The sequence below is a fragment of the Archocentrus centrarchus genome, chromosome 13 (assembly GCF_007364275.1).
Source record: "Archocentrus centrarchus isolate MPI-CPG fArcCen1 chromosome 13, fArcCen1, whole genome shotgun sequence".
Lineage (NCBI taxonomy): Eukaryota > Metazoa > Chordata > Actinopteri > Cichliformes > Cichlidae > Archocentrus > Archocentrus centrarchus.
In genome coordinates, this window is record NC_044358.1 from 10,049,542 (window position 1) to 10,115,130 (window position 65,589).

Here is a 65,589-nt window from a genome sequence, read left to right on the forward strand (position 1 = left end):
CAGGTTTGCTGTTGTTTATTGGTTTAGTTGAGAACTTCTTCTGTCACATGGTAACTCTAAAGTTTCATCGCTTCTTGTCTGGACTCAAGGTCCCAGAGGAAAAAGCAGAAGTCTGGTGTTAGAATGATGAATTAAAGGGGACTCTGAGGTCATCAGCGGTTCTTTGTCCACCTGAGCAGTCAGAGCTGACTGGCACCACACCCCACCTTTACCTGCTTCCTGCTGTTTAAAGTTTGCTGTCGAGCTCTTCATCCTCTTTTGAGCAGGAGAGTCGCTGTGACCGGTGTGTGCTGGTGGATTCAGGTACAGTGATGTTAGTAGCTCAGCTGAGGAAGTTCAGGATGTGGAAGCTTCAACAACTGATTTTGGCTTTGATCTTGCAAATTAAAACTACTTGAAGTTTTGTGAACAATAAAATGAACATATTGAAAGGAAAGCTTGTCACAGACCAAGAGTCTTGCTCCAGGACTAAGTGATGAACACTTTAGACCACTGCTCCTCAGGAACAGGCAACCTTCCTTCTCATGGGATTTCTTCTGGATTCAGACCAGCTCGTCAGCGTCTCAGTGTGAGCACGGTGAGTATGAATCTGCTCAGACTGAAGCTGAGAAACCTTCGTGTGAGTTTGTTTTCAGATTCAGTCTCATCTGAAAGACGAGACGGACACCGACTTTCACCATGGAGCAGCTGGATCGACTCTGTTAGACAAACAGAGGTCAGAGTGTGTGTGAAGAATGAATGTGTGTGGCCAAAAAATGACCTTCAAGGAACCACACACACAGCAAGCTAAGGTGCCAGTTTACCTGGCCCAGGTAAACAGCAGTAATATTAACTTATATCTAACTCAACATTTTGAGTCACTTTTAATATCCACATTTAAAGGAGCACCTCTGAAATTTTCAACACAGCAGATGGAGGACAACACATTTATACCAGAGGCCGTCTTTAAAAGAGAAACAAATCCCATCAACACAACAACCTTTGAATATCTGCACGACGCCAACTTCAGTTTTGAGTTTCATCAACCTCTTTCTTTCATCATCTTCTTGTCTCTGTTCTTTATTCTTCATCACTCCTTTCCTTCAATCCTGCCCTCTCTCATCAATCTTCCTTTTTTCCAAACTTTTTTAGGATCGTCTTCCTTCTTTTCATCGCGAGATCTAAAAATAGCCACAGAGCTGGAAGTTGTCCAAAGGTTCACTTGGAGATGACCGGGAAGGGGAGCTCGTCCCCGTTTAAATCCAGTATTGGTTTTTATGGGTGGAGTTCCAGTGTGGGACATTTGTGTGTGTTTCTACAGCACAGTCTGTGAGGAGTTCATTCAAATCTGACTCTCACTAAACCTTCACACAAAGTAAAATGTGTGTTTTTTTTAGATTGCTGACTTTCAGCTGCAACTCTGTTTTATTAAAACTGAAAGAAGAAGAAGTACAAACACTGAGTGTTGAAGAGCAGCCGTGTCGTGTAAAGTGAAGCACACAAACAGGTGAGGATGAGTCAGCTTCCTGTCGTCTCTCCGCTCCTCGTCGCCTTCGTCTCTCCGAGAACAAAAACTTGCCTGACAGCGAGAACTGACGGTTTTCATCGGCGCTTGTTTTCGTCTCTTTGACGGTCGCAGCTGCTGCTTTTCTTCTGCTCAATGACAAGGTGACGCTGAACAGCTCCTCTTTCACTTCACCTCCTCCTTCACCGCCTCTTCTCCTCTTCCTCTGCTCTCTTCTTTCTCACATGGAAAAGAGAGGAAAGAAGAGGAATAACGAAATAACTGAAGAAAGAAGAGAAAAACAAGATGTGAGGATTGGGAAGGAAGGAAGGAAGTTGAAAAGTCAAATAAAAGCAAGAGGGCAGAATGGGAAAAACTGACTAGAAATAAAACAACAGAAAATTGAAAATGGGTGGAAAGAAGGAAGACAAGAAAATGGTAAAGGGTGAACGTGAAAGAAAGAAAGAAAGAAAGAAAGAAAGAAAGAAAGAAAGAAAGAAAGAAAGAAAGAAAGAAAGTCTGACATCATTAGTCATTTCCGAGTCCAAACATTCCTCCGGTTCCCTCAGGTCAAATGCAGAGAAAGGATCTCACATATATAGTGTTGAAGGCATAATGCACCCATACTAGATAATCTGCTGATATCAATGCATTGTGTATAACGTCACTATGATCATACGGCAACCATGTTGCTTATATTTGAGCAATATTGCTGAGCAGTAGGTATGGCTTTAATGCTCAATGATGAGTCATAGCCTGTACTATTTATGGCCATGAGTCATCCCTGATCACTATGATAGACAATGTCCAGCCAATCAGAAGTTGGCATCACAGACTAATCAAAGAACACATATGCCAGATTTCATGGCTCAGCTCCCTCCATCGCTCTGTCCCACTCTTTCTTTATATTGCAGCCATTCTTAGGTTTTATCTTTCCTCAGGAAAATAATGATAAAATAGAAACAAGAGTTATTTGTATGTGGGGAAAATGAAGTGTATTCTTATGCATAAAAATGACTGACATCCACTTTTGTCACTACCAAAACAATCTGATCACAGCCATAACTTTGCCATATATTATGGTAGTGACAGTTTTAGATCATTCTTATTATAGCTCAGCAATGCTAGGCTAAAAAATAACTCCCGATCACAGATCTGAAAAGATGTTCATGAGTGAAATGGTAACTATATCACTATCACTCCCCCTATGGACCATAACTCTTCTTGCTTCTTGTTTCACTTTAAAATATATCAAAAAGATACCTAAAATAAAATCAAGTTTAAAAAGGTTTACAATCAAATTTTCATTCATTGAAATTTAGACGTCAGAGTTTGGGACAGCTGCCTTCCAATGGAAAGTCACATAAAAAGGAGGATATTATATATATTTTATATTGCACTATCTGAAATAATCTTTGGGATTAAACAGATCACAAAACAAATTAATAAACATCAAGGGTCCAAATATTTACTTGTTTTTTAAATGTGTTTTTAAGTGTGGGACTACAAATTGAACCAATTTGATAGAATGGCACACAATAAAGTTCAAGTTTCCAATCTCATTGTACATTCTGTAAAATGACAAATAAAGGCATTCTATTCTATTCTGTTCTATTATTTATGAGGTCTAGTGGAGCTGAATTTAGCAGGAAGTTAGCTAACTAGTTTCAATCTAAAAATGATATGTCATGTTCTCACTGAAGGATTTCAGTGATGATGGGTGGTCTGACAGATGAGGTGAAGCAGGAGTCTTTGTGGGCTGATTACACTGTGATCTGTAGTGAGAGTGGGGAGCAGGTGGAAGAGAGCCCGGAGAGGTGGAGCTATGAAAGTCAATAGAATCAAGTCAGAATACATGTGTGTGTGAGTGGTGAAGGAATACAGGTAGGGAAGGTGGATGAGTTTAAATACCTGGGGTCAATCATCTAAAGCAGGAGTGTCAAACTAAGTCACAGAACGGGCCAAAACTGAAAACACAGTCTAAGTCGCGGGCCAGCCAGGATTAACCTTTATTGAACATCTAAAACTGAAAATATTTTAATAAGCAATATGAATTTGAATGGCCAAAATACAGCAACTTTTTCCTTAACACATTCAATAAAATATCATATTTTTCTTCAAAGATAACATCAGAGAAAATGAGAACATTTCAAGCTGATAAAAATTTGCAAATATCTTTTTTGATGTGATATCAGGAAAAGTTCAGAAACAAGAAACAACAAGTTATTTAGTTTCTCTCTTATTCCACTTTTTCCTTACTTTCTATGAGCTGACAGATTTCCTCAGCAGCTCATCTCACCTGTGTGATCAGTCACCAAATTCAGAAGCTGTTTCCTCCAGAAAAGACTGAAACTGCAGTGATTTAAACCTTTGCCTCTTATAAAGTTCACTGTCTGTGTTACGGTGCTTATGACCCGTTCTGTCTTCAGGACTTTGCTGCGTTTCCTGGTGTGTGATGCAGTGATGCACTCTCAGCTCACCTGTTCAGGTCTCCCTCTGCATCCGTCCCACAATTTCACTCTGTCTGCACACCGCAGGCAGGGAAAAGAGACGCACGGGTTTGCCTCTGATGTCAGCAAACACGCCCTCGGCCTTCCACCTGTTTTCAAAGTCCACTTTTCGTTTGGCTGTTTTTGGGGGTCAGGTTAGCTTAAAGGTTACTGTAAAAAGTGCTGACCGATGTTTTTATCAGCTGACCACTGATCAATGGCCATTAAGCATAGCCATAGGAAATTATCTTGCAGGCCGAATATAATTGTCTCGCGAGCCAGATCTGGCCTGCTGGCCTTGAGTTTGACACACGTGAAAGCAACAGACATGAAAGAGGTGAAGGAAAGACTGCAGGCAGGGTGGAGTGGGTGGAGATGAGTGTCAGGGGTGATTTGTAACACAAGGATAGCAGCAAGAGTGAAAGGGAAGGTTTTACAAGATGGTAGTGAGACCTGGTATGATGGATGGTTTGGAGATGGTGGTACTGACTTAAAGACAGGAGGCAGAGCTGGAGGGAGCAGCGCTGAAGATGCTCATATTATCATTGGGAGGGACCAGGATGGACAGGACTAGAAATTAGTCCATCAGAGGGACAGCTCAGGTCTAGCAGTTTAGGGACAAAGTTAGAGAGGCAAGGCTGAGATGTTTTGGACATGTGCAGAGGAGGGATAGTGGATATATTGGACAAAGGATGTTGAAGATGAGCCTGCCAGGCAGCAGGAAGAGAGGAAGACCTCAGAGAAGATTGATGGATGCAGTGAAGAAGGACATGCAAGAGAGTTGGTGTGACAGAGGAGAATGCTCTGGGTGATATGGAGGCAGATGTGACCCCTAAAGGGAGCAGCCATAAGAAGGAGTTCTCACTGAAGGATTTCTAAAAAGCTAGCAAGGCAGTGCTTCTCTAGTGAAATCTAAAAAGAGACATCTATTAAAATGTGTCAAAGTAAAGTCATGTCTCTCCTTTCATCTCAGCAGCATTTTGTCATAAAGCTTCTCTCACGCCTGTTTACATCCATCCTTTACATTACTGCCATCTTGTGGCCACAGTGGGCTATTGTCTCTGGAAGCAGAATTAATTCTGCTTGATTACAGAGCCACTGAAATCTGTATGGAGTAGGCATTCTCATGGGCATGTCTGTGTCCAGCTAACAATGGCATCAGCTTGTCGACCTGAAAAGCCAGCAGCTTTTTTCTAGTTGTTTGTGCATTGCAAATAAACCTTCAGTCTTTGAAGGAAGACTGATGATGTTCTAGAAAAGCTGCCGCCAGCTCTGCCTTCCCTCTGAGATCAGTTAGATCTCCATGTTTGTGGAAACAAGTTTTCTCTTAGTAACCACCTCGGCCAAAATGTAACTCGTTTAGCACTTTAATTAACACCTTAATGATGGAGCGGTTCGCAGCCGAGTGTGAAGCGGCTGGCATGAGAATCAGCACCTCTAAGTCTGAGGCCATGGTCCTCAGCCGGAAAAGGGTGGAGTGCCATCTCCGGCTCAGGAACGAGTTCTTGCCTCAAGTGGAGGAGTTTAAGTATCTCGGGGTCTTGTTCACGAGTGATGGGAGAAGGGAACGGGAGATCGACAGGCGGATCGGGGCTGCTTCTGCAGTGATGCGGACGCTGCACCGGTCCGTCGTGGTGAAGAGGGAGCTTAGCGTAAAAGCGACGCTCTCGATTTACCGGTCGATCTACGTTCCTACCCTCACCTATGGTCACGAGCTTTGGGTAGTGACCGAAAGAATAAGATCGCGAATACAAGCGGCAGAAATGAGTTTCCTTCGAAGGGTGGCTGGCCTCTCCCTTAGAGATAAGGTGAGGAGTGCGGCCATCCGGGAGGGGCTCAGAGTAGAGCCGCTGCTCCTCCACATCGAAAGGAGCCAGTTGAGGTGGCTCGGGCATCTGATTAGGATGCCTCCTGGGCGCCTCCTGGGTGAGGTGTTCCGGGCATGTCCCACCAGGAAGAGGCCCCGTGGTAGACCCAGGACACGCTGGAGAGATTATGTATCTCGGCTGGCCTGGGAACGCCTTGGGGTCTCTCCGGATGAGCTGGAGGAGGTGGCTGGGGAGAGGGAAGCCTGGGCTTCTCTGCTTAGGCTTCTGCCCCCGCGACCCGGCCCCGGATAAGCGGAAGAAAATGGATGGATGGATGGTGGAGAGGGGAACTCCTGCCGTGCCTGCTTTGGTAAAACAGACAAGTTGAGCAGATGCAGACTCCACCAACACTTTCAGATGAACGTCTCTGATGAATCACTCGGTTGAATGAATGTACAAAGTTTAATCAGCTGTTTTGCGAATCTCGAGATGATCCATCCATGGCACGAGGTCAGCCAATAATACGTTGCTGCAGGATTTGGATTACTCACTATGGAAAAGTCCTGATCCTGAGTTTAATGTCCACACTGAGGACTGAGTCGGCCCGAGAGTGATTCTTTTCTGAAGCTTTCAAATACCTGGTAATGAGCACCATGAGTCTGTGGGCTGTAGTTACACTATTAGATACTTGTTAGCATTAAATAAAACAACAAGACAGAAAGTACATGTTACATGTTAAAAAGAAGACAGCCTCAATCAACACCATAAACCCAGAAACAGGGCTGAGGGTTGTACGTTTGACATATAATGACAATAAATTCTTCTGATTCTGATCCAAAGAGGAAAAGAAGGGAGGAAATGGAAAAGATTGTAAAAAGATTAAGATGGGAAAGGAGGGAAAGAAGGGAAAAGGCAGAGTGAGGAAAAAGAGGGTTTGGCTTCATCTCTTCTTTTATGGACTGTGTGATGTTTTCGAGGTTCCCATTGAGCCGTTTCCGGGCTGAAGAGCTCCAGTTTTCCTGCGTTTCTGGTTCCTGGTCTGTTTGTGCACCTGTACCGTGTATTTGTGGCCAGCAGGGGGCGCTGTTGGCCAACGTTTCGCTCAGACTCAGAGGCCCGCGCTGAGGTTATTTTTCTGTCTGCTGCGTTTGTCTCATCATTGTTCTATTAAGGAAGAATTTACGTTTTTTTTTTTCAGTTTTTTAATTTTGATTTAAATTTGTAATTAAAGCTTCACAGAAGTAGAACAGAGCACTTTATTTATGTTAAAGAGTAAACACTGCAGTTTCAAAGAGTATTTTAAAGCATTTAGACTGTGTTTCAATGGCCAACATGTCCTCAGACTTTTACTGACGTCTCCAACAAACACATTTTTGTTCCTGCAGTTTGTCCGTCTGTTGTTGGATCAATGAATATATCAGCTGTTTGTCACAGAATCAGTAACCGTGCTAGTAATCAATCACTGATCGTAAAGAACAGGAAAAGTTAATCATTTACTGACCGAAGCTTCTCTGATGTGACAGTTTTCATTTTTCTGGTCTGGTCATTTTTATATTATTTTTTTTAAAAAACATCTGTGATAGTAACAATGACGTCTAATAATATTTATATTTAGACATCGATGAATTCATTATGATTGTTTTTGCAACAGTCTGAAAAAAATGAAGAAGAAGCCTGAAAAAAACAATGAATGAAATAATCCTTTTAACACCTTTTAATGTGCTGCAGAGCACACTATGCAGTTGCTGCAGTGTACCTGCAGGGGGCAGAACCGCCTCTCTGGTCACACCCGCACAGAGAGCAGGTGTGACACAAAGTCAGGAAAATTGAAAGTTGATGACAGGCTGAGTCAAAGCTGAAGGGAGAACTGCTGTCTGAGCTGCTGTTTACAGGTGTACCTATTAATGTGGCCCTCAGGTTCGTGCATCACTCTGCTGTCAAGTGGAATCAGGACTTTTATTTTGATTGCTGTCAGCGCTCTGAATACTTCCTGCACCCGCTGATTCCAGTCCAGCCAGTTCCTTGTTTGTGTTTCCTGCCGAACCGGTCTGAACCCGTTTACCTGCTCCAGGTGAGAAGCAGCTGGACACAACCTGAGCTCACAGAACAGTGTGAGGACAGTCAGCAACATGGAGGGCGAAACACTTTTTAAATGCTTTGGTTTTTCTGTCTTGTCATTTTAGTCCCTGAGCCAACATTTTGATTGGATAATGTTAAAGTGGATCCGTTCTGCTTAGTTTTTATCCTTGGACTCTTCTAGAGCAGCTTTGAAGGATTCACAGTTTAAAATAATCCCTCTCTATCTTCTGGGCCTCAGTGCAGCCCCTCAGTTCAACCTCTGTCTGAAACAAGCTGTTTTAGCTCCTTCCCCCTTAAACCCCTTCCTTCCTACAAGGCCACTTTCTTCTGAGTGGCCAACTCCTGGAAGCCTGCAGAGGGGCAGCACTCAGTGCTTGTGAGCTGTACTGTCTGTATGTTGTGGGTCTGGAGCCTGAACTTTTGAGATTTCCCGTTTCCCATATGAAACTCTGGAAATTCTGAATCCTCCTTCATGAAATCTTTGTGAAAAGTTTAATCTGCTGACTTGTTTCACTGTAAACAAGTTTTACCTGTTTTTCATTTTCATTTGGGAACAGAAAAATGTTGGACTCACTGAAGAAGTTTTGGGTGTCCTTACCTTGCCCCTGGAGGGGAACAGGATATTGTTTTTGGTATCTTTGTATGTTCGTTAACAATATTACAGCAAAGCTACCGAGCTGCTTCATGCTCGTAGATCACCTGATACATCTTTGCCATGATTGGGTCAAGGCAAATAAAATTCCAGAAAAACTGGGGGGGAAAAAAATCTCCCATCTTTGACCCTCTGAAGTTGACGGACCTGCCGGCGTGTGAGTGAGTGTGAACTTTATATTGTGTACCAGTTTTTAAATTGTCCCGATAGACCACATAAAACCAGAGTTATGATCAATAATTGAGGCCATGCTTTTTCCTGTATGTTGTCCTCATGGAAGAAATGGTAAAAATGGGATATTCACTAGCAGGAAGTGTTTGCAGACAAAAAAAAAAAAGACATCCCCTTTCCTACTGGTGGAAAAATGCACATCAACATCACATCAACCAATCAAAAAAATGATATGGCAACATGTTGCTGAGGAACAGGTGAAAGCTGTGACAGTGATGGCGATACTGAGAGCGAGTTCTGAAATTTGACCAGTTTGAGAGATTTTAGCATGTTTGGAGTGTGTAGATCAATTTTATTTATAAAGCGCCAAATCACAACAAACAGTCGCCTCAAGGCACTTTATACTGTACGATAAAGACCCTACAATAATACAGAGAAACCACAACAGTCAGAACGACCCTCTGTGAGCAAACACTGGAAAAACTGTCTGCAGGGACGGCAACTGGCATCTTATTATAATAATAGTATAATAATACTATAATAATAACAGTTGTACAGAAACACCTGAGACATCACCTGCATTTGATGTAAATAGTTGTATATAAATTATAACTTATATTTGTATTTTAACTTGTAAAAATAGTTTGTTAAGCATGTTTGTGGTTTTCACAGTAAAAAAAACAGAATTTTTCTACTCGGATTTGTGTTAATACAGTATGTCAAAATGAAAACAGTAACTGTACAGGTAAACAGTTTCTAAGGTGAAATATGAGGGTAAAATGGCCAATTATACTCTAGACTCCACAGAGGGCAAAATTAAAAAAAAAAATCACGTCTCCCTCTAAACCTGTCGGATCCATCTGATATCCGGTACACAGTTGTGGAGAGCCAGGAACTGGTGCCAAACCGAAAGCCCTCTGGCTCTGAGCCAGAGTCTGGATTTGCATGTGACATGAATTTAACCTGGGAAACTCCATTTAATGCATATTTTTGGCCATATCTCAGCTGAGCAAACACATCATCCTCATTTTTTGCAGCAAGAAGCATCTCACTATTGTCCACAGACGTGTAACATCTGATCAGGATATGATCCGTGTACATGTATATATGACACAGCCTTTGACTCTCTATCAGTCTGATCACTCAGTTCCCGTCATCACCCAGTGAGAACGCTTTAAAAAAAGGACCATAAACTGAAAGTTATTTGACGTCAGCTTTTTAAAAGTGGGGCTCCACTGGCTGGACAGAAAATTGCAGACTTTTATTATGAAAGGTCACACTGACTCACTGTTTTTCTCCCCAAAGGGCCGTTTGGAGCAGGAAAAACCTGGACATGAGCACCATTCTATTGATTGTGTGAGTGCACACAAAAGGACAGCTTCTCAGATTTAAACAGCCTGTGCTGTGAGGGCTGGAGGGGTGAGGGAAGGACAAATTACTCTGGCACTCACACCATGGTCCACAGTTCAAGTCTCACACAGAACTGATAATTAATTTCATAAAAGAACTGGAAATGGTTTTAATTGTAATGTAGTACGGTGGCCCTGAGGTGCAAACACCAAAACATTTCCTTTGTGGATAAGTACGGCACACAGGGTGTCTTTAGTCCTGCCTCTCTCCCCCCTCAGCAGATGACCCCCCCTCCCTGAGCCTGGTTCTGCTGGAGGTTTCTTCCTGTTTAAAGGAAGTTTTTCCTTCCCACTGTCGCCAAGTGCTGCTCATAGGGGGTCGTTTTGACTGTTGGGTTTTCCCTGTATTATTGTAGGATCTATACCTTATAATATAAAGCACCTTGAGGCAACAGTTGGGATTTGCCTCTATATAAATTTTTTTAAAAATCCTGGTCAGCACCATCAGTTGGGTTAAAGATAAAAAAAAAACCAAAATCATGTGTGAAACTGACGTTTTATATTTTTATTAGTTTTCATTTTATTTCATTTTCAATGTGTTAATTTTGTTCACTTCAGTTTCATTTGCGTGAGTTCAGTGAGTGTTTGTTTCACTTTGGTTTGAAAATGTGTGGCTGTGGGTTATTCTTTGTTAGCGTCGCTGGGATTTTAAAATGATCTGAATAAAGCTGGGAAGATTTAAAACATTCACAGTACGTAACACATTAGTGACAGTAATCCTGTGTTGCTGCTGCAGCGCATCAGCACAGCAGGAACAGCTGTCACTGATAAAAACTGGAGGTATTAATGACTTTGGCGCAGTTTTCACGCAGTGTAGCGGCACTGACGCAGACGTCCTCGTCTGTGTACGCAGATGCATGAACTCTGCTGCTGCGTGTCACACTGACTTGCTTTTGTCACACCAAGTATGGCTTCGTTTTAACTGAAAATCCTAATTATGAAATCAAAGGAAATAAAGTGGAACTGCATTTAGAGTCATGTTAAAATTAAAGGACCCTTTTAGTAACATGATGGATCTGTGGTCGCAGAAGTCTCTGCCGCCGGGTGCTAGGTGGATTCTGGGAGTTGGAGGAAATAATGAAAGTGGCTATATGATGCGGGGGGTTAAGAGGAGCAGATTTTTGCCCCACGGGAGGTAAATGAAACCACATGTGTGGAGAATTAAAGCTCAGAGCCAAGTGTGCGAACTGTAATCAAAGTGAAGTGGAAGCGTGCGCGCAGAGCGGGGCAAACAGAGGAAACACCAAACTTGCTCTACCTATAGAAAGATGAGGAGCTGGAGGGGCTGACGTAGGGCCGTATGGGTGACGTCAGTCTCTGTGTGTCTCGGGGTGTGTTTGTTTGTGAGAGGAAGAGGCTGGTTGGATGTTGGGCGGGGTCTGAGGAGACAGAGAGGGAGAAGCGGAGAAACGAGAAAACCCTCCTGATCCTCTTGCTGCTGCTGCGCACAGACAAAAGGAGACCGGGAGCAAACAGACGGACAGACACGCAGACAGACGGGCGGGCAGAGCGCGGCACAGACGGACGGACAGCTGGGAGGATGGGCCGGCGGAGCGGCCGTCGGTAGCGCTCTGATTTCGGGGACGGAGCTCCAGGATGAGCGTAGCGCTGCAGGACCTCCGGAACACCGTGAGTACACACACACACACACACACACACACACACACACGCATATATGCCGCGCCCGGACGCGTGACAGTCACAGCTCACGCGCTCCGATGTGTCCGGAGTACGCCGGTGTTTTCTGTGATGCTGATCACCTGTCAATCACTGTCCTCGAGTCCCACGCATAGATCTGTGTGTGTGTGTGTGTGTGTGTGTGTGTGTGTGTGTGTGTGTGTGTGTGTGTGTGTGTGTGTGTGTGTGTAAGCAGGTATGTTGGCCTGAAATCAGTGCTGGCCTGACAGCTGACGTCACAGATCTAAGAGCCTGATTAGTGTAACAAACAGAAATGATGTGAACATGAGAAACAACAGGTGTGTAGGTCACAGTTTTTCTCTTTTTTTAGGTTTGTTTATAACCACAGAAGAAGAAAAGACTTCCTGTAAAGAAAAACTCATTTTCTTCTCACATTCTTGACCTTTTAAAGGTGGACAGTAAGCATGTTGAAGCTGCAGTGATGCTCTGCAGTTGGAGTAAAACACAGACTGTATCTAAAAGATGGACATAGCCACCAGGCCATCACCCACTGATTTCTGACATTTTGAAGCCTCAGCGTCAGTGTTTGTGTTGGTTTTTATGGTGCCAGGAGTGACCACATTTGAATGACCCTGTATCGGAGCATCACACACACACACAGTGATACCTGCTAAACAGGGCTCAGTAACATCCAAATCAAATCCTAGGATTTCACTTCTTGGATGGTTTGTTAGTCCAATGAAGCACACAGCAGCCATATTATGGTCAGATAATTGAATTAAAATGCTCCAAACGGCTCCAACAGTATAAATACGGTCCAGAGGTCCAGTTCAGGGACTACAGTTAGCTGAGGGGATGCTTAGCAGACAGCTAGCCGCCTGTGTCGCCATCCAGCTGTCAGTCAAAGAAGCCACACCCCTAATAATGCAAACTGTAATCCTGAGGACAGTGTCAACAGGTGAGTTACAAAAAAAAAAAAAATCTCTTCCCACAAATTAGTCTGTGGGGACTGACCTGCTCCCACAGCCTCTGGCTTCTCCACCCCAGAGGCTGCAGCCTGGGTCAGATTTACTTTCAGAAGGACTTTTGGGGCTGCAAACATTGGTAGCCTATGGCGGGAAAGAGTGGTGGCAGTGGCGCTGTGGCTCTGAAACAGTAACTGAAGCTTTTACTTAACCAAAGCTGTCACTCTGAGTGAAATTCAGGCACTTGCTGTTGTTTTCTACCATCAGATTTTACCAGTATCCCTCTGCTGTGAAATAAAACAAAGTGAGGGTAAAGTTCCCAGAGAAAACAGCTGGGTTATCTGTGCTCTTGTGTTTGGGTTGATAATCAGGGTCTGTTGGCAGGATGTAAAAAGTCAGAGTGTCTTCAGAGTATGGGTGCAAGTTGGAACATGTACAATAAATAAATAAATAAAAATCAGAGGTCCTCACACAGCACCTTGTGGTACACCACATGTAAGATTCATTTTCAGTGATCTGATTCGCCAGTAACACAAACACGCGTTTGAGACGTCTATGAATATGCAGGGTTTTGATTCTGTTTGTGGTGTGAGTAGCAGACCCGTTTGAGAAGGCTTTAACTGTGTCTGTGTGGAGAGCTTAAATGTAATTGAAAAACCTTCAGCTGCCATCTGACAGTAATTTAGCTTCTTGTTTTTTTTAATTAAAAATATATCTGCATTCATAGTGGGGGTGTAAACAATGACTGGCATGCGGAACAGGACATTTTGGGCAGGATATCAAATACCCAGAAACACTGGTAGAGTGCTGTGATGATAGCTGATGGGTTCCCTGCATTGCACAGAAATTAGCAGCTTCAGTAGCTGTACAAGCTGTAGGCTGGTTGGTTCTTGTAACTGACCACATTCAGACAAGAAGCTTTGTGCCACAGACTCTGGTTAAAAACACACTAAGCATCCATCCCAGGTGTGCTGAATGCTCCTGAAACCTGAATAATATCACGTTAGCAGATTCAGGACCAGGCTTCATTCTCCACATCCAAACTCTGCATTATGTTCATCTGATCCCAGTATTCTCATATTCACAACAACTGCAAGCTGCATTCAGGAAATCTTGCTCATACAGATTATATAGTCAATAAAAAAGAACCAGCTGATCATTTATTGATAAAGAGAATCAGTAATTACTTCAGACTGACCAATGATGTGGAATATAACTGAGTAAACTGGTACCAAAGTAATACATTAAAGTACTTTTTCTTGAATGTTGAATGATGCTAAACCTGCAGATCCACACCAACAGGCCTCAGAGTGACGTGGGATCACTTTTCTGTCGTCTGTCCGTAACACTCTGTGGTCACAGAGAGTGAACGCAGACATGAATGCAACCTATCAAAGAAAGTTTCCTGGAATTAATAGATTATAATTCAGCGTAATTGAGTTTAAATGGGGCAGTTCCTGGAGGGAAAATCTCCTGAGGAAATGTTTAACAAAGTTAAGCGGAAGTTATGGAAACTCTGTAAAACAAAGCATCACTGCTTGGCCTTCAGTGAACTGTCCGGTTTGGCGAGTTCATGGATCTCAGACAGGTTGATCCGCCTTTCCACAGACTGCCTGAAGAGACAAGCTCAGGGAAAGAAAAGCCCTCAGGTGCTTTCATTGAAGTTGGGTTTGATGCTGATTCACTTTAAGTGGATCGGTTCGTGAAGAGATGATATTGATTGTCTGTGGTCTAAATTAAAGTATGTGCAGTTAATTTCTGTCTCTATAGATGCAGTCTACACAAACCTGCCCCACAGGACTAATGAGTGCACTGCAGAGTAACTGTGTACTATTTGATTGTACTAGGTTTTAAGGTGAAGTAATCAGGAGTCAGTCTGAAGAAATGAGAAACTTTCCTCTTAGATTTGAAGTCTTGTGACAAGTTTCGTTGTGTATGCGTCTTGTACGTCAATGATGGAGAAGGGATCGAGCCTTCCTGTAGACTTCCTGTAGACTGTAGACTTGCTGTGCATGGCAGGAATTCAATTTTCCTGCCACTATTTAACGACATGCATCTCGGGCTGATCGGTTTGAGGTCCAGATGTGAGCCACTTGAAACTGTGAATGATCAGTAAGGCTAGAAGAGCCCTGTACAAATGCCAGGCTGCTTCCGCACCCATTTTGTTTCGCTACATTAAGGTTCAAAATTGTCAGCAGAGGTTTAAAACAGCTGTGTGTGCAAACCACCAGAGTACAAACAAGTACTTTTTGTCAAGGTTCCCACCCCGGTGACAAGCCGTACTCCCAGAGGTACAATAAGGGTCTTTATTTACTGAGGGTGTATTTTTAGGGTTTCTAATGTTTACTGGTTAGTGATGTATCTTCAACCTATTAGAACGTCCAAGAATGATACTGCACATCCAGCAATCAGGTGATCGCCCTGCTGATGGCACAACTTTCATCGATCTTTTATGTTTTGATGGGAAGTTCAAATAATTGTTGTTCAGCTCTTCCTTGCTTGCTGGTATTCAGCCCCCAAATCAGCTTTTCAGGGATTTTGCCGAAGCGAAGCAAAGGTTCGGACTGTTGAAGCACCGCCTGATAAATCCCACGCTGACACCTTGTACAGTAACTCACACTCACGGGACCAGATGTTACACATCACATCCAGTGGAAATAAAATGTGTATTTCAGGAAAAATGAGGTCTTTAGCAGATCATTCAGCATGGTTTTATTCCCGCAATCCCACAGAGTGCTTAGATAAAGAGCTACACAAACACACACCAACACCATAAAACCCACATTTCTGTTCATTTGTAACTGATGCAAATGTGTTTCACTTTTATTCCGCTTTTGATACATGTTTTGTCTTAAATGTCTCTCAAAGCAGTTTTAAAATGATCTTAAAAAATTGAAATAGAAGTTGTTCCTGCCTGTAGACAGCAGCAAAGACGGGACGCGGCCGTCATACCACCAATGTTATCAGATTCAATCAGATAAAACCCACAAATGAGCTTCAGCTCTGCCCGTTTTCTTTTTATCTGATTCTCTTTGTGTGAGCTGTCTGTGTGTGTGTGTGTGTGTGTGTGTGTGTGTGTGTGTGTGTGTGTGGGCTGGGCTGGGCTGGGCAGGGTTTACTGTTTCCTGTCTGCAGCTCTGTGACTTCCTGTCTTAAGACTCCCAGTTTCCATCTGAGCAACAAAACAAACCAAGACATCAGCGACCACCACCTCTGCTGCTGCTGGCAGTCACATCTGACCTTCATCACTTACGTCATCACCATCATCTTTCTGCTCCTGTTCCTCATCTATGAAACCCTGAAAATTTGATTTTCATTATCATCAGGATCATTTCCTGTGCAGCAGAATATTTCCCTTCCATAACTTCTAATAACCGATCTTTATCATCTTCCCCACCCTCATCTTCATCATCCTAATGACTACAGCTGCCACTTCATCTCCATTAACTGATTAATCTGAAAATCCTCAGTTACAGTTTCCTTAAATCTGAGGTGACGTCAGTTTTGGCCGACCTCCGCTGCAGAACAGGTGGAGGGTGGAGCGGGGTCGGGGGTCAATGAGGAGCCGCTGTGAGCGATGATGTGCCCTCTGGGATGGGAGGCGGTGATGCAGAGGTTGCCGTAGTGACAGCCTGCAGGTGCTAAAGGTCATGAGGCAGCTTTAGGGTTCAGACTGGATTAAAGTCAGATTTGCACATCAGTTTGATGTGAACACGTACATGTAGGAGCTAAAAGTGGCCTCTGTAAGGATACACACTGTGTGTGTGTGTGTGTGTGTGTGTGTGTGTGTGTGTGTGTGTGTGTGTGTGTGTGTGTGTGTGTGTGTGTGTGCGCGCGCGCGCATGTGTGTGTGTGTGTCAGTTCAGATGCTGCTGTGCAGAAAGAGCAGATTTTGGAGTGCTGGCTGCTCATGAACTGCTTATCCAGACTGTGTGAGTGATTTCACTGACAGGAAACCAAAGACAAGAAGTAAACACAGTCAAGTAAAAACTGTCCAGCTGTCTCTGTGAGAAGACCATCTGAGACCATCAGACTGATGAAATGTTGTGAAAGTTAATCCACCTGTTTGAAGGTGAAGACTTCAGGTTTAGGGTAGCGTCAGGGTTTAGTAGATGGGGTGAATGTCCTCGCAGAGATTTACTCGGGTCCACAAAGTTTGAAGCAGATTGGATGAACAATTGTGGAGATGGCTGAAAAAAATGGAGAGGTGGGAAAAATATTAGTAAGATATGGATGTAACCAAATGCACACACATTATTCATACATACGTCTGTGATTTAAGCCTCTTTACTAAAGTCACCCTCTCACTTTTCCTCCGGTGCCATCATCAGGTCAGGAATTTGATGTGGAATTAATGTGTAACACATTTCTGTGGTTACTGCTGTTGTTGATTGGTCAAATTTCTGATTGACTCAAAAAAACCCTCACAGGGTGAAAGGCCAGGTTTGTGAACATGCAGCTCCACACAGAAAGGTCCTGCTGTGAGGCAACAGTGCTAAAAGAGCCAATCAGCAGCCAAAGCAGAAAACATGAGCCAGTCACAGTTTGAGCTGCGGGCCGCAGATAGAGTTGCTCATTCTCATTATGAAGATGGATGTAAGTGTACTTATCACATTTTTCCTGTACAGGTTTCAGCACTGAGGTTGTTCAGTTCTCTGCATGTGTCGAATTCAAACTGTCTGTCTGTCTGTCTGTCTATAAAAACTTGGTTTAGAATCTTTGTGATATAAAGTTTTCTTCGGTATCACCTTGATGCAGTAACGGTTGTCTAAACAGCTGCTTTTAATGGCACCAACTTGTGGACACATTCAGACTCAAATCTGGTCTGTGACAGGCCAGTGCTGACCTGCAGCTGACGGTACAACATTGCATTCATGAGTTTATCAGTCTGTCTGTAGAATTATGGAAATAATACCAGACTGGATGTCCTGAAAGGTGGTGTAGGGGTGGACTGTGGGACTCTTTGAGGTGAAGTGTCCTCCTGCCGTCTTCCTGCTGTCGTACTGGTTCCCTAACAGGTCTGTATGTTGGCGTTAACGTGCTGCTCTTCTGAAGCATTTTCCACTTCTCAGCTGACAATAAACTGGAGAAACAATCTTGAGAGGTTAACTTCTAGAAGTTTTTATGGAACTTTTGCCTATTTGAAACAGCCATTTGGAAAAGCTCATAGCAAAAGACCTGGAAGGCCACAGTGGTGACAGTTCTGAAGGGTAACAACACAAACCCAGCACCGTCCTTGTGTTGGGGACTGTTTTGTGGAAAGTTTCTGCTTCTTTTTTGTTCTTTTATCCAGGCCTGCAGAAGTTTCGGGCTGATTTGCTCAGTTTTTTTCCTCTTTGTTTTCTTGCCCTTCATCACAGGCTCCATGACCTGAAATCTAACCAGAAATTATGAGCGTGACGTTTTTGTGATTGTCCTGCTCTTCATCCCAAACAGCGATTCCGATGATCAGGGACTACAGAGAATATTTACGTGCCCCCTGTAATTTTAATCCTGTCTGAGTGGAGCTGTAATTTTTTAAAATGTTTTCTTCTTTGGACTCAGCAGACCTTGTTAAAATCCTGCATTAAAGCCGGTGTTATTTTCACTGGAGGGGGTGTCAGCGCCTCCACTGCATCAAGCGCCTGCTCCCCTCCGGGAGCTTTTTTTCCACGCGGAGCTGTTGTCTTTCCGAACACGGCTTAAAGGAACGCAAAATCCAATTAGAAAGCCCGTGAAAGGCTCTGCACAGACTCACGATAATCATGTTTTCCTCAGTCATCAGTAATTCAGCGACTGTTGTCGGTTTCTGTGGTTACGCTCCGAACACGATTCACGATGTAAACAAAAGGCTGCAGGCCTGACTCAGCATTAAGCTGATAGCTGCTCATCTTTGACCGTGAATGAGAGGCAACAAGAATGAGGTGTGAGCTTGCTCATCAGTCCTCGTCAGGCCTGGGATTCAAACGTTGTTTTTGACCTCAGTGTTTACTGCTGGCTGGATGAATGGTTTACTGCCATCCAGGGCAACATTAGCATGCCTGCTTTTAAAGTGCACCTCGTAATATTGTTTTAAACTTTTTTTGCTGCCAGCATGCTTCTCAATAATGAGCAGCACTACTGAATGTCATCAACACCTGGATTCCAGCTCAGCACAGACTCCAGCTGTTCATGGATTTCTCCTGGAATTTGCAAGAACCACCTACAAAGAACTAAAAACAGGGTGCTTCACCAAAATCATTCCTCACAGTAATGTTCTCCTGTTCTTTCACTTGTGAAAAGTAATGACTCTTTATTTGCAGTTCACATTTTGGCCACAGGTGTCACTGAAGATACTTTTATTACTTGGACGCGGAGGCAGCTATGAACCTCTTTCAGATGTTTGCAGCTAAATTTAATAAGACTATAGCAGCTCAAACAAATTTCCTGGTTTGTTATTGTATGTAGCATGGTGGGTTAGTTAAAGTTACACAATCAGAAGCAGCACTGAGGTCAGTTTGAGAGGGAATCATATACATACATACATACATACATACATACATACATATGTACGTACGTATATATATATAAATATATACGTACGTACGTATATATATATATAAATATATACGTACGTACGTATATATATATATAAATATATACGTACGTACGTATATATATATATATATATATATATATATATATATATATATATATATATATATATATATATATATATATACGTACGTACGTATATATATATATATATATATATATATATATATATATATATATATATATATATGTACGTATGTATGTATGTATTTATATATACATACGTACGTACGTACGTACGTATGTATAGGAAACCCTGCTGATGAGTTCTTTTATTCATATTGTTAGTTAAAGTGAAATATTTTGTGTAGCTCTCTCTCGGCTCTGTTAGGACCTCACTGATCCTGATTGTCCCGCCTCGTCTCTCCAGTTTGTGCCCCCCCCCTCCTCTGCGCTGCTAATGCTGGAAGACCTGCAGTTTAATGCAGGGTGACACGATGTCTCTCTGCACACGCTCAGTATTCAGCCGACCTTTTCACTGTTTAGCATCTTCATTTGTCTTCAGACTCACTGAATACTACATGACTGTGGGGACAGCTTTCTAACCTGGTTTTTTTTCCACTTTTCTTTGAAAAACAGACGACTTACTTTCTACATTAGATCGAACATTGAATACAGATGTCTGCATATTTAGTATATTACCAACATTCACTGAGACTACAGATGATTTTTACAGGACTGGCATAATTTTTATGAGTGTGAAACTTTTTATAAGACTGTTTATCATATTTTTCACAGTTGTCCACATCCTTTACAGTCCACCTGTACTAACAGATACTTTTTTACTAACGTCTTATTTGGGAGGCCATGTGTTGTATTTGATTTAATGTCAGAAGTACAGCACAGCACTCCTCATCCCTAATGCATGGGCTGTCTCTGTTGTTGTAGTGTGCAGTGCATACTGAGGGAGTTTGGCTATTCTGGCTGTTCTGTTACCATCCAGCATCAGACGTTAACATCTGGTAGCAAATGACTTCAGCTGGTTCTTGAAGCAGACGCGTTTGGGCCGCCATATTGATGTTAGTTTCCAAAAATGATGCCAGGCTGTGGCATCGCCAGCAAAAGCTGCTGAAGTATTTAACGTCCTAAACAACCGCTCGGCGTGTGGTTGATGTGCAGGCCGCAGTGGCCTTTGGTCTGCGGACGTGTCGACGCGCCTGTCTGAGGTGCCCATCAGCAATGCTCCACACCAAGTTTACAAGAGGACACATGCTTTTCAGAAATGCACGTCCTGTGACCATAATACACACACTTTTTATTATTTCATTTATTTATTATTTCAGGAACCCAAATATTTTTCTTTCTTCTATATGAGCCTGAATCCATTTTTGAGTGCAAATACTTTTTAAAGGAATACAAAAGTACAAGTACTTCTAGACTAGACTCCACGCTCGCCTTCTTGGTTGTGCGTAATGAACCGACGTGCAGATAGAAGTGATGTTCTGGCTGCAGTCATGCGTGAATCTGATGTTTACAGAGTGGAGATGAAGCTGATGTCTTGTTGTTTGGATGAAGCTTCACGTTTGGCGGCTTTTCAGCAGCGTTTGTGTCTCAGGTCAGAGTACGGAGGCTGTGAGGGGACAAAAGAGCAGGTTTCACATCCAGAACAGACAGACAGACGTTACATAAGCTGCAGTGAACTCTGTCAGAGCTGAATGGAGATGATTCACACGCATTATTTAATTACACACACACACACACACACAACACAGAGTGACATCAACCTCTACAGAGAGATATAACACACACTCCTGTCTCCTAGCAACCTGCTCACCCACTCCCCCCTCTCTCCCCCTCTGTGTGCGTCATCAATTAAAGAGACCAGAGCCGGACGAGAGACAGAGAGTGAGACAGAGAGAGAGAGAGACGGGTCTGCGTGCGGGTCCTGAGGAAGGAAACAGTTGGAAACCTTTGGTTTCCGGCAGGACAGCAGCAGCAGCAGCAGGACCGTGAGACTGCAGAGACTCAGAGGACAGGCAGGAAGACGTTCCCACCCTCCACTGACACTGAGACAGACCTGCTGCTGCTGCTCCTCGAGTCACATCCACTGATGGGAACATCCAGCTTCGCGATCTGCTTAAGCTCACTGGATGTTTCTGACAGCATCACGACTTCAGCCATTTCAGATAAAGGGCAGATTCACAGCACCTGTAGGTCCAGATTAAACTTGCTTGTGGACGTTCACGCAGATGTGGACACTAGAAACGAGCAGTTTTTCATATTCCAGTGTTCTCCGGTCTGCCGGGAGCAGTAGTGGAGTGTGTGCATGCTGACATCCTCATGTTAGCCTTCCACTGACAAAACCTACACAACTCAGACCCGAGCGGACGCTCACACACTTTCACACACTTGATATGAAGGCCGGTTGACTTTGACTGTCAGTGTGACGCATGTTTCCATGGTTGTGTTGGCTCTGCCTCGTTTGTTTAGACTTGGCCCCACACCTGCTAACATCATCTTTAGGGAAGCCCCTCCTTTTTGTGTCTGCACTGCTTGAACCATCAAAAGTCAAAGGTCAGGTTTTCTTTCTTTTTGTTTTTGCTCCTACTTCAGGGAACTTATCTTTGAGTGGTGTCAGCATAAGGTGGTTGGATTCAAACTAAGCATATGCTGCTTCAGCGTCTGTAAGTGGGATGTTAAAAAAAATCCATATAACCCTTGTGTGTGTGTGTGTGTGTGGGTGTGTGTGTGTGTGTGTGTGTGTGTGTGTGTGTGTGTGTGTGTGTGTGTGTGTGTGTGTGTGTGTGTGTGTGTGAAGGAAACTCGGACAGGATGACAGAAAGTAGAAGATCAGGCCGGGCGTGTCTGTGTGAAGACCAGCCACACCACAGCTCCACTGTCCACCTGTGCCACGCACACTTTGTCTAACAGCAGGTGGATGTTTCCACACATTAGTGTGAGAGCCCCTCGTTGATTATTTACAGTCCGTATGTCCCACGAGTTGGTGGGTCTGGTGGTAACACCAGAGGGTAACGGGTCAAACTAGTGATGTGTGGGATGTGAGGGGTCTCCTGTGATTGCGCTGGTTCTCCTGAGGCAGCAGGTTCTGGATACATCCTCCAGGGAGGGCAGCCGATGATCTTTTGGGCGGTGCTGATTACCCTCTGCACTGCCTTCCTGTTTTCGGCTGTGGAGCTGTCCAGACGGTACGTCAGGACTTTCCACAGAGGAGCGATAGAAGGCCAGCAGCAGGTTCTTGTCCAGATATTTTTTCTGAAGACACGGAGGACGACTTTGACTGAGCATTTTTGCTATTTTAGTTTTTTGGCGCCAGACTTCATGAGCGGGTGGTGGACCTGTCTGAGAACCCGAGGAACACTGTAGTTGCAGCATAGCACCAGTCATAAATCTTCCCCTGCTTTCTGCTCCTTTATGACTCAAATGGGACGTTAATTTACAACATGGAAATCATGTGTTATTCAGTAAAACGTGAAACTTTTGACCAGAAACTCTCAGAGATCAGGTGAGCCAGAGGCTCCTTTTCTCATAGACTTCAACACAATCGGACTATAAAGGAGTCGCCCTCTGGTGGTCATTAGAAATAATTCAGGTTAACGGCTCTTCGGCGTTGGCTCCACTTCACTCCATCATTACTCCGCCTGTCATCAAGCATCAGCACTGGTCACTGCGGTGCTGTCTAAACCTGTGCTCCTGACTTTAAATGTAACACCTGAAGAAGAAAAAAAAGAGTATGAGGCTCCAGTTCAGTGACAGCTACAGCCGTAATTGTCATTATGAAACAGGAAAGTGAGGTGGCTCTGATGCACCCCTCTGAGAAAACACGGGCCAATAAATCAGACAAATCTCCAGATGTGTGTCTGCGTTCTGTTGTTTTCTTGTTTGTTTGTTTTTTTTCTCACAGCTGGTTTCAGATTGTTGCTTTATTTATCCCAAAAGTTGGGAAATTCCTGGGATGCAGCTGCCAGAATACTAAAGACAACCTAGAAAAAATGTAATATTTCAGTAAAGTAGAAGAGCTCAGTAATGTGCAGTATGACAAAATAGCTCGATTAGGTAAAATTACTCTAAAAGGAAAAAGCCCAGTAAATTAGAGTAAAATTAATAAGCATTTTTCTCAGCACAAATAACATGGAAGCAGGATTTTGTGGAAGTTCTTAAAAAATGGACGAGGGGGGGGGGGGGGGGGTGTCACTTCAGATCAGCTGTAAACTCTGCCAGAGACCGTCAGACATCATCATCCTCAGGCCTGCTGACAGAGTGGTTTCCATGGCGTCCATATGCGTACATGAGGTGGTGAAAACTCTGCAGCTGTTTGAGTTTATCCTGCATGTCTCTGCTCTGGTCCAGGATCAGCGTTTCTCCCTGCAGGGTGGAGCGCTGTACTGTTTATGCTTCTGCCACACAATGACCGAGGGGGTGGAGGTGCAGCTGGGGTGGGGGGGGCGGAGAGAGAAAGGAGCTGAGGGTAAACAGAGGAAGTGCAGATTTATTTGATCACAGTTAAACATCTCCTCATGCTGAGCCCCCGCTCTGCTCTCAGTTTGCTGTAAACTCGCAGTTTCTGCTCCACAGTTTGAACCACCGTCCCACGTCTGACACGTCTCAGCTTACCGTGTATGCTGGCTTGATATGATTTTACTAGTTTTTTACAACCTCTGTGTAGAATGTAAATAAAAGCAGAATGCAGTGATTTGCGGATCTCACGGCAGAAACACAGAAAACATATCAAATGTTCAAACTGAGTAAAGTTTAAGAATCTGAGCTCATTTTGAGTCCCTAAAGCTTGGACAGGGCCGTGTTTCCCACTGCGCAGAAAACATCTGGGAACTGAGGAGAGCAGCTGCTGGACTTTTAAATGTTAAAGTGGACTGCGGGCAGCTCAGCTCAGCACCCGGACTCTCCTCGACGAAGCCGGAGTAGCTGCAGGATGCGGTTTAGCATCGTCCTGCTGAAACACGAAGACCGGAAGAAGACGTCGTCGGGACGGGAGCACATGTTGCTCTGAAACCTGGATCTACCTTTCAGCACTGATGGAGCCTTTCCAGATGTTCCACTGATACACCCCCGCACCATCAGAGAGGCAGGCTGTGAACTGAGCGCTGATTTCTCCAGATTCTCTGAATCTTGTGATGATGATGATGATGATGATGATGTACTGTAGATGAGGAACATTATTCTGAAATGAAGTCCTGTTGCTGATTAACCTCGTTAGCTGTTCTTCCAGCTGTTTCTTTTTAGTACCATCTAGTTTTCCAGCCTTTTGTGGCCTCGTCCCAACTTTTTGTTCAAATTGAGAATGAGCTGATATTTTTCTCAAAATGGTTCATGTTCTGTGTTCTGTTGTGAATAAAAATCTGGGTTTATGAGATTCGTTGCATTCTGATCATGATTGGGATGAAAATACAATCAAAGCTTTTATACATAAGCGGTGCAGATGTGACAAATCCTTCCCACTGAAATGCATTTGTTACAAAGTGACTTTTTAAAGCAGTTCATCCACTCCGTCTGCTTACATCATCTATTGTGACTGTTCCACATGTTTTCCTGTCACTCAGCCCTGTTCATATCAATAAAGATTCAGCTGTGAAATAAATATCAATAGATCCTAATGAGTGTAATGTTCAGTGTTCTGCCTCCATCCTACAGCACTTTCTTCTGTTAACACATTCAGTACATAAAGTAAAAAATTAAACATTACTTTTTCTGATTTATCGTCAAATACATCAAAGAAATGTTGCCTTTTTAAAGACATGGTGCTGAATAACAAAGCTCTGAATGTGTTGGGGGGATAAAAAGCTGGGATCACGTGTTCGAAGCAGAACGAAGCTTTTAAATCCCGGGGGCCCGATGTGGCTTCCAGACAGCAACACATGAATAATAAATAAAGTACAGCGATCAATAGAAACAGCATTGAATAAAGAGCAGAGGTTAACGCCGTCACTGGGATTGTTTTCACTACTCGAGTCAGCCTAGACTTTGACCTCCAGTGAGGAGAAACACGACCTCCTGACATCCACCGTAACCTAACGTCACTCTGATAGCATCACTCTTCTGCTGAAGTCCAGAAGATTCAACATGGCGGCCATTTTCATCTCTGGCAAGATTTTATTTTTTCAGATTAAGTCAAATAGATTTGCTTTTTTTGAATGATCTTATGTTTGACCGTGTTGCATTACCAGGTCTCCAGCAGCCTGTTTACCCCCCTGCAGTTATGTGCAGAGGGGTAGAGGCAGACCCCCTCCCCCAGAGGTCTGCCTCCAGGGGATGATCCAGGTCACTGATGATCCACGTGGAGTTACTTCGTGGATCATCAGCGACCTGGTGGATGTTTAAAGTAAGAGATGAAAATGAGGAGTGGTTTCATGTGTGGTGCTGATATTGTGACAGTTATTCACTGGAAACCAGGAATTATCCGGTCACCGCCGGGCTGAGAGGCTGGACCTGTTTAAATGACAATCGCTGATCATTTGGCAAAGTTTCATAACTGGCGTGTCCGTCTCTGACTGCCTGACCTTCTCTCTCTGCAGATGTCCAGCTATAAGCGAGCGACCCTGGAGGAGGAGGAAGTGTCCGACACTCCAGCTGAGGCAGCCTCGTCTCCTGATAGAGTGGAGGTCAGTGAATGCAGCACAGACGAGTTTAACTGCGGTCATGTCTTCAGGAAATTCATTTTATTTATAAAACTCAAACCACAGCATCAGTCATGTCACAGTGAGGTCATGACCTCTCAGTATTACAGCGAAAGCCCAGCGGTTTGTGTGAGGAGCACTCAAATCTCTTCAAAACTCTTAACTGGTTCCAGGTGAAGTCCTGGACTGAGAGTGGCTTAAATCCCCTGGAGGCAGACCTCTGGGGGGGGTCAGACTGAAAACATAACAGGGGGCCCCACAGTGTGTGTCCACCACCAACAAAGAGAGGAGCAGCAGGAGGTCTGGAGCACTGCCAGCCAGGCTGCTGGCGAACACGGCTTACTTTGGCAGCTTCTGAGCATTTCTGAGCAAACGAGAGCTCTGTGGGGGAGACGAGGGAGGGGGCAGCACTGAGGGGAGGACAGATCGCTCAGATACAAACCTTTGGCCCGGCGTCTGTAACCTCTTAACATCCATCAGGCCTCTGCTGAACCACTGAGGGTTAGGTCACATTTTAAACACACGCTAAACAAGCAGAACCTCAGAAACTGTTTTTTCCCTTCAAATGAAGTTTCTAAAATCTACAGTGCTGTGCAGAAGTCTTGAACCACCCCTCAGTTCCTTATATTCTGATAGAAGAATGGATAATAGGTGCAGTAATTTATTGAAACGTGTAATAATTATAAAAAGTTACATATTTCAGTTCATAAGCACATTGAAATGGTGCGACCTCATTAACTTTGTGTGCAGAATTGTAATTGCCTGGTTGTTTGTCGTTGTAAGAGGCTTAATTGCTGTGGATTCTGCCTTTTGACCAAGAGGTTACACAACCATTAAAATTAGAAAACAAATCATAGAGTTCATCAAACCGTTTGGAGCATGAAAAGGCAAACAGCCTCTAACTCATTTAAATGTGTGAGTTTGCTTTTGCAGCCTTGGTCACCTTTTGAACTTGTTTCATGAATTTGAAATGGGGCCTAAAGTCAGGCTGAGATCAGCAGAAAAGCAACACATTCTGTATTTTTAAGATCCTGAAGGAAAAGAAGGAGCTCAGATAAGCTGCAAGTCTACAACTTCCAACCAGCTCCAGCACAAACCAACAGGTGGCATCACATATCCCTTTATATCCTCATATATCCCTGTACAATACTGGTAAATGGTAAACGGGCTGCCATTTATATCGCAGACCTCTAGTCTTATTGACCCCATAGAGTGATCCATGCATCAGGGGAAATTTGGAGGTTATTATCCTTCCATATCGACATGCAGACTGCAGGAGCTGGGGAACAAACTGAAGATTTTCTGATTAGTGGACCAACTTCACCAGGCTGATCTGCAGTGACAGATTTTCCAGATGGATGGATGGATGGATGGATGGATGCATGCATGGATGGATGGATGGATGGATGGATGCATGCATGGATGGATGGATGGATGGATGGATGGATGGATGGATGGATGACACTGTCTCTGTGTCTCAGGTGGGCTTCAGGAAGGGCGGCGTAGACATCTTGGGCAGGAGGACTCAGCTGGAGGTTCTGCTCTCAGTCCTGCTGCTGGCCGCCCTCCTGGCGCTGCTGGCTTGCCTGGTGGTTCTGGGACTCGGATTCAGCTCAGGTGACCTGATATATCCCTCTTTCACTTCTCTACATCCTTTTTCCTTCAGTTCTTGCCTCCTTTCCTTCCCTCTTTCTCTGGCTGTTGCTTTCCTGTCTTTATGCTGGATTCTCTCCCGTTCTGTCCCTGCCTTTGATTCCTTTCCTACTCCTCCTTAACCTTCACACCTTTCCCCTTCCATCTCTGTCTCCTCCCCTCCTTCCCTATGCCCTTCTGTCCGCCTCAGCCTTTCCTTTTTTCCTGTCTCCACCTTTCCTCTCTTTCCACCCTCATCACCCACCTGATGCATCTTTCCCAAGCCTCCTTTCCTCCTTGTGTTTCTTTGTCTCCACCTTTCCATCTCGTTTCTTTTCCATTATCTAACATTTCTACCTACTTATTTCCTTCCTCTCTTTCTATTTTTTCTATAATCTGCTGTAATCTTCCATTATATCCTTCTGTCCCTACAAGTTCATTTTCTTTCCCGCTCTCCTTTTTCTTCTCTGTTCCCTTTCTTCCTTATCACTCCTTTCCTTTGTGTTTTATTCCTTTCCTTTTATAGTCATATACCATTCTATTTATTTAAATGCTTTGTGTTTGTCTTATTTAACTTATTCTTTTATTTTTGTTTTTGTTTTTAACTGAGAAACTACAGCTGGGATAAATAAACTACATTTTAACTTATTTTATTTTTTCCCTTTCTTTCTTTTTCCTTTCCTTCCCCTTGTTTTTCTCCCCACCTTCATGATCATAACTGTTTTCTTTCACATAGAATTTTTTTCTCTCCCATGATGCTTGCAGACAGTGGGCGTGGCCTGTGCCTGTCAGAGGCGTGCGTCACTGTGGCCAGTCAGATTGTGGAGGCGATGGACCGCGTCGCTGACCCCTGCCAGGACTTCTACCAGTTTGCCTGCGGAGGCTGGATGAGGAAGAACCCTCTGCCTGACGGACGCTCGCGCTGGTCCACGTTCAACAGCATCTGGGAGCAGAACCAGGCGCTGCTCAAACACCTGCTGGGTACGGCGGCGGGTGGGAGAGATGTGTGGAGGGAGATCATTAATTAGTTAGCCTCACATTCCTCACTGGCTTCCTTCAGTTAACAGTGTGTTGTGACTGGATCTGTGCCCTGTGAACCTTTGCTGTTGTTGTAATGCTGTGTAAGATGACAACACAGCTAATTTAGTAAATGACCCCCCTGCTCCACCTGGTTTTAGGGCTTGACTCAGACTGGATGTCCCGTCTGTTCGGGTTTTTGAGCCTTCAGTGTTTTTCTTTTTTTTTTTTTTTCAGAGAACGGGACGTTTAATGGCAGCAGCGAAGCTGAGAGGAAGACTCAGTCCTACTACCTGTCCTGCCTCAACACTCAGAGGATTGAAGAGCTTGGAGCTCAGCCTCTCATAGACCTAATCACCAAGGTAACCCCCAACACTCTGTCACCATGGTAACGGCATCACTCTGAGTGCGAGTTCATGAGTGCTCTCATTCCTGCTGCTATTTTGAATAAAATGCGTTTAACTCATTTAAAACGACAGGCGGTATAAGCAGACACCAGTGAGTGGAGTCGTTCAGTTTAGTGTTTGTGTCCTGCAGAATGAGAAGTAGGAACCATTAGAATTATGAGGAAAGAGGGACGTTGTTTGTTTTGGCATCTTTAAGATCGTTTCTTTTGGACCACCCTCTGGATCTTTGTGGTGGTGGTGGTGATCTCACTGGAAAATCCATTTTCATTTACAGTATACTGAGGATATTCTCATTGTTATTATGAGGAAATTGCCAATTGCACAACTGTTTCATTTTGTGTTTTGACCACAGTTAAGAGGCTAAATCAAATTACCTCTAAGTAAAGGACAGAGTGATCATCTGCTGAGCTCTAAATGGAGACGACAGCGTACACACACAAACATCTGATCTGACCATAAGCGGAGGATCCATTCCACTTGATGCACATTTCATTGTTTTAGCTCAACAGCACCCCAGATCAGTGCAAAACTGGTATAATAGAAGTGTTTGCAGTATTATCAAAAAGTAAAAACTGAAAGATCTCAACTGCATGCATTCAACACAACAAAGTGTGGAAAGTCACCGTGTGTGACTGGTTCTGTGGTTTTAGAGTTTGGTAACTGAAACTGTATGAATGTGATTGTTGGACCAAAACATCAAATTTAATCACTTTTGATTTGATTTGCTATCAGCATGTTCTATACCTACTCCTGCTTCAAAGTCAAAGGCAACTGTGTTCCTGTTTGACAAATTACAATGATGACATTTATTATTAAAAAAATAATAAATCTGAAACAGTTTTATCTGGATGTTTTATCACAGAACTGTAGCAGCACCTTCAGCACAAACCTTTGCAGTCCAATTTTTCCATCTTCTTGTATCTGAGAGGTTTTTCTGAACTTTCTAAATCGTCTTAATAATCTTTTTTAATTAAAATTAGTTTCATACCACTTTTAAGTCATTTCTTTTTACAATAAGACACAAGTCTTATCATTGATAGTAATACGATCATTGATAGTAATATGAGTCTGATGCAATGTGGTGCCTTCTTGTGGAGTTTTCCTCATTGTAATTGTAGTAAAGTAGTTTTAGTAGAGGAAAAGTGTCCAAATCATGTGTGAGTTGGATGAAAACCATTTAAATATACCAAAATATATAATAAGGTATCATCAGCATAGAGGTGTAGAATTCTGTCATTGCACGTCTTTAAAAATATGTAACTGCTAGATTCAATCTTCACTTATTTATACAGTTTATATAGTTTTTTCCTTCCCTAAAGCTCAGATGGGGTTTTCTGATTGTTGGGTTTTCTTTGCTGTAGTAATAAAAGTAGTTGTAAAGCACCTTGAAGTGACTGTTGTCATGAATTGATGCTTTATGATACTGCTTTAGGTTTGCCATCATTACATTTACAGGAAATGTGACTTTGAATGAAGGCATTGTTCTGTTTAGCATCTGAGAATATGTAAATATGTGAACCGTCTGCAGATCGGAGGCTGGAACATGACGGGTCCCTGGGACAAAGACAACTTCATGGAGGTTCTGAAGGTGGTCTCGGGTCCATACCGAGCTCAGCCATTCTTCAGTGTTGGTGTCAGTGCTGATCCCAAAAACTCCAACAGTAACGTCATTCAGGTAAAAACAGATCCAGACTCTGACACAGGCTGCAGAATGTATAAACATTTGTTTCAATAAAACAGTAATCCACGCCTTTGTCACCACTCGGCTGGATTACTGTAGTGCACTTTATATGGGGCTTAGAGGGTCCGCTATTGCTCGCCTTCAACTGGTGCAGAGTGCTGCTGGGCGGCTTTTAACTGGTGTCTGCAAACATGAACACATTTCACCTGTTTTAGCGTCACTTCACTGGTTACCTGTTCGTTTTAGGATCCATTTTAAAATTCTTTTATTTACTTTTAAATCTCTAAATGGTCTTGCCCCACCCTATCTCTCTGAGCTTCTACACACTTACATTCCCACCCAGTCACTCAGGTCGGCAGACCAGCTGCTTCTGACTGTGCCTAAAACTAGGTTTAAGCTCAGAGGGGACCAGGCCTTTGCAGTGGTGGCACCAAATCTCTGGAATGATCTGCCACTGCATATTAGACAGGCCTCATCACTCACACATTTTAAATCACTTTTAAAAACTCACCTTTTTTCTTTGGCTTTTAACACTAACACCAATTAAACATTGACACTGTGAGCTGTGTACTTTTTTTAATGTGATTTTCAAGTATTTTAATGCATTTTATTGAGCTGTTTTATGTATATTATTTTTATATTGTGCAGCACTTTGGACCCTGTGGGTGATTTTAAAGGGCTTTATAAATAAAATTGGATTGGATGGGAATAAAATGTTTAATCTGTGAGGAGATGCTGTGCTGTAGTGACACGAGACTTCAATGAAAATCTCAGCACAGTGAACATGGTGGCACACCACTGGTTACAAGCATTTCAGTTATTAGTTTTCTCTGACACTTTATTTCTTGACAGCCTTAAAGGTAATAAAAATATATACTATACTATACTATACTATGCTATATATACTATACTATGCTATACTATACTATACTATACAAGCGAGTTGTTATGGGGATGCAGACTCCCTCCAGCAGCAAAGGCACTCCGTCCATGAAGAGCAGCTGCCCTGAAGACTTCCCTGAAGCAGCTTCTAAACATACCAACAACATGGTGGACATTTTGGAGTCCATAAATAAAAAACTGTCCAGTCTCGACACACACTTTTCCATACTGGAAATCCTCCGCAAAGACTTTGAGGCTCTGTGGGAGTCAGTGGACTTCAGCCAGCTGCAGGTGGAAACACTGCAGAAAATGTGATCCGGTGTTGTGAACTCCTCAGTAAGGACAGTAGCTATTGGCTGTCCTTAAAGTCATTAGAAGTCCCTATATGATGTCATCACCTGATTTGCATAATTTATCATTTGCGTGTAGTTGTAATCAGGCTGTAGGAAAGAGGAATAACATTGTTAGAGAGACAAAAAAAAAAAATACCCGAAAAATGTTTTAAAACTACAAATGAACTTTATGAACTAAAACTCAAAAACTTGCATTTGACCAGTGATTTTTTTTTTAGTCTGACAGTGAAGAAACATCTTTGTTGGGGCACCCGGGTGACTTAGTGGTGAAGCCGGCGACCACATACGTATGCCGCGCTGCCAAAAATGCAAAAAAAAATCTATGTTTACATCCCGCTTTGTAAGCCAGGGTGGGATCAGCGGCGGCTTTGCCCACGTGTGATTAATTTGCAGTGTGGAGTGAGTGGGTCTCCTCTCTGCTCTGCTGCATGAGACTATGGTGAGACTAACCGCCTGTCAGTGCTTTGGGACTTGGGACTCATGGCAGCCCCCGCTGCTCGCTGAGGATAGTAACTGCACAGCGATTGGTGCTTTCACGGGCAGTCTCTAAAAGTCTCCTATAACACTCAAAATGGTTGCTAGATTTTTTTAACAATAGTCACAAGAGGGGTCTGAAAACTTGATAAATATAGCGACAAATTCGCTAAGTTGACAACGCTGATGCAGTCCTCAGAGAGTGTGAAATCCCTCACCGAGGGAAATAAAAAAATAAGAGAAACTGTTATTGAGCTCCAGGCCCGCAGCATGAGGGAAAACCTGGTGTTTTCAGGAATCCCAGAGAAGGCAGAGGAAGTTTCTTCACACTCACCTGAAACTCCCAGAAGACACAGTGATGACCATCAGCTTCCATCATGTTCACCGCCTGGGAGGGAAGCCACCAGAAGGATGCAGATCTGGACCAAATCTGAACACTTTAAACAAACAGAACTGGTGAAGAGCCGCCGCCGGGAGCTGAGAGGAACTTATATCAAAATATGGAATCAGCAACAGTAAATTTGTTGATTATCAGCAGTTGAAAGTCCATCGTTCAGGAACGATTTAATCCCAGTCTACTGACTTTAGAAATACTTACATAGGTAACAGAATTTTAAATTTCTCTACCCCCAAATTGTTACCAAAAATTGATGTTTCGATTTCGCTCCAAAATGCAAAATGAGAGCACGATCTTTCCATCAACCCCGATCAAACCTCTGGACTGAAGTATGTTTGAACACCTCCAAAATGACTAAAAGCCCCAACTTACAACTTATACAATACAAAACTCTCCATAGAACTCACTATACAGGACAAAGATGTTTCCAATGGGTCTTACACAGAAACATATGCACCCACTGCACAGACAGCTCTGCTGAGAACTATATGCAGGCTATATGTTCCTGCACGCCTGTTCAGAGGTTCTGGCAGAGGATATGTGAAGATCTGCCTGCATGGCTTAGTTGCTGTAACATCACCCACACTGTGCATTTTAGGTGATATAACTGAATTAGTTTTGGAAGCAAATACATCACACATAGTTCTTACTGCCTTATGCATCACTAAGAAAAATGTCCTCATGTACTGGAATCAGAAAACAGTTTGTGTGTCATTTAATATCATACTGAAATTTACTTCTAGGCCACATTAGTCTGGAGAGAACGCTTCCTTTAAAAACCAGTTGGCTTTATCAATTCCATTACTGAGTGGCGGCGATCATCTGTAGTCTCGACTCCACATATGCCTTGTAGGTGCCTGAGGGTAGACCCTGGTTGATGGTGGTGTGGGCCCTCGGCTGCTTGTGGGGGCAGGTGCTGGCCCTGGGCTGGGTGCGGGGTCTGGGACCCTCATGCCTGGGGACACCTGTTTCCTGGTTGGGTTCCTCCCTGAGAGGGGGTGATCTGTGCCTCACGGGCACACCACCATGTGGGGTGGGTTGGCCTGCGTCGGGATGTCAGGTCTGTGTTCAGGGAATCAGGGGTGCCTGCAGGACCTTTGGGGGGGCTGGGCAGTCAGGTGAGGGGGCAGCTATCACCCAGGTGTGGGTGCACACCTGGGAGGCTGCAGTGGGAGGGGGGCTTCTCACCGTCATTATCAAGTATGCCTCATAACAAAGTGACACACACACACACACACAAACTATATATATATATATATATATATATATATATATATATATATATATATATATATATATATATATATATATATATATATATATATATATATATATATATGGGGTTAGGTTAATTGGCTAATCTAAATTGCCCATAGGTGTGAATGAGAGTATGAATGTGAGTGTGAAAGGTTGTTTGTCTCTCTGTGTTGGCCCTGCGACAGGCTGGCGACCTGTACAGGGTGTACCCTGCCTCTCGCCCTATGACAGCTGGGATAGGCTCCAGCCCCCCCGCGACCCTGAACAGGATAAGCGGAAGTGAATGGATGGATGGATGGATGGATATATATATATATATATATATATATATATATATATATATATATATATATATATATATATATATATATATATATATATATATAACCTCATAACAAAGTGACACACACACACAAACTATATATATATATATATATATATATATATATATATATATATATATATATATATATATATATATATATATATATATATATATATATATATATATATATATATATATATATATATATACACACACACATATATATATACACACACACATATATATATATATATATATATATATATGTGTGTGTGTATATATATATATATGTATGTGTGTGTGTGTGTATATCAAATGATTGCATGAGTAATAATGTGTAATATTCAGGCACTGTTTTCTGCACAGTACTTCCTGCACTCGTGCATTTGAGTCGTGTGTTGATCTCTTCTGCAGGTGGACCAATCAGGGCTTTTCCTGCCGTCCAGGGATTATTACCTTAACAAGACAGCAAATGACAAGGTGAGAATATCTGAACTGGTGTAAGTTGAGTTTAATTAGATTAATGCTCAGAGAAATAAACTCTCTCTGCACCTTCCAGGTGCTGCTGGCATACCTGGACTACATGGTGGAGCTGGGGATGCTGCTGGGGGGCGAGAGGAGCTCCACTCAGGCTCAGATGCAGCAGATTATGGAGTTTGAGACAGCGCTTGCGAACATCACCGTCCCACAGGACCAGCGACGGGACGAGGAGAAGATCTACCACAAGGTCACCATCGCTGAGCTACAGGTGAGGCTGGTGTCCTGATTGGTCAAGGTATCTGGTTATGTCATGGGAGCTTTTCACTAAAGGAGCCTGATTTATTTTATTTTTTTTAAACTTGAGGAGATATATTTTGACTACATCTGACAGGCGTTTGTATGAGAATTGAAGATCCTGATATCTGCAGGTACGAATGATTTTCTGTAGCTCTCCATGTTGCAGCACAGAGGAGTCTTCCAGCACTGATGTGTTTGTGTTTCATAAAGGTGTAATTAAGTGGAGCTGTTCGGGACGGCCTCCAGTCAGGCGGAAGGAGAGAGAACCAATTAACTGTCAGCTGTTCAATATCAAAATGCTTGTTGGGAATGTTAAAAAAAATCTTCATCAACAGGTTTAGAAAGAATAGCTTCAACCAGGTTCAGACAGAATCAACATGAAAGCAGTTTGACATCTAAAAATAATCAATCAGAGAAAAGGTCAGAGGTCACTGGCAGCTCATGTCACATGTAAAAGGTCACACTTGATTGAAAAGAATGGACGACTGATAATGAATTTATCAGCTTAATGCTTCTGTTCGATTTCACTGTTGTTCCCCTCATCACGGTTTGTTTTATTTCTGAGATCTCAGCTTTTAAATGTTTGAGGAAGACAAACACCTGAACCGAGCATCCTTCTCAGTGTTCACGCTGCCGTTTGTCCTTCTTTTTGTCCTTCTCTGACGCGTCCTCATGCAGCTCGCGGCTCAGATGTGTGCTGTTTATTCTTTGTGATGGCCGCAGTAATACAGTAGATGTGTTTTATCATCAGCATTATGGCTCTGATGTCGTGAAGAGCGCAGCCTCTCTCTGCTGCAGCTCTCTGTCCTTCAGGGCTGCAGATGCTTCAGGGGTCCCCATGGCGACTGTTGCCATGAGTTGTTGCTATGTGACTGCATCTCTGAGAGAGGGAGGGGGGTTAGATAACAGCTTATTATATAAACATGTTTGATGTGAAGATGGAGGAGACTTCAGCTACTGAACATGCAGAACAGTCTGGACTCTTCCTCTTCATCCCCAAGAAAAAACTTTTTTCTTTTCTTTTGGACATTGTTTATCATCCTTTCCCATTTTTATGTATTGTTCAATAAAAATATATTTATTTCACAATAAATAAAAAAAATTATTTCACAATAAATAAAAAAAAAGATTTCACAATAATTTAAAAAAAATGTTCACAATAAATAAAAAAATATTTATTTCACAATAAATATGCAAAAGCTGATTGGTTTTAGGTATTATTTATTTTTATTAATTGTTTTGGATGCTTGATTTTGTTTATTGAAGTAGTTTTTTTTTTTTTGCACATTCTTTAGTTTTATTGTTTTTTAAAAAAGAGTACTTTCTTCAAAAAGCAGAATGTGTTTTCAGGGACTTTTTTTAATTGAAAAATAGAAGATCTGTTCAGATAACAGAAGATCGCACACAAGCTCTGTAGATTGTGTGCTGCACAATGTTGAAATGAAAAAATGTTGGTGTTGTGCTCTCACTTTGGTATCGTATTACTTCCTGTTCCTGAGTAGCTCAATTAATCTAGATATCGCTCTCCTTTAGCAGTAATGGTACTTGGAACAAATGTAGCCTGTTTGTAGCCTTGGAGACCTGGCTCCGGCCAGGCCCTGTAGTGGGTGCGGACCGTGGTAGCTTAGCCACTGTTAGCTCTCCCCCAGCAGATCCCGAGCAGCAGGGAAAGCAGGCCGGCTGGGTGACTGTGAGGAGGAAGCGTAGTCCTAAGCAGAAGCCCCGGGTACACCACCAACCTGTTCACGTCTCTAATAGTTTTCTCCACTCGGCGACACACCCACTGTTTTGAGAAACGTGAAGCTAGAGACACCAGCGACCATAGTTGATTGTATTCCAGGGGCCAGAGCAGGCGACAAAGAGGGAAATCTGAAACTGCTGGCTAAGGCTAAACGCAAATTTGGTAAGAATATAATTCATGTTGGCAGTAATGACACCCGGTTATGCCAGTCAGAGGTCACTAAAGTTAATATTGAATAATGTTGGACTCTGTAGTTTTCTCTTGGCCCCTCCCCAATCAGACCAGGAGCGGCATGTTTATCCGATGTGGCCTTTATTTTCTGGGGAAAACCTGGTCTTGTTAGGAGAGACGGCATCCATCCCACTTTGGATGGAGCAGCTCTCATTTCTAGAAATATGGCTGAATTTATTATTTAAACATAAAATTTCACAAAGAAAGAACAATATAGCATCCTCAACTGCACCAAAGAGTAAAACAGTTAAATGTGGCTTATTAAACATTAGGTCTCTCTCTTCTCTAAAGTCCCTGTTAGTAAATGATTTAATAATTGATTAACATATTGATTTATTCTGCCTTACAGAAACCTGGTTACAGCAGGATGAATATGTTAGTTTAAACGCCTCGTCCACCCTTACTGGAAAATTCCAAAACCAGTTTTGCTTGTTTTTCTCCATCTATTCAGGCCCCTCTTCTGTGGAACCAGCTCCCAGCTTGGATTCAGGAGACAGACACCCTCTCTGTTTTTAAGATTAGGCTTAAAACTTTCCTTTATGATCAAGCTTATAGTTAGTGCTGGATCAGGTGACCCTGAACCCTCCCTTAGTTATGCTGCAATAGGCCTAGGCTGTTCCACAGCATGTCTTCTGTCCTGTCTCTCCCCCCTCAGCAGATGACTGCCCCCCCCCCCCCCCCCGAGCCTGGTTCTGCTGCAGGTTTCTTCCTGTTAAAGGGAGTTTTTCCTTCCCACTGTCACCAAGTGCTGCTCATAGGGGGTCGTTTGGACTGTTGGGTTTTCTCTGTATTATTGTAGGGTCTTTACCTTATAATATAAAGTGCCTTGATGAGACTGTTGTGATTTAGTGCTATATAAATAAAACTGAATTGTTTAGTACTGTGCAGAAGTCTTGAGCCACCTCTCATTTCTTTAGATTTTGCAAGAAAATAGGAAATAGGTGCAGTGATATATTGGAAAATTGGTATATAAGGCAAAAAAAAAGTTTGTACAATTCTAACCAGCTCAAATGTCAATATTTGGGATCACCACCTGTTCGGTTCAGCACAGCCTGAACCCTCTGAGGCAGCTCCCTCTTTTAAGCAGTGTTCAGGAACAGTTCTCCAGGCTTCCTGAAGGACATTCAGAGCTCTTCATTGGATGTTTCTGCCTTTTGTTCTGTTCTGTCAGGATGATGATTCCACACTGCTGCAATAATGTTGAGATCCTGACTCTGAGGAGGCCGATCCATGAATGACAGTGTTCTACTGTGTGTTTTTATATCCAGATGTGCATCCACTGCATTGGCCTTTAATGCTGAATAATTAAGCCACTGCCTATCAGATGGTATTGCATGATGGTACTTTTCTGCATTCATAATTCCAACATTTTTGACAAGATCAACACTGCCTGAAATGCAGCCCCAAACCATGGCAGAGCCCCCACATAGGGTGAAAGGCGGGGTACACCCTGGACAGGTCACCAGTCTGTCTCACAACTAATACACAGAGACAGACAACCATTCACACTCACCTTCACACCTACAGCCACTTCAGAATCGTCACTTACCCTAACATGCATGTCCTCACAGGCTCAGGGAGCCCATCAAAGTCCAAACCTGAGGATTCAAACCCAGGACCCTCTTGCTGTGAAGTAGTAGTAGTGCTCACCACTACTTCACTGTAGCACTCAAACCTGTTGTGGAGTCATTTCCATTTAGTGCGTCCTGCTGGTAGAAAGAGTTTGTAAACTTTACATGGGCTTAGATGATTAGAGAACCAAATCAGTCAAACTTCAAACTGGACATGTGATGTGAAGCTGGCTCAGACTGAACTTGCTGGCTTCTGTGTGCTGTTCTATTAAAAAGAAAGATCTCAGCTGGTTCACTGTGGAGCGTTTCCTCCCTGCAGTGTCTCCACAGTTCGGTTTTTGACTTTCTGACTGTTTGAAGCTGAAGCAAAGCAGACAGCAGGGATTAGCTTTTCATCTCTGCATCTTCCCCCCGGGTGGTGCAGTCTGCTCCCACACTGAGGATTACTGCTGACAGACAGGCAGACTTGTTAAAGGTCCCACTGCTCCTTCTCACAGACAAACTTTGTGATGGGCATGAAGGCAGAAGCACTCTGTGTTCTGTTTGTTACAGGGTTCAGGAAGAGCGAGCACACGGAAAATAAATGAGAATTCAAAGAATATATGCACACTTTGTGCATGTAAACACGCATGTGTACACAACCACTGTCACATCTGTATGACAAGTGCAAACCTGCTCATCTGCAGTGGCTTTTTATATATATATATATATATATATATATATATATATGATACACACACACACACATTGTTAGTTTATGGTTTTATTCCCTAGTTCTTGTTTTGACTTGTGTTCATGACTGTCTTCCTCTCCTGTGTCTCCTTCTGGTTCTGTCTTACTCTCCTTTTTCAGTTTCCTTCTTGCTTCTTCTGAAGCTTCTTTTTATATTCTGTGTTTTATTTCCCTCCTTTTTACCCCTCAGCCTGAAAAAAGCTGATGGGGTGTTGTTGTCACCTCACTGGGAATGCATAACTTGAGAACGATGTCACCCAGGATGTTCAAATCGATGTCGTAGATGCATCTACTAAAAATCTCAGACACGGTGGTTCTTACCATAATGATGCCGATCACAGTGACGTTATTCTCAGTGGTTTATAGTTATGATTTTAGCATTTCTTATTCCTGGTGCTTCTGTAGCCATTTGCTTTTGAATTGATATGTTGATTAAAGTCACTGAGGCTCATATGCACCCCATTAAGATCTGCTGAGACCTGTAATTATGTGTTATAGAACTCGTGCCACCTGAAGGTTCTGCTGGCTGGCGGCTGAGGGGGAGCACCGGCGCCCACCGTTGTTATTTTCTTGATTGACTTCATCTGTGTCTTATTATCCCTCTTCAAATGCTTTTTTGTGCCATTGTTGTCGTCTTAAATGTGTTTGTTCATTGCTGAATTCTGGACTTTGCAGAATTTTTTGTTGGGTAAAGTTTGGGTTCTGGGGTCAGTTTCAGACTGATGTCTCTCACTGTTTGCTCTTCCAGCTGCTGGCTCCAGCCATAGACTGGTTGGATTACCTGTTGTCCTCTCTGTCTCCTCTGGAGCTAAACGACACCGAACCCGTCGTCCTGTATGCCAAAGAGTACCTTCAACAGGTGTCCGAGCTCATCAACAAGACGGACCGCAGGTATATATATATATATATACATATATCAAATACTTTTAAAGATTTTGTTTTTCTAAATGTCTGTCGACCCACTTTCGGGCCATTTTTTCACATTTAAATCTGACACAGAGTTTGAACATGAATTTCTCAAACTATTAAAGATCAAAGCCTGAAACTTTCAGTGGTGGAACAGATACATTAAAAATTGTCTGAATATTGGCCAGGTAGAATAAAATAGTCCAGCCCTCCTGCAGAGTCCCATATTTGAGCAAACACTAATAACAATTTATGAATTTATAAAGTTGAATTTCACAAGAAAGTGTGACTAAAAATTTCACATTGAAAATTCTTCTTCATGCTTTCTTTTGAAATTCAACTTCATACCATTCATAAATTGTCACTTTTTGTCTTTTGCAATATAAAGTTTTTTATTAGTGTTGATGGGACGTTGCAGGAGTGCTGGACTGTTTTTTCATATTCTAACTGGCCAATACTCAGATATTTTAATCACAGCTCCTGATTCACTTGATGATTCAAACATCGCCTTCAGAATACAATGTGGGGGGAAAACCAGCCTGAAAATGCCCCGGCAGGTTTGCAGTCCATCACACGCTTCCTGCTCCTCCTTCAGACGTTATTAAATCTGCCCGGCTGGTGTGTGATGAGACGTCTGTGTGTTTCCAGTCTGCTGAATAACTACATGATGTGGACGTTGGTCCAGAAGAGCGTGGTCAGTCTGGATCAGCGCTTCGAGAACGCTCAGGACAAACTGCTGGAGAGTCTCTACGGGACCAAGAAGGTACTGCTGCTACAAATACTACTACTACCAATACACACATTTCTGTTACTACAGAATGACTACTGCTACAGCTGGTAATCCTCCTCTCAGTCCTTCTGTTCAGCTACATCTTAGTTGGTGCTAACTGGTTCAAGCTGTCAGAATTGGTTCTTTATGATAACAACGATCTGTAGCTGGCTAACTGGTTCTAACTGGTTGTGGGCTGCAGGAACCCTCCCCTGCTTCTGGTTCTAGCAGGTTGTAACTGCTGTGTTCTGTCGTAGTCCTGCACCCCGCGCTGGCAGACCTGCATCGGGAACACCGATGACACCCTGGGCTTCGCCCTGGGAGCGCTGTTCGTCAAGGCAACGTTCGACAAACACAGCAAAGAGATTGTGAGTCCCTGATCTGTCCCTTCCTTCAGAAACATTCATCACGAGCAGCGGGTCTGATTTCGGTCGGTTTGAGCTCACCGGCCTGTCTCTTACAGGCTGAGGAAATGATCAATGCGATCCGGTCGGCATTTAAAGACGCTCTGGACCAGCTCAGGTGGATGGACGACCAGACGAGACAGGCTGCAAAGGACAAGGTACTCACAGCCATAATCACAGCACGTGGGCAGACTAAACTTTGGTAATCTTGTGATTTTTTTTGGTTTTGAAAAATGTCCTTTAAAGTCTTGGCAAAACATGAGATTAGGGTTACAGAGGGGTTAGGGTAAGCTAAGGTACCCCAGAGAGATAAAGAGTCTTATAATGCACACTATGATCGTTTCACTAATGTCAGAGAAGCATGAAAAGACCCAACAGTGCAGCTGCAGGAAGGCTCGATGACTGATTTGTTTGTTTCTGTCTGCCCCTCATCAGGCAGATGCGATCTATGACATGATCGGTTTCCCAGAATTCATCCTGGACCCCAAAGAGTTGGACGATGTTTATGACGGGGTGAGTGAACGCTATTAAACATCACCAGTAAAATCAAAGCGTGACTCTGCATGCTCTGACAATCACACCGGAGACGTCATGAGTGAGAGACTGCTCGGTGATGGCGGTTGTCCTGCCCCTGCTCCCAGAGAGCCAATCAACAGCTGGACCCGGAAACATGAGATGATTTTTCTCTCCTCCAGTTTACATCGCGGCTTCGAAAAGAAGACAGACTCAAAGACAGCTAGTGGTAATCAGCTGGCCTCAGGGCGCACACTGAGGGCTGAAACACTATAAATGCCTCTCACTGGATAAAATATCCTAAATCCGATTTAGGATATTTGATTTATGAGCAGGTAAATGTTGGCTGCACATACTGAGTGTCAGAATCCAGCAGCGTCTCCGTTCTTCCTGCTGATGCCTCAAAGTCTCACTGCCTGCAGCCACATTTGTTTCCAAGGCCCAGTTTTGCTGGTTTGGCAGCTCCTGGACTCACAGCCTGGTCGCTCGTGCATTTTTCAGTGAGTTATTGGAAATGACGTTGAAGTTCATGTGCATGAAAACCTGGATTATTTTCCCTCTAATGTGGATGGGTCCTAACTGTGCTTCAGAGTAGGAGTGTGGTCAGCAGTATTTAACAATAGTTCTTTATGTTTGGATGGTGCTCTGCCGCCCCCTGCTGTTCACCACCTTCATGCACAGGTGTTCTAACAGCTCAGGTGTGTCTGTTTCAGTACGACGTGTCAGACGACAGCTTCTTCCAGAACATGCTGAACTTCTACAACTTCTCTGCTCGAGTGATGGCCGACCAGCTGAGGAAGACTCCCAACAAAGACCAGTAATGCCAGCATGCATCAGTACACCACAAACATCAATACATAACACCTTCACAAACATACAAACACACACACACACACACACACCTTATCAAGGGTCATATTCACAAATCAGTCTCCAGTATCTTCTAACCTGGTGAATCACCAATGACCAAACTTCCAGCAGTTAAACACACTTTAGGCTATTTTTTATCATCACTCACTTAACCCTTCAAATCAGCTCATTTGTAGAGCAGGTGTTAGTGAAAGCACAGGAGCAGAACTCTCAGCTCACATCTTGGCTTTCAAATCTAATGTGACTAAAGGTCAGACCTGAGCCGCAGCCGGCCCTGACCGGCCACCCCGAGGTCACATTAGGGTTCAAATTCCAACACATATACATCATGCAAGCACTCTTTGGTAAACTCCCCCTCAGAGAATGACTCATTCTTTTTGCCATTTTGTGGGAAATCACAATACAACTTTGTTACTTTTACTTTGAAGGCAACTTTTCTTTTTTTTTAACGTGTGTACATACGTTTGTGCAGTGAATGCAGCTTCACTGTAAATGCTTTGGAACTGATGTTTATGAGAGATGTGAGTTTGCTGGCACTCAAAGATGAATGTAGAGTTTTTTTTAACTCCGTGTGCGCTGAGCCACGTGCTCAGTTTGTGGAGAGCAGATCACCGAGTTTAGCTGAATCAGAATTATGAGACTAAACACGGAGAGAAATACAGGAACCAGTTTCTCATGTTGCCCATCAGGAAAATGAATTGCTCAGCTCTGGTGTAGGTCATCTGTAGTCACATCTCAGAGGGAGCACACCTGTGTTTTAGCCATATTGGTGAAGTCCATTAAGATTTGATATTCTTCAAGTGACATCAGGCTGACTGTGATTTTAACTCAGAGGGTTTAATGAACACTTCAGGTCAACATACAGGAAACCAGAGTGTTTGAGTCCAGAGGCTGCAAAGCTGGAACAAGCATGACGTGACTGTGGCTCAGCTGGTAGATCAGGCTCATTGGCAAGTGGATGGTTCGAGGTAGTGAACCACACTGGTGCTTCCATCAGTGTGGAGGAGTGAGCCTGTATAAAATACCTGTGCATCTACCGTTAAATCAGCTCACTGATCTGCTTCACACCTGGTTTGAGTTTTGCTGCAGACCTGAGGGAGTGTTGAGTTTCAGGCTGTATATTTTCACTAAAAGCTGTTTTCTGTTATGCTGTTGCAACAGTTTCATTGGCGGTCCTTTAACCTCTTAAGGTCCACCAGGTTGCTGCAGACCTCCTTACAGCAGGTTTAGTTTGGGGCTGCGTTTTGGCCACATGTTAAGCAAACATATTTCCATGCATTCTTAAAAGCCTTCTGTTTAAAAGATTTCTGTGTGTGCCAAAAGGGTGAAAACTGCACAGAACGGTGTGGATGTGAATCCCCTTCACTCTGACCCTGACACACCAACAACCGGAGGATGTTAGGCAGGAACCCTCTGAGGTCTAAATGCACTCGCTGCCCTCACCCAATCCTGAGTGTCCTGAGTGCAAAAACATTGGAGGACAATTCAAAAGCCAGAAATCATATATTCTGTGTAATCCATCCATATAGTCAGGTTTAGGTTTTAGGTTTAGAGAATTATTGATGATAGATTTAAGCGTATAGACACACCAGGCAGGAGTGCATGAGGCACCGTATTTTCCTGATTTGTGGTAATGTGATAAAATAATACCTGTATGCAAAGAGGAAACAATCTGAAGTTATATGCAAATTTATTTGCATCTGATTTTGTAGTTTAACACTGAGTGAGTGAAGAAATCCTGTTATAGATGGACAGATCATGAAGTCCACCCCCCCTTTTTGAGCATCTGTGCAGGTGAAGAAGATCCTGGAAGATTTCAATGGGAATTTGAGACAACAATCAGCAATGAGTCTGCTTTTGAATTTTGTAGCACTAAAACAACCAGTGGGTTCTGATCAGCGTGCTAACAGATTAGCCTGGTGTTTGTGGTGGACGAGCAGAGAACAGAGCTGAAGGAACCTTTGGTTCTTTGGACAGTACCCTGTCTTTGGTGAGATCTGATAGTTTGTGAATACGATCCCTGGACATTTGGACAGCGTAGTTGGACCGCAGATTAACTCCTCTCTCTCCCTTCTCTCTCCCACTCCTCCACCTTACCTCTCCTTTCCTGTTTTCCTGTTCACCTCCAGGTGGAGTATGACTCCTCCTACAGTTAATGCCTACTACATGCCTACTAAGAACGGCATCGTCTTCCCTGCTGGGATCCTGCAAGCTCCTTTCTACGCCCACGACCACCCCAAGTCTGTTTACCTCAATTTCTACCTGTCCATGTGTCCACCTGTCAGAGATTTTATTACAAAAACCAAAGTAAAACTATGTCCTTTATATTTAAATGTTCTCTCCTGCAGTTTTGGCATGTTTAACTCTGTTATCATTCAGACTGTGAAAAAATATCTCTTCAGGATGCCGTTTGTCTTCATTGTTGTTGTAATGAACTCTGCTGACTGGGGGGGGGCTGCTCTTTACTCCATCACTGCGTTTGTGCGTAAAGTCTCGATCTGGTTTTCAGCTGCAGCATATATGTTTGCATAGTGTGAATGTTTAGTAACGCAGATCCCTACATAAAGAAGGCTGATTTTGAACTTGCAGAAAAATCCTCGCTCCCTGTTTTGTTTTTGTAACATTTATCTATCGTGTCTGCTTGTGCTTGTGTTTTCAGGGCACTGAACTTTGGTGGAATCGGGGTAGTGATGGGTCACGAGCTCACGCATGCCTTTGATGATCAGGGTGAGTCTGATCGTGTCCATTTCACTCTGGAGGTCATTATTTATTCACTACACTCAAGCTGGCTGTGACGGTGTGTTTGTTCTGAGTGGGAAGATTTCAGTGCTGATTTTACTCTGTTGTGGACACAAACAGAGCCGAGCGGTCGTTCCTGTTATACCGCTTTGAAATACGATGGAAGTCGGCTGCTCTGGGCGAATGTGTAGTTGGCGTATTGAGAATTCTCTGTGAACAAATCTGCATGGTCACAAAAAGCAGTCCACACGGACCCTCGCGCTCATTGTCTGATGATGAAATTTGCATCACTCAGATTCGAGCAGAGCCTAGAAGACTCACAGATGTGGAAAATATAATCAAAGCCTTAGGACGCTCTACTTAATTTCACAGGAGAATTTTTCATTTTAATCAATTTCATTTATATAGCCCCAAATCAAACAGTCACCTCAAGGTGCTTTATATTGTAAAGACCCTACAATAATACAGAGAAAACCCAACAGTCCAAATGACCCCCTGTGAGCAGCACTTGGTGACAGTGGGAAGGAAAAACTCCCTTTAACAGGAAGAAACCTCCATCAGAACCAGGCTCAGGGAGGGGGGGTCATCTGCTGAGGGGGGGCTGAGGGGAGAGAAAAGAAGACATGCTGTGGAAGAGAGCCAGAGATTAATAATAATGAATGATTAAATGCAGAGTGGAGTATAAACAAAGTAAATAAGGTGAATGAAAAGAAACAGTGCATCATGGGAAATTCTTTCAAGAATTTTTGAGATAAAACAAAAGTTGGAGATTGGCCGTTAATTAGCTAAGACAGCTGGGTCAAGTGATTTTTAAGTAATGGTTTAGTTACAGCCACCCTAAAAGCCTGTGGCACGTACTCTATTAATAAAGATAGAATGGTCATATTTAAGATTCAAGCATTAATTAATGGTAGGAGTTCTTTGAGAATTTCTTTCCAATAGAATCAACAACAAAACACCTATAATAACATAAACTGTCTCGTGGTCAGAGTAATTATGACAGAAGAAAAATAGAAAATAAAGTTTCCCATGTCTCACCTGGACATTATTGTAACTACTTACAAATGCCATTTTTTATGCTTTAGAATAATTGTAAATGTTCTAGTTGATGAAGTCAGCTTTGCACATCAACATCTATCCTGTAATTATGACTGAGAAAGCAGGTGACCAGTTTGTCCACCAGTGGGTACTCTGCAGCATCCATGTTGGCAGCGTGTGTTTGGGGCCCATTAACTGCATCCAGCTGATCTGAGCAGGCTCTGCAGAGCTTAATGAGAAAATACACAAGTTCACATAACAAATGTCAGAAAGATGAAAAATGTCTGAAAGAAAAAAATGATCTGAAATATTAGAAAATCTGATTTTTAAATCACCAAATATCGTTATTGTTTTTAAAAATCATATATTGGTCAGGCTCTAAAAAAGACTTCAAAAATGCTAATATGCTGACAAAATACAACAAGAGTTCTACCTTAGCTTGGCACATGTTTAGATAAATGCTGCCTCATTTGCATTTAAAAAGTACAAGAGAAAAAATGGCTTAAAGTAATCAGCTGTGACATTAGAGGACAGCCAAATTAATAAGTAAGCAATTACTGAGCTATATTTTACTATACCTTAAATAAAGCAAGGTGCAGACACACAGACAGTAATTGAAAATAACTGATCACCTCTCAAACAGCTGTTAGCAGAAAGGTGGAAGCACTGCTGGGCTGTGCGTTAAGATGCCGTCCTTCTGTCCATCAGGTCGTGAGTATGATAAAGAAGGCAACTTGAGGCCGTGGTGGCAGAACTCGTCAGTGGAGGCGTTTCGTCAGAGAACCGAGTGTATGGTGGATCAGTACAGCCGCTACACCGTCAATGGAGAACACATCAATGGAAAACAGACGCTTGGAGAAAACATTGCTGACAATGGAGGGCTGAAGGCAGCGTATCATGTTAGTATGAACATAAACTCGGTGTTTATTATGCCACTGCAGTACCAAATCATAGCTGCCTCATGATAACCTCCCTGCTGATGTTTCTTCCTAAGGCCTATCAGTCGTGGATCCAGAGAAACGGAGAGGAGAAAAGACTTCCTGCTGTCAATCTGACCAATGACCAGCTCTTCTTCGTTGGATTTGCACAGGTGAGATTCAGCGAACAAACAAAAACAATAATTTTTTGCAGTGTGATGGTTCCCACAGAGATCTAGACTGGGACCTCTGTCCAATTACCAGCAGATTCAAAGTTCTTATTATAGTGTAATATACTAAACTGTTTGCCATCAGGAAGGGCATCCACCAGCGACCGCTAGTGAATAAGGGAGCAGTAAGAGAAGTATCTTCTTCTTCTTCTAAAATGTTTTTAAAGATAAACTTTATGCAGTCTGCCCTCCACCCTCTTTTAATAATAGCAGTATTAAAGGCTGTAAGTCAGTTAGTGCTTTGTAAAATAAAGATGCTAAATTGTCTGGTTCTATTACAGCGCATTACTGAGCACTCAAAGCGCTTTATACATCATGCCTCCGCATCACACTCTGACACCTGCATGCTAGTATCTTGCCCAAGGATACTTTGGCATGCAGACTGGAGCAGCCAGGGATCGAACCACCAACCGTTCAGTTAGCAGGTGATCTGCTCTGCCTCCTGAGCTACAGCCACCCCGAAGCACATTTTTATTATTCCTTCACTTTTTAGTATCTGCCAGTTTGAGAAAGCTTTCCAAAGAACTATAAGACCAAAGGACGCGTGTGAGGCTTCACTGGAAGTTTTTGAAATGGCTAAAATGCAGCTAACTCTGAACGTGGTCCCTGAAACCTGATGGAAAGCAGTCGGTTAGCTCTTCACTTTGCTGTCAGCCAGCCTGTAATTTTCTTCTTCAGCTCCAGTTTCCAACCTTTACCTTCATTCATCTAAAAAAAACCACAAAATGTTGTACTGAGATTTTGGCTCCAATTCAGAGGTTTCACTCCTGACTCTCCTGATGCTCTGTACTTTTTACTGTACTTTTTAGGTGTGGTGCTCAGTTCGAACACCAGAGAGCGCTCATGAGGGCCTGGTGACCGACCCCCACAGTCCTCCCCGATACAGAGTCATTGGCACACTCGCCAACTCTCCGGACTTCAGCCGCCACTTTAACTGCCCCGAAGGGACGCCCATGAATACCGGGAAGCGCTGCGAGGTCTGGTAGACGACCCAAGAGGACCGGGTGGACCCTTGGAGGACGAGCGGAGGGGTTGTGGTTACATAGGTCAGTCTGTTAGTTGATGGGTTAACAGGCTCGTTAGTGTCTTAATTAGAGTTCAGGTTCTTTTGGGGGATGCAGGTGTAATCTTCAGCTTCAGTTAGGGAACTTAGTGACGATCAGACTCACTTCCTGTCTGGAAACTCAGCGGACTCAGCGGATTCACACAGACACTGAGGACTGATGAGGACGATGAAGATGATGATGATGAAGATGGAGAAGCCACATGGGACAGTGTTGCTGGTTTCTGCTTTTATCACCGTTATTGATTAATAGTATTATTATTGGGCTTTGGTGTGTGTGTGTGTGTGTGTGTGTGTGTGTGTGTGTGCGTGCGTGCGTTCATGAGCAGGTTTGTGTGCGTGTGTGTTGTTCATGTGTGAAAGAGCTCTATAATTCTCTTATGACATCACTGTGATGACCTCATACAAAGTTGAACCGTTACATCATCAGTCATGGCCAGGTGTGTGTGTGTGTGTGTGTGTGTGTGTGTGTGCGCGCGCGCGCGTGTGAGAGAGAGAGAGGGTTGTAGACCACTCAGTTATCAGAGGAAGCTGTCGTCTGATTGGCTGGAAGGGTTTGAGTTGGAGTTGAGATTAAGATTAATAGATCAGAATAAAGGGTTTTAATGGGTTATTCATGATGTTTTCAGGAGGTTTTAAGCATTTAAAACACTTTAATGTTTCCCAGATATATCTTCCTGATCAGTTTCTCGTGTAGATAATCTCTCAGATTGAATCCACTCTGTAACCACTGCTTTAAGGTAAATTAAGACAGACGTATTTTCAAAGCTTTTCCACCATTTTGTAATCTATTAAAACCCTTTAATTAATCTGTCAATGATTGCCTTAAAGCCATCGTTATCTTTCAGCAGATTTAAGGTAACACTGAAGTTATTTCAGCCTCCAGTTCGCACATTTTAAGCAGCTCTACGTGTTAACGCTCACCGCCTCACTTCCATTTACAAACCAGCCGTCGTGTCAGGTGATCAAATGGTGAGAAGAAAGAAAACAGCTAAAAACCAAAACCTGATCCTGAATCTCAATTTGGAATTTTGCCTTAAAATTTCAAAATAAAATGCCTTGCAAACAGAATCCTGCAGATTGTCTAACTCTCCAAAATGATTTGCATATTGATTTGGTACTGCGTCTTCATCAGGTACAGATGTGGGCAAAGTTGTTGGTACCCTTCTGGAATAACTTGAACCTGGCAAAATGATAATAAATAAAACTTTACTGAAAATCAACTCATGAAAATCAGAAATTTCTTTTGAATTTTGGTTCAACAGAATTATTTTAAAAAACAAAGTGGGCATAAATGATGGTACCCTTAACTTAATATTTGTTGCAGAACCTTTTGAGGCGATCAAGCGATTTCTGTGACTCTCAGTGAGACTTCTGCACCTGTCCACAGGTATTCTGACTTCTGCACCTGTCCACAGGTATTCTGACTTCTGCACCTGTCCACAGGTATTCTGACTTCTGCACCTGTCCACAGGTATTCTGGCTCATTCCTCGTGAGCAAACTGCTCCAGCTGTCTCAGGTTTGAAGGGTGGCTTCTCCAGCCTGCATGTTTCAGCTGCTTCCACAGAGGTTCTTTTCTGTGTGTGTCTCTGCTCGTCTGTCCAAAGTTCGTTCTCCCAGAAGCTCTGTGGTTTATCAATATGCATTTTGGCAAATTCCAGTCTCTGATTTGCTTTCAGCAGTGATGTCCTCCTCAGCGGATGATGCGCTCTGACAGTGATTTATTTATTTTTTAATACATTAAAATGTATTATTTATTATTACTTCTGTCAGTGACCGGTGTGGGGTTGTCTTTCTTTAACAGAAGGGTTCCAACAGTTTTGTCCACATAAATGGTTTAAGATCAGGTGGGAAGCAGCTGCAGTCTCACAGCCAATCACGTTCTCCTGCTGTTGTACAAGCTGTGAACTATTTGTTTCTAATGTTTTATAATAAATGAAGTTAGGCATTTAAAACACTTTATATAGAAACAATCATAAATGTATCCATAAAAAATATAATGAAGAAAAGCTTGCAGGGTTAAGCTGTGTTGTGCTCAGTGTTGGGTACACTGTGGAAACACAGAATCACATTATTCCAATCAGCACTAAACTATAAAATTAAATCTATAACATCAATAATAAATTCACTTAAGAAACCCCCACAGTACAACATATCAGGCTACATTTATTATGTTATTTTATAGTGTTCAGACTCTTTCAGTAATATATATTATTTCCTGTAGTTTGAACATGTTGAGAGGCTGGAGAGTGTGATTGGCTGGTGCATTGCTGCCTCCTGATATAATAGAGCTTCACAAACCGTTTGCCTGATGCTTTTAGAAATTAGACAGTGAGCAGGAGGCTCTTTGTAGGTGTGTCCTGCTCTTACTTTTTTATGGTGTTTTAAAATAAAATGCCTTAAAATTTTGAATCAGCTGCTGCTTGCTGAGTTTGAGGGCTGACGTGATGTGAAGTTCAAACGTGCCAACAGTCGTGTTCGTCCAGTGTGAAGCAGCCATTAGACCAGAGCAGAGCTGAACTCAGATGTAAGCTGGGAGAGGACCGACTGAGGTTTTGTCCCTTCGGTGTCACAGTGAGCAAAACTTTGCATGCATCCTTTTATCATCAGAGCTCAGCAGCAAACAGCTGGACAGGAGCATCGTGACGACTGCTGCTGTGATACAGACTGTCAAAGAACACTTAAAGTGCAGTTTAAACACATTTTAAAACTTCATGATTTAGAGACTGGTGATATCTCAGCCTTCATTACCAGTGAGTCCTTTAAAAAGAAAAGAAGCTGAACATTGGTTCCTGCTCAGTGCAGGTACGTGACTCTGACAGCAGGTGGTGCACCGACTCACCTGGACTTGACCTGAAACACAAGCTTAATATTCATGTTAAAGTCAGTATTGTGATAACACTATACACTGTGTACTGTCAGTGTTTGTGTGTGTGTGTGTGTGTGTGTACTGGAGTGTGTGCACGCTTCGCCTCCTGTCCTGATGACGTCATCGTCCATTCCTGTGCAGCTCCTGTGTTTGACGTCTTTTGTTCAGCAGAAGAAGAAGCTGCTTCCTGCCAAAGATGTGTGTGTGTGTGCGTGTGCGTGTGTGTGCGCGCATGCGTTCGCAGGTGCATGTGTGTGTATGTGTCTTCATGCTCGTACGTCTGTAATTGTGAGGATGAATACATTTTACACCATGTGAGGACATCTTGTGTAAAGTCCGGTCCCCACTGTGGCAGATTTTCCAACATCTGCAAGAACCAGTATTAGGTTATGAGGTGGGGTATGCATCACATCCACATCACAAAGAAGTGCTTTAGTGTAGGTTCTTATTTGTCTACCTTTGTGAGGACTTGATTTTGACTGATCATAATGAGGACATTTGGTGTCATCCTCATCTTTGAAGATCCACACTTCCAACAGACAGTATAGACAGACAAATGTGTGTGTGTGTGCGTGCGTGTGTGTGTCAGGGGTCAGAGGTGTGTAATAATCCATGTGTACAGTGAACAATAGATATGAAGTAGAATAAACTCATTTTAAACTCTGTGTCTGTCCTGAAGGGGGCGTCAGGTTCATCCAATCAAGAGGCTGTGCACCGGGTGGGTGCTGTGTGTGTTGGGCATGGGGGTGGGAGTTTTATCTGATTTTATTTGATAATGAAGAGAAAGGGAATCAGAAATGTTTTCTATCAGACTGCAGAAATATAATAAACACTGAACACTACCAGCCACACAGTCCTGCTCTGATTATTACAGTCCAAGTCCACGAAGCCCCAGAATAAACCAACATGATCGCTTTGGCGCCGTACAGCATGCGTTGTCTTTCCTACTATGTTACACTATTGACAGTCAATTAGACGAGGAAGTAACATCATGAAGCGTGTGTGAGAGACATCAGACCCTGGACTTCATCCTGTGATCTGCAGGTAACTCTGCAGCTGTTAGTGCCAAAGTGATGCATCTGTAATCATCACGAGATTATACATATTTAACCTGCATAGGACACGTCAGGAAAAAGCCTTTATTGTCCAAGAGGAGCATCCAGTTGAGGAGCAGCCCTTAGGACTGGATGGACACAGTGACAGTGAAGACAAATTTGGAACAAGCCAATGGCAGATGTTCAGGAGAAAAGAAAAAAAAAGTACAAACCAAATGTGATGCACTGACTGTCACGTATGAGCAGTTTGGCAGGATGGACCCAACAGCAGAACTTTGGAGGCAGGACTGAACTGAAGTGCTGGCTTTATTAAACACAAAACCAGAGGCATCGGAGCAAAACTTGGATTCAGTTTTGTCCTTTAACAATCAATTTAATTCTATTTTAGACATAGTGGCACCTCTAAAACAAAGCATGGCCCAATGTTCAAAAAAGTGTCCAACAATAGAGATAACTGCACCCTGGAGAGGATTGTGAAACAAAAGCCATTCAAAAATGTGGGGGAGATTCACAAAGAGTGGACTGCAGCTGGAGTCAGTGCTTCAAGAACCACCACGCACAGACGTATGCAGACATGGGTTTCAGCTGTCGCAGTCCTCGTGTCGAGCCAGTCTTGAACCAGAGACGGCGTCAGAAGCGTCTCTCCTGGACTAAAGACAAAAAGGACTGGACTGCTGCTGAGTGCTCCAAAGTTATGTTCTCTGATCAAAGTCAATGTTGCATTTCCTTTGGAAATCAAGGTCCCAGAGTCTGGAGGAAGAGAGGAGAGGCACAGAGTCCACGCTGGCTGAGGTCCAGTGTAAAGTTTCCACAGTCAGTGATGGTTTGGGGTGCCGTGTCATCTGCTGCTGTTGGTCCACTGTGTTTTTTGAGGTCAAAGGTCAACGCGGCCGTCTACCAGGAAGTTTTAGAGCACTTCATGCTTCCTGCTGCTGACCAACTTTATGGAGATGCAGATTTCATTTTCCAACAGGACTTGGCACCTGCACACAGTGCCAAAGCTACCAGTACCTGCTTTAAGGACCATGGTATCCCTGTTCTTAATTAGCCAGCAAACTCTCCTGACCTTTAACCCCATAGAAAATCTATGGGCTATTGTGAAGAGAAAGATGAGATACGCCAGAGCCAACAATTCAGAAGAGCTGAAGGCCACTATCAGAGCAACCTGGGCTCTCATAACACCTGAGCAGTGCCACGGACTGATCGACTCCACGCCACGCCGCATTGCTGCAGTAATCCAGGCAAAAGGAGCCCCAAATAAATACTGAGTGCTGTACATGCTCATACTTTTCATGTTCATACTTTTCAGTTGGCCAACATTTCTAAAAATCCTTTTTTTGTATTGGTCCTAAGTAATATTCTAATTGTGGTGGGCCGTGGATTGCCCGGGTCCCCTGGATCCTTCCCTGTTTGCCTCGGGATCCTGGCGGCCGTGGTTGCAGCTTCTTGCCCTCATTATTGAGTACGTTCCATGACAGAGGCACACACACACACATTACTACAAACCAAAGCTAGATTGTGTGTATGTGTATATGCATTAGGGTTTAATATTTTTCCCGAAAATGGCATGAATCAAATCCCGGGAAAAGACGAGCAATTTCCCGGGAATCCCGGGAAAAAGTGGGTTTTATTTATTTTTATTTTAATTAGGCCTTCTGTAGCCTGTGTCTGGCTTAACCTATTTTGATATTGTAGATATTTTACTCAACTCCATTTTAAAAGCGAAATATGTTTAAGTAATCTATTTCATGAGACCTTCTTCACACATTAGGCCCGTATTCTAATTCATGATTGTTAGTAAGTGGCTGCAAACGAGGAAAAGAAACACTCGAAGTTAAACAGATATTTCTTTATTGTTCAGGCATATACTATAGGCTATATAATGCAAGATAACAATATATAATAATATAAAATTAACAACAAATTAAAGAGGAAAGAAGTACAACTGTGTATTAAAACGCTTGAAACGGAGGCTGAACGTGCCTGAAATGAAAAGTAATGCTTTCGCATTAAACGAACCCTTCTGTCAATATTTCCTTAACTTTAACATTCGGAAGCTTTCTTTTTTTTCTGAAAGTGTGCTTTTAAGAAGCAGAGAGCATCGAGAGATTCTGCGCTTAAGCGATTTCGGAGTTTAGTGACAAATTGGCCGCAGATAGAAAATGCTCTCTCCGCCTCCACGGATGTAGCCTAAACAGAATGCAGGGCATCAAACAACTGCTGCAGGTGGGGCGGTCTCCTGTTTGTAGCTTCGAACAGAGAAAACTCTTTGGTCAGAACTTTCATGAGGTCACCCTCTTTGATTTCATCTGACGCCGGCGTAGTGGTCATTGAAATGGCCTGCTGCAGATCCAATGCTAGGTTGAGGTTCCCTTCAGTTGAGACGTCTTCAGTCGGTGATGTAGGTCTGGCATCTGCATCACCCTCGCTCGCGCTCTCTTCGGAGAAACGGCCGAGGAAAAGACGCTCCACAAGTCCCTTAGCCGTCCGTATCAGCATCTGTCTTGATGGCATGGTGAAAATCTCAGTGGGCCTTGGTGCTGGTGCGACTAGAACACCGGGATCCAGAAGGTACCTGCCAAAAAATATAGTAATGAAAATGAGCGGATTGACCAAGGCCTCATTCTCCGATCACAAAATTAATAGGCTACGTTACTACTACTACTACTACTACTACTACTACTACTACTATAATAATAATAATAATAATGCTCACCTATACAAAGATACCAAGTTCTTCTGTCTCCGTTCCATGAATCTCCTCTCAATCGCATCCCTCATTTCAAGGCTCAGGGGGGTGTCCTGCTTTGTCAACTGGTCAATCATGAAGATGAAAATCCCATCAGCTTTAACGAGGGTGGTGTCACGGTTACAAAGCGATTCGACTCCCATCTTCACCGGCTTTAAGCAGGAGCTGAGTTGCTGAATGAGTGCAAGCTCTTCGTTGGTGATGATTAGTGCATTGTTGATATCAACGAGGGTCTTCGTCACTGGTCTGTGTAGTGCAATGTAGCGGTCCAGCATGTCAGCCAAACTGTTCCATCTGGTGCGACAATCCAAGATGAGTGCCAACTCTTTCCCCTGGTCTTGTTTGACACATTCCCTCAGCTTGTCGTTGCTGACTGGGGATTTGTGGAAGTGCCTCGCAATTTTACGCACTCGCTCCACGCTCCTGTACATGTCCTCTCTCACTGACCGATACCCATCCTCGCACACAGCTAACTCGTCATCAGAGTCTTCACTGCTCTCCTCCTCTTCTTCACTTGCTTTGCTCTCTCCATCAGAGGTGGCACGGTGGTAGAGCACATCTGTGACAGCCAGGTGAACTGCGTGGGCATAGCACAGCTGTAATTCCGGCAGCACCAGTCTCCCAAACTTCACCATCACTGATGCTCCATCCGTAGTGCAGCACACAATGTGTTGGTTCATGTCAAGCTTGAAACATTGAAGCTGATCGTCAACCAATGCTTTCACTTTTTCTGCTGGCATTGTTCCACGGACATGTATGACACCTAAATTCCAGTAAGTTTGCGCACCGTGCACATTTATGCTCATGTACCGCTTATGTTGGGAAGAAGTGTATTCGTCAATGGTCAACGAAAAACGCAACCCTTTCTTCACCATGTCTTGGAACATTTCGGCCAGTTTAATTTTCTCCTCGTTCGCAAACACTCTAACCTGCTTGGAGATTTCTGTGGGATTCTTTGGGAGAGTGTAGCCATCCCTCTTGAGTGCTGATCTCAGATACTCACATTTCGCCATACTATTAAAGGAGAATCCATCAAAAGCTGCCATCTCCGCTAGTATTTCTTCAAGAGACTTGCTGCTAACTCGGCTAAAGTAGCCATCCAGCATTTTAGCACGTTTTGAACATGATGGCCTTTCTTCGTGTTTGTCATGTTTGGACTCTAAATGTCTGCGTAGTCCGCTTGTTGATCCACCAGAACATTTGACGACTCGGTCACACAACATACATTTGGCGCTGTCATTATCTATTTTTGTAAAATGCCCCCACACAAAACTGTTCGTAGACATCATTGCCTGTATGCGCCTCGCTTCTGCTGAGTTACCGCAATACCGTAAGTACTGTTGACTCATCACCCCATCAATGTTACCGTATGACAACAAATCGACGTGCGCGACTTTTTTCCCGGTTTCCCGTCTTACGTTTCCCGGGAAACGGGAAATGGTTCTGATCGCATTTCCCGGGAATCCCGGATCCCGGGCTTAAACCCTAATATGCATGTGTATAGACATGTGAATATGTGTATGTTTGTGTATTTACGTTTCTGTATATATTTTTCTGTTTTCTCCCCTTTTTATAATTTAATATGTTGTAAATAACCTCTTTATCTCTCTTCTTACCCCTTCCTTCCTGCCTGTCAGGCCTGGCACAAACAAATAAAATAAAAATTAAAATACAAACATTAACAAGAGTAGCCTATAGAACACTTACAGAGCTGCTCTTGTAAAAGCAAATATGTTTGGTACACCAGTGCATTCAGATGATCATTCTGATTGTAAAAACTTCCAGACATGACAAGCTTCAAAAAAAAAAAAAAAAAGTAATATTCTAATTTTCTGAGCTACTGAATTTGGGGTTTTCACTAGTTGTCAGTTATAATTATCAAACATTTGAAGTATATCAATCTGTGTGTAATGAATGAATATAATATACAAGTTTCACTTTTTGAATGGAATTACTGAAATAAATCAACTTTTTCATGATATAATTTTATGACCAGCACCTGTATATTCCCTCTAGGCCAAATTATAAGACGTTAAAATTATATTTCTTATCATCTCTATGCTGATGACATTCAGTTATATTGTTCTTTCAGAGCCTCTGAGTTTTATAAATTGTCCAGTTTAAGTAATTGCCTGACAGAAATCAAGCAATGGTTAAATGACAATTCAAAAAAACTCAGATTACTGGTGTCAAAGGCTGAGCTTGAGCATGCTTTTATCTAAGATCTCATATCACTCCAGTTTTGGCTTCTCTTCATTGGTCGCCAGTACATTTTAGATTTCAAATACTGGCACCGGCACCAGCACCAGAACCCCGTCGGTGGAAACACAGTGAAACGCCTCACTCGGCTCTCAGAGAACCAGAGTTATTGTGGTAACCAAACATGCTCTGTCCTGCAGGTTATTGTTTACTGCTGCTCTTTATACACTTTCTGTAAGTTTGGTTTCTGTAGAACATGTTCGAGTCTCCTCCTCAGCCTGCCTGAGGCAGAGGAATTATGGGAGGAAACATGGACGTGATAAACACAGCTGAAGTTTCCTTGGTGGGAGGGCTCTGCAGGAGGAAATAGAAAGTGGGCAGAGTGATTGACAGCTGGCTGTGTGTAGTTGCATGTTGTGTTGGAGGAGATGAAGGTGAGCTAGAAAGAACCTCCTGGGTACTGGAGCTGGATGGAGCAGCTGATGGGGAAGTTGGAGACCCTTAACACCTGAGACCCCTGCTTGGGGGCCTCGGTGCCCCGTTCAGCAATATTTGACTGAGACAGCAGGTCTGTGAATATGTCAGGTGAGGTCACATCCACCTCCTGTTCAACAAATTTACTTCTGGACCAAGTTCTGAGCAGAGTGATGGCAGAAACACAGACAGACAGCTTCTTCCAGGTGTGTCCTGTCAGGCAGCAGTTTATGGAAGGTTTGAGGTTTCCAGGAAGTTTCTAGTTCAGTCCTTTCTCTGTCACCGTAACTATGACTGAGAAAGGAACGGAAAAATCAGACATAGTACTGTACATGATGTCACAGATCATTACCTGAGCAGGGGAGATTCAGGACATCACTAGAAGAGAGAGAATCTCTGATACAGTTCCTCAGAACAGATCCAGGCTGAACCCAGTCAGTGTAGATCCTCCAGGCTCAGGCTCTGAACAGGAAACAGAAACCCATCAGTAAAGAAATTAATTTCCTTCTGAAAAGATTAAAGTCAGAGTTTTCTGCTGATTCTGTTTCTGTGGTTCTTTATTTCTCTTTGATTTCTCTGTTTACCTGTTGAACTGTGGTTTCTTCCAGCCTGGACTAAGGAGAACATCAGAGAAGAACCATTAAAAAAGGATTTAGATTGGAGCTCAGCACACACACAACACTCTCAACCCAGGAACATGTTAGGGAATTCAGTCTGGATTCCTTTTTCCAGAGTGCTGTTGGAGAGATGAACATGTGAGAATACAGAACACAAATCCTCAGACCTCTTTATACAGAGTTAAAGGAACAACAAACAGCTTCAGTTCAATTTTATTTACAGTATATAGGACCAAATCACAATAGCAGTTGCCTCATGGTGCAGCCTAGGCCTATTGCAACATAACTAAGGGCTGGTTCAGGGTAACCTGATCCAGCCCTAACTGTAAGGTTCATCAAAAAGGGAAGTTTAAAGCCTAATCTTAAAAATAGAGAGGGTGTCTGTCTCCTGAATCCAAGCTGGGAGCTGGTTCTACAGAAGAGGGGCCTGAAAGCTGAAGGCTCTGCCTCCCATTCTACTCTGAAGTATCCGAGGAACCACAAGTAAGCCAGCAGTCTGAGGGCGAAGTGGGGTGATATGGGACTATAAGGTCTTTGAGATAAGATGGGGCCTGAGTAAAAAGAAGATAAGAAATTCCTTTATTTGTCTCATGATGGGGAAATTCAGAGTAGCAGCAGCAAAGGTATTGTATAGAACAAAAACAGTAACTAGGATACAATAAAATAAAAAAAATAAAAATATTTAAAAAAAATACAAAGTAAAAAGTAGAATGATAAAAAAAAATCTGTACTGTATAAACAATATGTACATAATGGAGGACAGAATATAATATATGAACATTATACTACAAAATGCATTATTATATTGAACCTGTTTATTGCACTAAATACGGAATTTATAATTAATGGAGCTGCACAGATTAAGCTATACCACTGTGTGATGCAACAGGCGCAGGAAGTGGTACAATACCACAGTGAAAGCCAACAAGAAGTGAGAGTGCCATCAAGAGAAACTCAAGTCATTGACCTGAGTCAGTTCTCACAGGCTCACCAAAACTGGTCAATAGAAGATATGAAATATCTGATGATTCTTGATTTCTGCTGTGACATTCAGATGGTAGGATCAGAATTTGGTGCAAACAACATGAAAGCGTGGATCCATCCTGCTTCGTATCAGCAGTTCAGGCTGCTGCTGGTGTAATTGTGTTTGAGATATTTACATGACCCACTCTGAGCTCCTTAGTACCAGCTGAGCATCATTTAAACACCACAACGTACCCTAGTATTGTTGCTGTCCCATCCCCACCTGCAGCCATGGGCATTTCTGTGGGTTACTGTCACCGCACACCTGGCTCTCATCAGCCTGCACTGCCCACAAGGTCTCATCGGCAGACTTCAGCATGTTGTCCTCGTTTTCGTCTCATTTATCCATCATATGTTCACAAATGGGCAGCACGGTGGCGCAGTGGTTAGCACTGCTGCCTCACAGTTAGAATACCATCTGGAAGGCCCACTCTTCAGGACCTTAAACAGGGGCAGATACTTTTCCACAGCACTGCAGGTGACCTGCTCTGTGGAGCAATGAGAACAGGAACCAGTCTGAGAGTGTGGTTCCTGTGACCATCTCCACCACCTGTTCTTCAGGTGGCAAGACGATCATCCACAACAGAGCAGGTTGTGCCTTTGAGGCAGTAACTGCATGTTTCAATATAAACACCAGCTTCCTGAAAGCCTTATAAGGTCAGTCGAGAGAGGAACAAGTCTTTTGCAAACCAACCATCATTTGAATTGCACAAAAAGTTGTGTAGTGTGGAGGGTGAGCACTATTTTACTGGCAGGCTGGCTAGTTTCCAGTGAATGGCACATAGTTTACGTATTTGTTTGGGTGTTCCTGGATGTTTCAGACTCATCGATGTAGCGTGTTACTGATGGTTTCCGACCCTCCTCTGAGAGAAGTGGATTCTGATGGTAGTAGGAGTCATCACAGTATTACAGCTACAGTCCAACCAAGTGGAAAGTGGACTTTCTCAAGAACATCTACTTTTTCTGTAACAACTGCAGAGATGTCAGAATGGGCACATCTATATAGATATCTTGTGATGACTGTTTCAGGTACTCCATGGGCTCAACAAATTGAACCTCATCCTCATAATATGATTTTCGCCTTTTAGCTGTTGATGGCCTGTTAACAGCAGGCTCTGACAGTGAAAACAGGTGGCCTTTGTGCTCACTGATTTCTTGCATTGCTCTCTTTGGTACAGTGAGAGCTGTCTGCATTTTTAAGAAGAAAGCAGCCAGATTATACTGAGACTGCTCAGCTGCCCCATCAGTGCTGCTTCCTGCTGCTGAGGCTGTTTCAGGTGTCAGCATCCTGGGAAACAAGTAAACATTTGTCTTAAACTTGCACGTCCTGCATGAGCACGACATCATTTCCTTCACTCTTAACTGCCAGATGATCAAACATGCCCCTCTCAACAAATGGTTGCTTCAAATCGCACACTGGGCAATGAAATGCCAGACTAGTAGACAAATGAGGCTCTTTTCTCAGAATGAAATTTGTCTTTAGCGAATTGAAAGTGCTTAATAGACACATGCAGCTGTGATGCAAACAGGGTAAAGACTCCATGGTGGACACTGTAATGTTTACTGATTTAATGTTTGGTTTACAAAACATTAGTGGAAAAAATTGGTAAACCTTAATTAAACCTCCAGGAATTCGACTGGCATTCCAGGCCTGCTGACGTCCATCTTTATGAGCGAACTGTCCCCCTCCCCATTATTATTATTATTAACGATAAAACAAAAACAGAAAGTAATTAAACACCATAATAGCTAAACCAAAAATTCTCAGCAGAAGGCCTTTTTAAAAAGAAAATGTTTTAAACTGCTTTTAAAAGAATCCACAGAGTCAACTGAGCCCCCCCCCCCCCCCCCCCCCCCCCCCCCTAATTCTGAGCCTGCGAACGAAGACAGCGTGAAGCAGTGTAACAACTGAGTTACTACTTCAAAAATTCAGTTTTGAGTAAAGTCAAATTTGTGGAACTAAGTGCTTCCAACATTTTTGAGGAGTAAATTTTTCCTTCTTCCTTCTTTTGTTAAGACGTGCTGTTAGGTTTGACAGTGGAGCTGAATGAATGGTTAGCAGGCTGTACTGGTTCAGTCGTCATTGTATCTGATGACACATAGCCTGGCCCAGAGCAGGTTATATTCATAGGCTCCATTTAAAATCAGCTGGAAGTTTCATGTTTTCACTGATTCTTTTGTCTGCGTGGGGCGACTGGACTTGTTTTGGTTTGAGAAGGTGTTTCACCTTTCATCCAGTTCTAGTCAAGTCAGGTTTATTTCTGTGGCACATTTAAAAACTACAGCTGCTGACCAAAGGGCTGTACAGCTAAAATAATCAAATGACATTAAACATAAGATAAAATGACAGTTAAGACAGGAAACATAAAATAATAAAAACCTGAGTGAAAAAACATCATGATAATGTACCCAGAGATCAGTCTGATTTAAAAGCCAGAGAATAAAACCTTAAAAGATCAGAGAGTTAAGAAGGTGCTAACCCACGCAATGGCTTAATAAATTAATAATAATAACTTAATAATAATAATAATAAATAAAACCTTGAAGTCAATTTGAAAACTGACTGACGGCCAGTGTAGGGAAACAATGTGGGAGATATGTGATCTGAATTATAAGTGCCAGTTAGTAACCGTGCTGCAGACACCAGAATAAAGACTATCACAGGAGTCTTGTTGAGATGAAATGAAGGCATGCACAGCCCTCTCAAAGTCAAATTGGAGTCTATAAGATAAATATGATCAACAGTGGGTCAATAACCAGCTCCAGTTGGGACAGTACTTACCAAGGGTTAAATACCTGTACAAATTTGTTCAGTGTTTTCAGGTGTCCCTATAAAGACAAAGCATCTTTACACCAAAAGTTGTGGTTGTGTTGTGTTGTGGTTTGTCTGGCTAATATTATCACTGTTTATTGTGACATCATACCAACCACATCCGCATTCATCAGTTTTTCTTTCTCTTTAACGCTGAGGGGAAGTAGTGAAACACTCATCAGACACTCCAGGAGACCAAAGGGTGAGTGCTGTTCTGTGTTGCAGAGAAACATGTCTGTCCATATTTTTACATCATCACCCGCTTGAAATAATTCGAGAAAAAAAAAAAACTGAACCTTTTTGAACACTGAAAATATGGTGATTTAGGCAAAAATGAAATCTTTGTTAAAATATGATTTGGGCGACTACTTTATGTCGTGTCCTGGGCCGGTGGCCCAGTGTTTTATGTCTTCTTGGTATTGTTTCTGTTTTCTCGGGTTGTGTTTTGTTATCTTTTGTATTTGCCCTCAGTCATTTCTAGTTCCTTGTGTCTCCCAGTATTCTGTCAGGTTTGCGTTTCTGTTCCCTCGTCATACTTCCTGTTTATTTTGACAGTCGTCCAGCCCCTGTCTGTTGTATTCAGTTTTGCTTCCCCCTGGTCTCGTCTTAGTTATCAGTGTCGCCTGTGTTCCCACCTGTTTCCTCTTCCCTCATCAGCCCTTCTGTGTATTTAAGTCCTGCGTTTTCTCTGCCTGTTGTCGTGTCGTTGATGTTACTGCCTTCAGTGGTCCTTTGCTGTGTGTCTCCCTGCTCCTCCCTGGTTTCTGATTTAGCGTCCTTCCCAGTGTAGGTTTGTTTTTGTCTTCTGTTTATATCCTAATAAACCACTTTAAGTTCACCCTCTCCTGAGTCCTGCATTTTGGGGTCTACCCGCTCCAGCCACACAGCCAACCATGACACTTTAAGAGGGTGACAATATTCACCACGGAAATGTTTAGTTGCATATGCGTACTGTGCTAAGGATCCATAAATGGTCAGAAGTTTTTGACATTGAGCTTTGATGCCATTTGATTTGAAACCCAGAGGTTCTTTCTTTTTTTTTTTTAACCCTGTCATGTCTGGCAGATTTTGCAAGCAGAGGTGTGATCTGAATGATGTGCCAAACACACTGCTGTGCCGAGAGGAGCCGTAATGTAGGCTCCACTTGTTAGTTTCTCTCTTTTCTTCTCTTTCTTTATTTACACATTTAAATGGCGTGGCCCAACAACACGAGAGCCAGCAGCCACCCCAGAATGCAGTCAGCCCAACCCTTAATACTGTTGCCAAGCTGGGTGCAGGAGACAGGGTTATTGGAAAGACCCGCTTGCTCCCCTCCCCACTCATCTGGAAGGTGAAATGTTGGGTACATGTGTTGGAATATGTGAGGATATCATATGACTCTATGAAAACTAGAGGGCTATTAAAATTGAGGGGACAGATGCACAATGAGATCAACAGAGGCTCATCCACACCTTCACCCCAAAACCCTCAGTGTCTAAGGTGTAGATAAAATCCAGAGGTTCCTTTGAATAGATCATATTTTCTTTCTCATCTTTGTGATGTTATGTGATTAATTTGGATTATCTTTGTCAAAACCCACAGGAAGATGAGTGGCCCTCAAGAAGTGACCTCATTCAACAAGTCTTCATTTTCCAATGAGACAGGAAACTGTGATCCAGTTAACAACTGGTCCCATATCTTCTTTACACCGGTCCTTAGTTTGGTGTTTCTGGTGAGGTTCAACTCCTCTGATCAGTGTCTTATTCTCACCAACTCAACGGTTTTCATTTCAGAAATTACTCTCATTTAAAGTTCCAGCTAAAGGTCCCTACAGACAAGTCTTCCCACTCAGCAGCAATGAGGGTAATGAAGTGATGGGTAGTTATTTTGGCAACTCTTTGATCTGACAGAGCTAAAACTTTAATATCAGTGGTCATCAAGATAAAAAGCAGAGACGATAAATCACCAGATCAGATCATTTTTTTACCTGCAGATCTGACTTAAACTAATATAAATCTGCTGGCTCCATGCTGCCAACACTGGTTTTCGGGTTGGGGGGGGTGATAGAAAATTTGGCATTTGAGAATTTTCCAGTAAATCTCCAGGTGTACCTATAAAACTGGCTGGTGAGTACATATCAAGATACTTCAGCCTCTTGAAGTCATTCAGTGGGCTATAAGGTTGATGTACCTGCAGACCTTCCAAGATAAAAACCCGTGGAGGGTGATTTATTTTTCTCTTTCCAAAACTAAATCTTGCTCAGGGGGGAAGTGATTTACCAATGTGTTTGCGTACTCTAATGTAGCACTCCAGGCTAATTAGCCTTCTAACTGCCATGTAATGTCTAAGGCCAGACTTCTCTGGTAGTTAAAGAAGTCTGATTGTATTAAAGTTCTCTGAGAAAATGAGCCTGTTGCTCACTGAATCTGTGATGTCAGTAAATGAATTTATAGTCTCAGTCACTAGTTTTAAGTCCTATTTAATAAAACATCATGTTCATTCTGGAACTTTAGAGCCCATTAGAGTCGAGCAGGACTAACTGCTGTATGAGCGGGCAGCATCCCTCGTGTCCGATTCATCCTCACTCTGATTTTTCTTTGAGAACTGGCCAGAGACAACAGATTAGAGCTGGCCAACAGAACTAATTCAGTCAGATACTTTTATTTTTCTGTTGCTCGGCGGTCGAGGAGACGCAGTGCATGTGCCAAACTCTTGTCCTGTGCATGCTCTCTGTCCTCTTTAGGTGGGTTTAGTCTTCAACAGCTTCACCATGACGTTTTACTTCTGTCAAGCTCAGCAGCGGCCGTCCAGCAGCTTGACGGTCTACCTGAAGAACCTGATGGCTGCTGACTTTCTGCTCTGCCTCAGCCTGCCCATCCGCATCGCCAACTACGCCAGCAGCTCCGCCACCATCCACCTGCTCTACTGCAGCTTTGGAGCTTCTGCACTCTTCCTCAACATGTACGCCAGCATCCTGTTCATGGGCTACATCGCTGCCAACAGGTAGTAAACCTTTGGTAATTTCAGA

At 43.0% G+C, this 65,589-nt stretch overlaps 3 protein-coding genes across 3 annotated transcripts in view; 2 read left to right on the top strand and 1 right to left on the bottom strand.

The window, feature by feature from the left end:
* The first annotated feature begins 11,470 nt into the window (after positions 1 to 11,470).
* Positions 11,471 to 50,006, top strand: ece2b (endothelin converting enzyme 2b). Its single transcript, XM_030743894.1, has 19 exons — positions 11,471 to 11,720; positions 25,756 to 25,842; positions 27,339 to 27,474; positions 28,255 to 28,470; positions 28,744 to 28,868; positions 30,442 to 30,588; positions 34,697 to 34,762; positions 34,842 to 35,030; positions 40,083 to 40,225; positions 40,889 to 41,003; positions 41,267 to 41,377; positions 41,473 to 41,571; positions 41,849 to 41,926; positions 42,640 to 42,743; positions 44,926 to 45,036; positions 45,456 to 45,523; positions 47,282 to 47,472; positions 47,568 to 47,663; positions 48,530 to 50,006. The coding sequence occupies exons 1-19, from the start codon at positions 11,688 to 11,690 to the stop codon at positions 48,704 to 48,706; spliced, it is 2,292 nt and encodes a 763-aa protein (XP_030599754.1). The 5' UTR covers positions 11,471 to 11,687; the 3' UTR covers positions 48,707 to 50,006.
* Positions 50,007 to 54,898: 4,892 nt separating this feature from the next.
* LOC115790097 (zinc finger BED domain-containing protein 4-like) lies at positions 54,899 to 56,927 on the bottom strand. The gene is made up of 2 exons (XM_030743767.1): positions 55,425 to 56,927; positions 54,899 to 55,283 (listed from the first exon to the last, which is right to left on the bottom strand). Exons 1-2 carry the CDS (start codon positions 56,804 to 56,806, stop codon positions 54,899 to 54,901), a joined length of 1,767 nt encoding a protein of 588 aa, XP_030599627.1. The 5' UTR covers positions 56,807 to 56,927.
* A 7,240-nt stretch (positions 56,928 to 64,167) lies between these two features.
* Positions 64,168 to 65,589, top strand: part of LOC115790098 (P2Y purinoceptor 14-like) — a 2,097-nt gene continuing 675 nt past the window's right edge. Inside the window, exons 1-2 of the mRNA XM_030743768.1 lie at positions 64,168 to 64,293; positions 65,305 to 65,564. Of these exons, the coding sequence (XP_030599628.1) occupies positions 64,168 to 64,293; positions 65,305 to 65,564 (386 nt within the window). The remainder of the gene's footprint in view (positions 64,294 to 65,304; positions 65,565 to 65,589) is intronic.

Excerpts from the sequence above, each read along its gene's own strand:
- ece2b (XM_030743894.1), top strand. The coding sequence starts at position 11,688 with ATGAGCGTAGCGCTGCAGGACCTCCGGAACACC. Across the intron at positions 41,004-41,266 it reads GTCTCTACGGGACCAAGAAG|TCCTGCACCCCGCGCTGGCA; the intron begins GTACTGCTGCTA and ends GTTCTGTCGTAG. Across the intron at positions 47,664-48,529 it reads TCTTCGTTGGATTTGCACAG|GTGTGGTGCTCAGTTCGAAC; the intron begins GTGAGATTCAGC and ends TGTACTTTTTAG.
- LOC115790097 (XM_030743767.1), bottom strand. The coding sequence starts at position 56,806 with ATGAGTCAACAGTACTTACGGTATTGCGGTAACTCAGCAGAAGCGAGG. Across the intron at positions 55,284-55,424 it reads AACTTGGTATCTTTGTATAG|GTACCTTCTGGATCCCGGTG; the intron begins GTGAGCATTATT and ends ATTTTTTGGCAG.